The sequence below is a fragment of the Rhipicephalus microplus genome, chromosome 7 (genome assembly GCF_043290135.1).
Source record: "Rhipicephalus microplus isolate Deutch F79 chromosome 7, USDA_Rmic, whole genome shotgun sequence".
Classification (NCBI taxonomy): domain Eukaryota; kingdom Metazoa; phylum Arthropoda; class Arachnida; order Ixodida; family Ixodidae; genus Rhipicephalus; species Rhipicephalus microplus.
Genome location: NC_134706.1, coordinates 96,904,944 through 96,977,032, shown reverse-complemented (window position 1 = coordinate 96,977,032; position 72,089 = coordinate 96,904,944). Strand labels below are relative to the sequence as shown.

The following is a 72,089-nucleotide window of genomic DNA, read 5'->3' as shown; positions in this document are numbered from 1 at the left end:
ATTTCGTTCTTATTTTCGCCATTAGGGCTCCTCGATGTCCACTTGCGGTTTTCTCGTTTTCGGTAGAAAGTACTCAAAATCCGCAAATAATTGTGTTCTGCGAGTTCTACTAGTAGCTCTCCTCTGGCGCTTCTAGTGCCGATGCCATAATCTCCTACTGCCTGGTCTCCAGCCTGCTTCTTCTCTACCTTTACATTTAAGTTGCCCATCACTGTAGTATACTGTGTTTTTACCTTACTCATTGCCGATTCCACGTCTTCATAGAAGCTTTCAACTGAAGCGTCATCATGGCTGGATGTAGGCGCGTAAGCCTGTACTACCTTCATCTTGTATCTTTTATTCAGTTTAATTACAATACCTACCACCCTTTCATTAATGCTATAATATTCCTCTATGTTGCCAGCTATGTTTCTGTGAATTAGGAACCCCACTCCCAGTTCTCTTCTGTCAGCCAAGCCCCGATAGCAAAGGACGTGCCCATTCTGTAGCACAGTATAGGCCTCATCTGTCCTCTTAACCTCACTGAGCCCTATAATATCTCATTTAACACCCTCTAGCTCCTCGAATAGTACAGCTAGACTTCCCTCACTAGGTAAGGTTCTACCGTTAAACGTTGCCAAGTTCAGGTTCCAAAGGCGGCCTGTCCGGATCCAGAGATTTTTAGCACCCTCTGCTGCGTTGCAGATCTGACCGCCGCCATGGTCAGTTGCTTCGCAGCTGCTGGGAACTGAGGGCCATGAGTCATTTGACGTATGCATAAGGGAGATAGTGGCCAGATACTTCACAAGGGTGGCCAATCCTTCTCTGGTGAGGGAGTGCGTTCCCGCCGGTGGTTACCGGTGAGGCCGCACCTCAGGCCTCTTAATGCAGTTCCATCAACACGCGGAATTTTTTTTTCCGGTTGGAAACTGCGTGGCACCGGGATTTGAACCGCGGACCTCTTGCCTGCGAGGCGGATGCTCTAACCACTATGCCATCACCGCACCCGGATTGTTATGTTCTAAATGTAGGTTTCAGCGGTGTATCAGTCAAGTTTGTGGTTGTTTTTATAAAAATGTTTTAATGAAATGAGATTTCTGCTGATTACCCCCTTAATTAAGGGTCTAGAGAGTACGGAGTTGGGCCTCCGATTAGCCTATGGATTGCTGTTTATTGATATATTAAGCGGACAAAATTTAAATTCGTTTGTGAGGTGATGTTACTAAATTAATCTTTTTAGTGATTAGGATTAATTGTGGTCACGAAATAGTTCCAGTACTATTACTCCTGTCCTGATGAAACCTGAGCGACGACAGGTCTACAATTAGGGCTTTGCACTGTATGAGTTAGAAGTTTCTCGGTAGGTTATTAGCAAAGTTAAAAGCGATCGTAAAAAAAAGAAAAAAAGAAACCGTGGTTCAAGACTTTGATCTGACGGGCGTACCTTTCTCCCGAGCAGTGAGCCACCCTCCTCCTCTGAGCGAGGGAAGACGCGGGCGCCACACGTTTATTAGCGGTTTTCGTTATATTCTTTCTAACTCTGTATCTTCCGGTTACCTTAAGTTATCAAAATTATTTTTACACGGGAAAAACCAGACTGTTGTGTTCTAAAAGAAGATATTAGCTAATTTTCGGTGGCGTGTGCAGCTTTTTTCAAAATTTGTTTTAATGAAATGAGCTTTTTGCTGATTACCACCTTAATTAAGGGCCTAGAGTGTACGGAATTGGGCCTCCTGGTAGCCTATGGGGTGTGGTTTATTATTATATTAAGCGGACAAAATTTAAATGCGTTTGCGAGGTGATATTACCAATTTAATCTTTTTAGTGATTATGCTTAATTTTGATTACGGAATAACTTTGGAACTATAAACCTAGCCTGATCAAACTTCAGTAGCGTCAGGTCTATCCTAAGGACTTTCAACTTTATAAGTAGGAAGTTTCCCGGTAGAATATTAATGAAGCTACAAGCGATCGTAAAAAACACGTGGTCTGACTGTTGTTTTTCACAGATTCACACTGTTTTCCGCTCCTAAAATTTAAAATTTTCGTTTGTAATAGCAGTATTTGTAGCCGTTGAACTCCTTGTATCTTCACAAACAAATAGACACCACTCTGACCCTCCTAGAACTAAAATTGCTAAAGTTTTAGGCAGGTATGTGCAGAGCTCACTTACACGTGCTGCTGACGCGACCGCTCCCGTAGCTCTCCAATCCATTTATCATGGTGAGCCTCAAAAATACATCATGACTTTGTCGTGGAAAACTAAACAATGTATGTTACATTTACAGCGTACGCCATGTGGCCGTGGATTTCAATAACCATTTCTAAAAATCAATGCACCCATATTGAATCTGTCACTCTTGCGAAGTGGGCTCTGTTAAGTTTAGTGTATTACTAAAATGCTCTACTTTTTTAGCAGCAGCTGTTTCAAATAGACGCCTTTTGAAAGACTTTTTTCACTACAGACCGGTGCAGTCCAGCTGTTTCAGCTGACCAGCAGTCGCCCGTGCCTGTAAGCGCTACCTTCCTGTGCCTTACTGCACTTGCGCCAGGTGGCTATCACATGTGCCTGTCTGCGACTGCCGGCTGCGCTACGCGACTACCGGGGGTTGACAATGACTCACTCTCGTCGCCTTGTATGACATTAAGCTTCCCAATACTATCACGTGCAGCGCACCGGTCCTCGGACACGTCTGCGCCTGTGCTCACTTCGGTCGAGGCTATACAAGCAAGCCACCAGCACACAAAACCATTGTTATGGGCGATGCTCGTTATGATATGGGTCTGTCCATTCCTTATTTTTATGTAGTAGCACGTCGCCACCATCCCCTGTGGCACATACCCGCTTTTGAGCGGATATGTGTCACAGGGATGGATGGACGCGCAGATATACGAACGGATGGACGCACGGATGGTCGCGCGGATGGACGAAAGCAAGAGTCGACATTGACATATTTTCACTGACGTCGACATATTTTCGTACAGTAAAATTAAAGTCCAGTATATGTATGAGTTCCGCATCCTGCGATCATTTTACATATGCTCTTCTTCGTGTAAACAATTTCTCTAGTTCACGGCTGCACTTCCACGGAACAGTCACGCTATCAATACTCGTAATGTTGGAGGCTGGCTTATACCGTGCTTTCGCACCAACTGTAAAGTTGAGTAGTTGAAATATAACATCGCATGTATTCCGAACAAGCATAAACCTATCTATAAGCCGGCGCTAAAGACATTACGTGAATTATTTTTAATTACTAATGCATTCATACTTTTCAAATATTTAGTCATTCTGTACTACACTTCACTGTATACCTTTATGTACGGTTAGCTACCATGTTTTTTTTCTTATATTGTGTGGATATTATTGTTTCGTGTAGCTTACTGCTAAAATTACAGGTGTAATATTACTGTATTTTTCTTGTACTTTCAGTATGACATTTTTTTTCTGTCAATAAACCTGATTGTTTTGTTATTGTTTGTTTGTTATTGGATATTTGTTCATTTAAATATTTTCCTGTTACGTTTGTACAGGTATTGTTATATGGTTTGTTTTTGTAAATATTGTTCCTACCATGCGTGATCATGAATTGTATATTTTTGGTGAAAAATTTTGAGCTGTCACTTGTTGCCATGTAACTGGTCTTCTGGGCCTTAATCAAGCTGTTTCATTACAGCTTTCAGCCCAGAAGACTATCCAGAATGTATTGTTTTCGTTTTATTCTGGAAAAGAAAGAAAGAAAGAAAGAAAGAAAGGAAAAAAAGAAAGAATGAAGGAAAGAAAGAAGAAACAAACGAACGAACGGAAGGAAGCCCGGATGGGCTGATAGATGCTTCACCCCACTCATCAATATTTACTCCGCGGATCTTGTGTGATTTTTTAGCAGTGGCCGTAAGAGTTTAACGCCTTCTGAAATTTTCTTCTGTCCGATACAGGTTGATTTTTATGCTGATGCTTTTGTTCATGTTGAGCACTAACCTACGGCTTCTGCTTATAAGTGTAACCTTGCCATTTTGCTTAAAGTACACGCCCACTAATGCCGAACTTTCTAAGAAAACTGAGCACCTTGGGTTACTGCCTCACGTTGAACTAAATCAACTTGTAGATAATGTCATATCTAAATAATCCAAAAAGTTAGAAGATCAAGGACATGGTAATCATTCTACTCTTGCTGACAGCGTGCGCTACATGAGTGAATAGTAGGATTGAGTGCGCTAGCCTGTACACGAACTAGTACAGTCAAATAAAACAGTGAGGACGTTAACTTGTTAGCTAAATAAGGGGTTCTAGATGTGGAGAATACAGCGGGCGAAATAACATAGATATCAGAGATGTCCCTTGTATGCAAGGTTGAGATTGCGCAGCTGTTTTGAAAACTGTTGGAGCAGTGATTGAATGTCCTATTAGGTCTACGGAAACTTATGCAATTCACGTTCATGGCCAGAAAAACGGCAAAAAAGATCATAACCGCGCGCTTTTGCTCACAAGAAAAGAAAAATGAATTCCTTCGTAAAGCACGTATTGCGTGCCTGCGTTGCTCTGAGGTAGGACTATCTAAATCTAATGGTAACCAAGTCTTTGTCAATGAACATCTCACCATTTCTAATAAGATGCCATTTAGTAAAGCACCTGCCCTAAAAACGAAAACAAATCGTCTCTGGACAGTAAACTGTGACACCAAGGTCCGTAAGTCTCATGACAGCAGGGCATCTTGAATAAATGAAGAATCTGATATCAACAAGTTTCTTTGATGTTCACGACACTACTTTGGGTTTCCCATTCAATAATTTTCGTCTTGTATCTTCATGGCATTGCTTTCGTTTGAATAAACTAAATCACTGCTTGCCAACTCTACTTTTTCATTGCTGCAAATCATCGCGCGTAGTTTATAAAGAAACTACGAGAACATAATGGCATTTATTGATTCGCTTTTCCATATTTTTTTTATTTTTATGCATTACTTAAACCTGGCTAGGGTTCTGTGATGAAAATCTGTATGGCTATTGAGCATACAACTTTTAATAGCGTCCCCGTAATTCTGGTCGCTATAATGGCACGGCTATTTTCTATCGTGAGATAATAGGCAAGAACGCAGGATGGACATGTATTTATTTGCTCTAAATAGTGAATTCGTGTGCATCAAGGCTCATTTTTCCTCATCCAGTAAGCTGAATAAACTGATCATTGCATGCATTTACCGCTCACCCTATTCATTCATTCTGAATTTTATAGAGAATCTAGCTGCTGCCCTCAACATCATCACTACTGAAAATAAAAGGCTGTACCTGTTATAACAGCAACAATTACCAAATTTATTCATATATATAGAGCACCAGAATATATAATGATTGTTTTCTTCGCTATGGGTTTGAGTCTATATTTCAAATTTCTTCAGAATTTTCACACAGTGAGTTTAATCGTCTCATGACCATGAATTACTAATATCACAAACGACACGCGCACGAGTGATTGATATGCTTCCGTATTTCTAACTTTTACAGCATATCTATACCTCAATGTAACACGTGCAACTTCATTCACTTCAACTGTCGCTCAGAATAACTTCACTTAACCAACCCAGGACATTTATTGGTAACTTGCAAAGTCGCCACGATGCTCTAGAAAATTTCTCTTCATTATGCCTTAAGTCCGCGTATGCAAGCACTAAAACTGTTAAATCTAAGAAAATATACAAGATTCACCGTAACCGCTGGTTAACTCGAGGATTGTTAACTTGCACGAAAAAGGTGATTTCTACAAGAACACCAAAAAAAAAAGAACAGTCCTTTATTTTTAGTCTGGGACTTACGTAAGAAAATAGAGTAACATGTTCATTAGCCTTCCGAAAATATTGAAACGACCTAAAAATAAAAACTAAGTAACGCGAAAAGTGATAATAGGGAAAAGTAGAAGCTTTTCAATAACTTTTTAAACAGTTCCCAAGTTAGTACTGTACTTGATGAAATTTGGAATAAACAGAATATATGTATCATTTCTTGAAACATAGCCCAGTCATCTATTGAATACTTCTTCGCGCAGGGGCGTCTGTGAAAGCCTGTGTTTGGTGTGTAGCGACGCCATGGACCTGAGCTAACGGGGGGTTTCAATCTTTCCCACGCCCCGGCGTGCGCGGCTGAGTCGTATCCTGGGAAAAAAGGATCCAGGGGTGTAGCCAACGCCACATGATTGGACATTTAAAACCCCCTGGGCTGATGTAAACGGAACCCTTGGGCTAACCCACTCAGGGGAAATTGGCAGTCGCTTTTTCTTTTCTCTTCCTTAATCTTCGTCTTTATTTCTCACTTTTATCTGTCCCGTCTTCTATTCTCTTCCGTTAATTCTCTAACTTCCTGGTGGCTGGGGTTAACTCTGTGCAATAGCTACCTTGGTCTAGGCGAATCGGGTTATAGTAGCATTGTACGGCAGGCATGCGCAGGTTTCAGCATCCGCAAACTTGTAGCGTCCCCTCGTTGGGCTCCATGGTAAGTGGTTGCCAACGCTTCTGACGAAAATTAAACAGACATGCATAGAGCTTGTCGACTGTTGAGTGATGGTACCACCTTAAAGACGGTACGCACGAAGGCATTGGTTTTCCCAACAGTTCAAATGAAAACTTCCCCCATTTTCATGTCATACATAATGAGAAAAGGGGCAAGCAAGCTAGAACTTAATCCTCCTTTGTAGTAGCCAGGTGTCTTGCAGAAACTCTTGGGACCGGGTACAAAGTTACCAAAATGGCCAGCGGAGACCTCTTTCTCAAAGTTCGAGAAAAATAACAGTTTGAGGAGCTGCATAATTTTTCACATTTTGGTGACAGTTCGATCACTGTAACACCACAGAAATCAATCAACACAACTCATGGATTGGTATCTGACGCTGATTTGCTTGGCCTGACCGAAGCGGAACTTCTGGCGGAGAGTGGAATAGTGAGAATGTGACTAATGTACGAAATATATTCATCAGAAGTGACAACAAGGAAAAACCAGCAAAACACCTAATACTCACGTTTGCTTCCAGTAATCTGCCAGAAACTATTCCAACCGCGTACACGAAGACTTTGATCAGGCCATGCATACCTAACCCACATCGTTCTTTTAAATGTCAAAGGTATGGCCACGGCTCGATAACCTGTCGTAGTCACCAAACTTCTGCACAATGTGGAGTGTCAGGCCACAATTCCGACAACTGCATAAAACCTTTTCACTGTGTGAACTGTGGTGTGAATTATGCCGCATACTTACGGTCCTGTTCACTTTGGAAAAAACAAAAAGCGATTATCACATTGAAGAGGAAAGGAAACATCACATTTAAGGAAGCAAGAAGAGGCTCGCCATTTTATGGCCACACATATGCTGATGCACCGCGTCTGTAAGCACCGCCATACCAGCCCTCGCCACTCCTTCGGCCAGCACAAAGCGAGCTGTCGGCTGTGGCACCTGTCCCCAAATTGAAGTTGTTCAGTCTACTCTGCCTCCTAGCGCATCGAGGCCAGAGACTCTAGGGTCCTCTGGTCTCAAGGCTTCTCCTCAACAGGCGAGGCCTAAAATCTGAACCACCAATTCGCACGTGTGGGCATCCAGTGCCTCGGAGGAGGCAATGGATACAACAGTACCCTTGGTGACGAGAGTGGCATGGCTCCTTAGAGCGCGCCAAGAGAAATAAAAGGCTGATAACGGGATTTGAAGACCGTCCTGCCACATGAATCAACAAGTTCACTTCAACAAAGGATACTCTCTCTACATACAGCAGCTCTTCTTCTTAATATGCAGACAGAAATATTGCAGTGGAACATCCGACGCCTTCTTCGAAACCCCGATGACCTACATGAGCACATTCCATGAACTCCTCCATGAACGCAATCCAAGAGTGCTGTGTATAGAAGAGACACACCTAAAACGAACACACACGAACTTTCTACGTAACTACGTAACCGTTCGAAAGGATACATTTGATGGATGCCATGCCATCATGTGGTGGTGTAGCTGTTATAGTTAGTCAAGGGATAGCATGCACGCAATTATCCCTTCAAACTTCCCTCAAGGCGGTGGCTGTGCGAGAAGTTCTTGTAAACAAACTCGTCACCCTCTGCTCTATGTGCATACCTCCGCACCACCGTCTTTGAAAACGCAGAATCCTGTCTTTAATAGACAAACTACCTGAATCTTATGTGGTCCTTGGCGACCTGAACGCACACAGTGGTCGGTGGGGTGCTTCTCGCTGTGAAGCACGAGGTTGTCTCATTCAACCATTTCTCTTCTCTTCCAGTGTCTGTCTGTAAAATAGGAAGAAACCAACGTACTATACCTTCGCTAACACAACATACTCGTCTATATGCCTCAGTATTAAATCTCCTTCCCTTCTACGCCTACTGAAACAGAAAGTCATAAAAATTCCATGTAAAGTGACCATTTTTCATTAGTTTTAAGTACACCCACATCATATGAATGTCTTCCACATGTTCCCAAATGGCTGATGAACAAAGACAACTGGGAATTCCTAACACTACTCATTTAGCTTGGACTAACTTATGTGGGTTAGGCACAGATGAAGCTGTGCAGTACTTCACAGCTTTTCTTATTGACGCTGGGACGACGACGAAGTGATTCTCTCACAGAACGCTTGTGCCCGTGTCTCAGTATTTTCAATTTGTTTTCCTAGAAATCCTGGGAGCTGCCGCTCCCTCCTTTGCGGTGATGCTTCAGGACACACCTGAGCATGTTCCAGGCGTGCGACCATCGCGCCGGGCTTCATCGCACAGGAAGCGTAGCAACGCGTCGAGTGACACGGGCAGCGAGGCAACCGATTATTACTCGGATGGCTCTGAGTCATCGAATGATGACTTCACGGTCGTCAAGAATCGATCTACAAAACGAAGACTGCTGCTAACGGCATCGTCGGCAAGTGTTTACACCGTTAAGACTGCTCCACAGCGGTGGCCGCACACCATGCTGTTTATGCTCGAAGACCCTGCATCTAACTTGCGACTCCTCAACAGGCAAGTTCTTTCGGTGCTTTTCGAGGAAACCGCACCGAATGAGTTCAAAGACGTGAGGATCAATGCACGGAAGAATGTCCTTGCTGTAGACGTTATGCACCGTAGCGCACTGCAAAGCCTTCCGCACATAACAGAAATCGGCAACGTGAAAGTTCGGCCAATGGTCGCTACAGGTTGTAATGGCACTGTAGGCGTCATTTATGATGTGGATCTTTCCATCGCAGCTAATGACCTGCAAATATTAATAAAGCCAGTGACAGAAGGCACCCACATCATGCCTATTACCAGACTCGGCAACTCGCGCTGCTTGAGGCTTGTGTTCGAGGGAGACAGCCTTCCCTCGTATGTCAAAGTTGGCCATGTTTGCCACTCAGTGCGTCCATACATACCGAAGCCACTGCAATGCTACAAGTGCTTCGAGATGGGACACGTAAAAGGTGTCTGTGAGAAAAAAGTTGTGTTTCCGCGGTTTGCTGAGTCTCACTCAAAAGACTCCTGCGGTGCCACCGAGTTACGATGTCCAAACTGCCACGGCGCTCATGCGGCCTCATCCAAAGATTGCCCGCGGGTGCGAAACGAGCAAGCGGTACTCAGGCGTATGGTGCGAGATAATTCAACGCACAGGGAAGCTGCCACTACACTACGCCGACGACGGCGTCGTGGGCGAAGACCATCACGGAGAAACTGCTCTACCGGTAAAGAGATGTCATCCTCTATCAAAGAGGCTGACCCACAAACGCCAAGCTCACTGAAGACGGATACTGCCAAACAGAAGAAAAGGACAGCAGTCGCACCTTCCGAACAGTGGCCCTCACTTCCACGAAGTCAACCTACTTCGGAGCTGCATCAAATGCCGCCGCCCTTGACGACCCTTCAAACCAGTGATGCGATGAATGAGGATCCAGTGATAAGCTTGCTGCAATTGCTTAAGAGTACCATGAGTGTCCTACTGAGTAATATGAAGACTTTGGCTGCACAGACCACACTGCATGTGCTGGACACCCTGAGTCCGGTGCTTGCAGCTCTAAGGTGAACCCATGGCCAGTGAGGCACCGTCGTTTCGAGCGGAAGTCAAGAATGCATCTGTTTTTCAGTGGAACGCCAGAGGACTGAAGTCGCGCATGTCTCACTTCAGACAGTTTGTATTTGTGAACCACTTCATCATTATTGTGAATTGTGAACCCAAACTGTGTGCTTCAATCAAGCTGTCAGGATATGGATGCTTCATGTCCTCCACTCAAAGAGACTGCAGCAAAGTTATTGTATTCATTCGCCATGACCTCAATTGCGTTCACCACAGAGTCTCGCCTGATGAAGGGAATCAGTATGTGTGCCTTACTGTGAAGAAGGGTAAGGTTGCTTTCATGATTATCGGAGCTTACTTATCTCCATCAAGCCGCCTTGACTGGGAACGCTTACGCGTTATTCTGACATCGCCTCCAAGGCCATGGGTGATCACTGGCGACTTCAATGCTCACCATTTTTTATGGGGAAGCTCCAGGGTCAACTCTAGAGGAAGAAAATTGGTGTCCTTAGCCTCGGAGTATGAACTCTGCATTTGTAACGATGGAAGCTCTACATATTACGCGGATCAGCCTATAGCAGCTGCCTGGACCTTACATTGGTTTCTCGCTCACTTACCAGGAAAGTGCACTGGTTTTCGGATCTGAAAACGTGGGGCAGCGACCATATACCAACTTACCTGAGTATAGAAGGTTTCACTATCTCCAAGTCCTCAAGAGGCCTCAAATACACCGATTGGCCGAAATTCAAAATAATAATGGAAGACTGCTGTACCGACGGCTCATCATATAACCTAGAGGACTCGATAAAGAATGTCCTGCGGAATACCACGCATACACATTTGACTAGTCACAAGCGCACCGATTTCGACATCGAGCTTGAGAAACTTCGCGCAATACGCCGTCGTGCAGAACGAAGGTACCGACGCACAAAGTGCGCGGATGATTTGAGGCTGGCTAGACGCATTCAAAAGAAAATGCAGCAGCACAGGGATAAACTGGCTAGGCGACGTTGGACATCCTTTTGCGAGTCATTAGATCCACGAAAGCCCCTATCACTGATATGGTGAACTGTCCGGGGTCTTAGCACAACCTTGGGCCAGCGACACCCGTTTACATCTCTGGCACTTCACCTTCGATGCAGAGAGATTGACGTCGCCGAATCTTTCTGTAGAAGAATTGCCGGTGATTCTAATTTCACAGTATCAAGAACGGGAACATTTGGCAACCCACCGCCCTCACGTGATCCCCGTATGGAATGCCAGTTTTCTATGGATGAGCTAGAGGCGGCACTGGCACTGTGCAGGCGTTCTTCAACACCCGGATCTGACGGCATTACCTATCGTGCCCTTTGTAATCTTGGAGATGAAGCTCGGAAGGCACTCTTACGCCTATACAACGACTCCTGGCAGACTGGTATGGTTCCCCAGGCATGGAAGTCAAGTCGCCTCATTCCACTTCTAAAGGCTGGATAATCTCCTTTGGATATTGCCTCACACCGTCCTATCGCACTTGCCATTTGTGTGGGAAAAACGATGGAAAGAATGATTCTAACACGAATGGAGTGGTATTTAGAGCACTACGAAATCTATCCAGTATCCATGACGGGATTCAGGCGCGGCCATTTGTCAATCGACAACGTCGTTGATCTGGTGACATATGTTCAACACCAGAAAGCCTGTAAGAGACTGTGCGCCGCCCTGTTTCTAGACGTTAAGGGGGCTTACGACAATGTCACCCAGGAAGCCATCCTTAGTGCTTTGGAAACAGTTGGTCTTGGTGGCAAGATATATATGTGGGTGTACAGCTACTTACAGCTGAGATCATTTTACGTGATGACAGCGAATGGCCCAACACCTGATTATTACAGCAGCCGAGGAGTTCCTCAGGGAGGAGTGCTAAGCCCTACACTTTTCAACCTAACTCTCCTTGGTCTAGCCGAGCAGTTACGTAGCACTGTAGAACTTTCTGTCTATGCTGATGACATCTGCATTTGGACATCAGGTGTGACAAGGCCTCAGCTTCGCGCCCGCCTTCAGAGGGCTGCTACAACGACGTCATGCTACCTTCGTAAACAAGGCCTCAAGGTGTCCTGCGGAAAATGTGCAGTGGTAGCGTTCACGCGGAAACCAATGTCTGCTTACAGCATATCGATTAAGGAAGAATATATATCGTTCAGCAGAAGCCACGGGTGCTTGGGAGTCATAATAGATAGAAACCTGTCATGGACTCCACACGTGAACTATGTGAAGAAGCGGCTGATCGCAACATGCCACATGTTAAAATTCCTTGCAGGAAAGAATTGGGGAGTGCGTATACCATCAATGCTACAACTGTACAGAGTGCTGTTTATCGAATTCTTACTGTACAGCTTACCTGCAATATCCAACACCGGCAAGACCAACCTGCGCGCAGTTCAGGGCATTCAAGCCCAAGCACTTAAGATATTCCTTGGATTACCCCGCAGTGCTTCAACGGCTGAAACCATTGCCATCGCTCAAGATCACTCGATAAAGACGCATATTATTACCGAGACAATGCGCATGCACCTCAGGCATTATGCCAGGACCCCTTTACACCACCTGGCGAGCCTAGCTGCTGAAAGGCCCCGCACGACATACGGCACTATTGTCTACAAGCATCGTTCATCGTTTGCTGAGACATGCGCACCTGCATCAAAGCCACTGCTTCCTCCTTGGAGCTTGAACCGGCCGCGAGTTCACTTAACGATTCCAGGAATGAGGAGAAAATCGGACTTACTGACACATGCCCTGAAACAACTGAGTATCTTCCTACTGGAACAAAACTACAGTAACCACGTGTACATTTACATGGATGGCTCTACTACGCCGTCTAGTTCAGGTGGAGCAGTGGTTATACCATCACAAGGGGTAACTCGTTGTTTTAAGACTTCACATGTGACAACGTCAACGACGACAGAACTCGAGGCTCTGCGCAATGCACTGGAACTTATCAATTCAGAAGAAAGACCAGGTAAGTGGGCTATGTTTTCCGACTCAAAACCAGCGTTACAGTGCCTGATATAAGTACTTCGACGCGGATGCCACAACTACTTGACCTACCAAACCGTGAAACTTCACCAGCTTTAATACAAATAGGCCATGACATCGTCTTTCAGTGGTTACCTGGGCATTGTGGTATAGGCGGCAATGATTCTGCAGATCATGCTGCTCGCACTTCACACAAAGAAGCGAAAAGCGTTCCGATTCCGCTTTCAAGAGCGGATGCGGCGAGGCAGATTCGTCAACTGGCCCGCAGTCTCACCCTGACTGAGTGGAACACACCAAGCATACGACGTACAAGACTGCACGAGCTCGACCCTTCACTACAACTCCGGCCTCCACCCGGCCTACATCGACGTGCAGCTTCGCTTCTCTATCACCTTTGGCTGGGAGTTGCTTTCACGAAAGCTTATACCACTGTAATCGAAATTACTAACAGTGTGGCGTGCGATGTTTGCGGCACCGACGAAAATATCGAACACCTGCTGTGCCATTGTCCTCGATTTGCCTCAGATAGACAAGTACTTGCCAACGCAATGCGGTGACTGGATGATCGGCCTCTTTCTGTGCAGGTACTATAACAGCAGCGTCCACATGCCTCGACAGCCCACAAGGCAGTGAAAGCCCTGCTGTGTTTCCTCAGAAAGACAGGCTTGTGTGAACGCCTCTGACATGTGGTAGAGTTCTACAGGCTGCAGTGAAATTACTGTCAGTCTCTCCCCCACCCCTTTTTTTTCTTCTTCCTCTCTTCCCTCTTTCTCGTCTTTCTTGTCCCCTTTCCTAATCCCCCAGTGTAGGGTAGCCAACCGGATGTCTTTCTGGTTAACCTCCCTGCCTTCTCCCTTGTGTTGCTTCCCTTCCTTCCTTACTGACGCAGCAGCCAAGTGCCTCCCGCAAACATCTGTACTTCCCGGCAAGCGACGCGTGCCATGGTGAAAAGCTGATTGTCGATATACGCGGAAAGAGCAGAACAGTGTATGGAGGTTACTGCGGAAATCACCGGCAGTGGAAAACCTTGACATCTTTAACAAAATAAAATCTCAAGGCAGGAGATCGCGTTGGCAGGCCAAAGGGAAAAGTTGGCACAAGTTTTAACAGTATCAAATTGTATACACAGAAGGCTAAAGTCTGCAGCATGGTTAGTTGGGTAGCAGGAAGACAAGTACACTTCCTCCCACTCGTAAACACACAAGGTGACAGCTTGAAAGATCAGGCGAACTTCCTCAGCGCACGCTTCGAACGGGTGTTCAGCTCGTCAAGCTAGACTGATGCTTTCCAAAAACACAAAAGAAGAATTTAAAAGCAGAAACTAGAACACAAATGTACAAAACACGATGCATACAACCAAGTTTTATTCTCAGCTGAGCTCCAAGCATCACTAAAATCCTGCAGTATTTCTGCCAGAGGTTCGGATCGAGGGGTGCACGATATGTTGAAAAACTCACCACTGGAAACGCAAAAAACTTTACTTTGCTTGTACAATGCTATCTGGCTTCCTAGCGCTATCCCTACTTCCTGGAAAGAGGCTATTATTATTCCCTCTTTGAAAGAGGGCAAGGACCCTTCTTCCGTATCGAGTTATAGGCCTAATGCACTTACAATCTGCTTGTTGAAACTTCTCGATAAACGATAAACTGCCATTTTGTACATTTCCATCAAACAAACAATTTGCTCGGCCTATTTCAGTGCGGGTTTCGATAAGGTAGATGCACCACTGACTACCTTGTTTGTATGGAAGCACAGATAGACACGCTTTCGTCCACAAACAATACTTTATCTATGTGTTCCTCGATATTGAAAAGGCTTACGTTAGAACATGGCACTTTGGAATAATAAAAGACCTGTCCCACTTTGGCCTGATTGGCAGAGTATTTGTTATAATTGAAAGTTTCTTGTCAAATCGTACATTCCGTTTCTGAGTGGGCTGCCTTCTTTCCCAAACATTTGCCAAAGAAACAGGAGCGCCTCAAGGTGGTGTACTTAGCTGCACACTTTTTATTATCAAAATGAATTCTTTGTGCTTATTGATTACTTGAATTATGTTTTACTGCCCATATGTTGATGACCTCCAGCTTGGTTATGAGTCTTGTAATCTGGCCATGTGTGAGCGGCAGGTTCCGCTTGGTTTGAAGAAAGTCTCTCATTGGGCAGAAAAAAGCGCGTTCCGTCTGAATGCGCAGAAGAGTAAGTGCGTTTTGCCCTCCAGGAAGAGAGGCATTCATTCCGAACCCGATAATCAACTGCATGGGCAACGTCTTTCAGTTAATACTGGACAAAAATTCTCAGACCTATTCATTCATACCACACATAAAGTATCTAAAAAGAAGTGCAAAAAAGCCATGAATGTTCTAAAAGTGTTGTCACGCACGGGGTGGGGAAATCACTAGAAGTGTCTAATCAATTTGTATACAAGCCTCATACGTACTCGCGTAGGCTATCGGACAATAGCATATCAGTCTGCGACACCTATTGCCCTTCATATGCATGACACTGTTCATTGTCTAGGCATCCGCTTCTCTACAGGTATTTTTCGCGCTAGTCCCGTGAAAAGCTTGTACGTGGAATTGAACGAATGGTCGCTACCCCTACAGAGATGTTACATGTGTTTTAAATATTATCTTAAAGGGAACGCAGACAAGAAACATCATTCATATTCCACAATAATGAAGTGTCAAGTCTTGCTGTGTTTGAGCACCAGCCTTCTCTGAGACAATCCTACTCACTCCTTGAGAGGGGCCTAGCGAATGAAACCGTTGTGCCACTTGAACAGCGTTTGATGGCTCCCGCAGTATGCCTGCCACCGTGGCAGTGGCAGGTGATAGATTGCGACGTGTCTCTCTTGGAGGCTACAAAGCACGCACCAATTGCACATATTCAGACATACTTCCTAGAACTACAACAGAAATACGCATGTCCTATGTTTTTTATGGATGCCTCTGAATCCAACACTTCCGTCTCGTACGCGGCCGTCGGCCAATCCTTTTCGGAAGCCGGCATTCTTAATGCTTATACAAGCATTTTCACGGGGGAAGCTTACGCGATGCTTGCGGCTGTGAAACATAACAAACAAATAAAACTACAGAAGGCAAAAATATCTACAGATTCGCTAAGCGTAGTACAAGCTCTGAAAACTCTTAAAAAGCCTTGTTTCGCTTTATTCGCTCTTGTGCACAGTCTACTCAATGAAGCAGCATGTTGTAGTCTGCTGGGTGCCAGGACACCGCGAATTACAAAGCAACGTTCTGGTGGACCAGCTAGCTAGATTCACCAACAAAACCACTACATTGATACAAATTTCTGCACTCGACTTGAAATCATTTCTAAAACGAAAACTGAGGGGTCATTGGCAGAGCACATGGAACACACACACAGGTAATAAATTGCATGTCAGCAAGCCGCAACTTGGCCTTTGGCCGCCAGTATCAAAATCACGCCGCACAGAAGTAATATATACAAGGGTAGTAACAGGACATATATACACTACACATTCATTTCTTTTGTCTGGTGGCGACCCACCATTGTGTGATAGTTGTGGAGAAGCACTACCTGTCCACCATGGTTTTAATTATCACAAACTGTTCTCATTCATTAACACCACACACTTTCCATGATATAGTCAGGAATTTATTACTTATATATTTTACCCCCCTTGGCGAGAGGAGATTTAGGGCCCTTATACAGCCTCTAATCACAATCATTGTCCACGGCTGTTGTCCCATGAACTGGCGCTCTTTGGCCATCACATGGCCCTTGCACCACAAAGCACCAAACATCATCATCATTATTGAATACTTGTGTGAAATATACAATGACAGTCCCAATGTTTCGTCATACCCCCTGCCCTGTTGCATATGTATATTTTTTTCTGTTTTGTATGACTGAAAATGACGTTTATTCTTCAAGCCTAAATCTAATTATCTCCATACTAGGCTAAACAAGATATCAGCTCTTCATCTAAAGATTGCTGCACTAGGTGTTTCAGAAGTATGAAGCAAAATAATTGATGCTTTTTGGAATGTGGCACATGCCTCCTAGCTCACTAAAAAGGCTAATTTAGTTTTGGTGCACAAAAGGTGATAAAACAGATGTCCGTAACTTTCACCCGGTTTCTACTTTGTCATTCATCATCAAAGTTATTGAAAATGATTTATAAAACGCATTCGTAATTGAAACAACAAATTTAGGCAGCTAAATTCTTATCTACTCTGTTTTCATGAAGGTGGCTCTTTGAATTGAGCAGTACTTTCTCTAAATGACTCGTTGAAGGCTTCCATAGATAACGGTCATTTCGGTGGGCTGCATTTTTGATGTCACAAAAACAATCTGCACCATCAGTCATATACATTCCCATTTACAAAATGAGAGTCCTTGTATATCACTGGTCCATTCTCCCCTTCATAAAAACTTACCTATTTGATTACGAACAGCCAGTCGGTATAGAGGCTTATATTTCTAACGTTAATATTATTACTCAAAGGGTAACAAACGATTTTATTTTGCTGCCGCTACTATTTTGTATTTACAATAATGAATTATCAAACTACCGTGTTATCATTTCATCATTCACGTTGATGGTATGACTTTTTCTATGTTGCATAAATCATTACCAACTTTGATGACTTAGCTAAACAAACCGACCAATGTTTTTGAATGGCGCCGCATAAAGAACTTAATTTTACGCACTCTTGAAAGTCATTCATGGTTTCAATGCTTCTAAAAGTGCTCCCATTCAAGTCACAAGTGGAAATTGACTACCATTTCATTCCTTTTTTCTCAGTGTGTGTGTTTTAGGCATAAAATTACTCTCCTAATGAGACCATTTATAAAATCAGAATGGTCCTCCAGAGTCGATGCCCACCCTCACGTGCCTACTTACACTTTGGCATTGTGTCTTTTTCCTCAAGCACAAAAAAATTGCAAGTCAACATGCGTAAACACTAACTTTTACCCACAACTTACCAGCCATCATCAAAGCGATTGCCTAACATTACGTCTTAAAAAAAACTGTTTATCCTCCAATAATATTTTTCTGCCATTCCTCACAAAATAACACTAAGGCTGGTATTCTAAGAAGAAAAGTTAAACTAGAAGTAATAAGGGTGGATACTGGTTAGCGAATATACAGTTGCATACATGTCTGAGAGCAGATCTTTGACGACTGTGCTTACGACTGTCATGGTATACCATTTTATAGTCCATATCAACAAAATATTTAGTCTTTGGCCTTTCTGCTGTCAATGCTTCAATGTCATACCACCTAACAAGCAGTTTAGTATAAGCCAAGAACCAATAAGGATAAATTATGAAGTATTAAACGCTTGTTTTTGTTTGTTAATTAATCTCATGACCTTGTATGATTATGCGTTTTGCTAAAATCTAATCCATGACAAACAAAATGCACCAATGAATACTCTCACTGCCCGACAAAATTTGGTAAGTCCAGCTATTTTCGTAGTCATCCTCGTGGCAGTTGCAATAGATATATTTTATTCAGTTCAGGCCTACGGCTCCGGTCACAGATGCCTTTGTCATTCTCTTCTTAAGACAGGCCTCTCTGGTGAATACAAACCTGTATGTTCCGTATTTAGCACAGCGCTTTTTGAAGGCGGCTCTACACCGATGTCGATTTCTTTTTCCCGCATTTAGCTTTCGCCACAGCAAGCAAGCAGCATTGCCTGCAAAGAATTTTAAGGCAGAACTTGGAATATGTGCTCGTTTACGCAGAGCTGTGATGCACGTTAATATAGGTCCTTTTCACACAAATAGAGAATAAAGACCAGCGTATTTTTGTTGTACTCAAGCATGAAAATAACTAATTTTGTCCTAACGACAGAGATTTTGCATAGATGCACTTTCATAAGACCGAATGATGGCAACCTCTGCGCGTTTTAATGAAACTTCATTATGAATGAAAAGCTTTAGAAATCTGAGGTTCTAAATGAGTGTTATGTACTATAAAAGTTATACTTATGAGATTGCGCTGGCGTAATTTCTCCAAGTACTCATTGTTATCTACTATTCACAACAACGAGATCATGCTTGTGCTCATGAGTTCCATTTATTCACAGAGCAATCTTACTTTGCCATCTACATAAAGGTCTACTTTTGTATGACAATCTCGATCAGTATTTCTGTTTGACGTTAGCATTAAAATAAAATATATTCGTTTCATGTTTCTTTCTCAGCAGTTGTGCAACACATCTCGTCACACGATTTTATATTATTTATACACTTGTCAATAGTTGTAATACAATCCTTAAAACTCTGGTTACGTGCACAGAAATCCCAAATTTGAGCCAAGAGAGAAGCACGAACGACCATAGGCGTATCAGCCGGGGAGAGGGGGGGGGCAAGGGGGGCCCGAGCCCTCCTGATAAGACTAAATGGGGGTGGCTGAGCTCCCCCACTTTTGACAGTGGTCACTGTGAGCTGCAAGCTGGGGAGACCAACAACTCAGGCGAAGTTTTCCTTCACAACAAAAATTACTCAAATATATTGTTACGAGGAAATGAAAATGTTACCAGGGAATGTTTTAATGTAGTAATTTTTTCCCCAAATTTTTTCTGTGACGATTATCCTCGAATGCTCCTTGTGGTGTGGTCCATGGGACTCGTTCACGCCTTGTACTGTAGCATTGGAGAGCGGGCTACATTTCAAGGTGCGGAAACGTCTTGTGCTTGCTTTGCTATGGTATAAAACGAGCTGCCATTTTATGAACCAGTCAGGGCATGTGCTGCGTCAGGAAAATTGTTTTCCTTAATTAAAAATAGATAGCGTGATCGCTGCTTTATCGAAGCTGCTGTGAGCTGATGATTCTGGCGAATATTTTTAAAATCTTTAGTTCTGCCGTACTAGAATCGCCACAAACAGGTTTGCTTTTAGTCTCTGAAAAATCTGATCAGCCTTGCTTGTGGTAACTAGGAGCAATGGCAGCAGTTTGCAAAGTGGCGAAGAATAAAAAAGTGGACTCGAAACAAGCGGGAAGCTCAGCTTCTAAGCCTACTCCGCAGCTTGACCCACCTGACCAGAAAGAAAGTGAAAGACCGTGATCTTTTGCACGATGAAGGCCTAATTAGAAGTCGGGCTAGATAATTTTTATTAAACTTGAATTGTCTTTTACAGCTCAAAATAAAATTGTGACCTAAAAGAAGCACACACACGCAGTGGTGCTTAGTTCTCTTTCTCTCAGGAAGGATGGGCTCACAGAGATGTACACGCGCACATAAAAGTTTTCTGGAGTAACGTCGCAGTTGCCACAAAAAGGGCTCTTTGCTCCTTCAAAAGACGAAATGTGTGCAAAAGCTTGCACAGGGCACCGGAAGAAGGGACACTTTTCTCCTTGTGAAGTAAATCACCTGTTCTTTGGGGTAACTGCAGCAATGTTCGCACCATGTGCAAACGACTCATTTGTACCTACACAAGCCTGGTTTATTTTAGACAGTTGTAGCTTGGTGTGGTGTACGTGCACGCTGACTGAATGGTCGTGAGTTGATTAATTGATATGTGGAATTGAACGGTCCAAAACCATCATATGATTATAAGAGACCCTGTAGTGGAAAGCTCCGGAAATTTCGACCGCCTGGGGTTGCTTAATGTGCACTTAACTTTGAGCACATAGTCCTACAACATTTCCGCCTCCTAAATATATATATATATATATATATATATATATATATATATATATATATATATATATATATATATATATATATATATGAGTGAGGTAGGTTGTTTGCCCCACCCCCCACTCGCGAAAGAGTCGGTACGCCACTTCGAAAGATCAATAGATCCTAGAGGTCTAGTTGAAGCATTGACATAAAAGTAATCCTTTAAACTTAAATACGAATAACCACCGGCCAATACGTGTAACGGCAGCATTTTGATGCAATTTTACAGATTTCATCGAGGCTCCTCCCCCCCCCCTAAAAAAGGATTGTTTTTCCATCAGTAAGACACACAGACGTTCTTCCAGATAAACACGTGTCTGAATAATCTGTACTAAGTAACCTCATTGTTAAAAATGCAATTCAGTTTTAAAAATTGGAATTTTATTTCCATTGATCTCATTAAGCCATTATTTATCTGAAAAATCTTAGCAAAATAACGCCACATATAACTCAGCAAATAAGTACACTTTTTCGAGTCACTTCTTATCTTTTCCCTGTTGTATAAAATTTCAACTCTGAATCAATCTACACTTACAAGTATGTTACGCGTTTCAGTTCCTATTTATATCCATAAAAGTATAGATATATAATATTCTTGCGAAGCAATATCATATAAAATTAACTGTTGTGTTCCAAGCACCCCTGTGTCACGAGCGAGCCTCCGAACCCGCGAAGGACCCGTTGCTGAAACTGCTTCCAGATGTTGACTCCTCCCCTTCCCCCGCTCGGTGCAAACGAGCCACCTTTGTATTCCCCGGCCGTTCGGCCGCCGCCTCCATCCGAATAGGAATAAACTTGTTTTTAACCGTTCGAGGCTGCCTGAGCTTTTTGGACTACCGCGACAAACGCGTACGTCTATGGGCCGACGACAACACCGGACATAACAGTGGCGACGAGGAAGTGGATTTGGACCAACGCTACGCAACGATATTGACAAGCTACAAACTATGGCTACGCACGGGCTCCCAAGTCGACTACCCAAATTCAACGGCTCATCATGGTCATTGTGGTTTGGACGCCTGCAATTTTACTTCGAGGCTCACAACATCACTGATGCAGCAATGAAGAAGGCCAACCTGCTAACGCTGTGTGGGGAGCAGACATACGACACAGTCTGTTCTCTGATTCAGCCACGCACTCCAGCAGCCATTGACTACGACGACATCGTAGCAGCGCCACAAGAGCACTATGACCCAAGGCCATCGGAGGTCTACTGTCGAGCCCGCTTCCAACGGTGAGACCAAGTGGAAGGCGAAAAAGTGGCCGAATACGTAGCGGCTATCAAAAAGCTCGCTGCTGATAGCAATTTCGGGACGTTGACCGCGACAACTGCAGCTACTGCGCAGGAGGGAGGATCGACTGCCACACCTGCTAACACCACTATGCTCTCCTTGGACGTTTTGTTGCGTGACCGTTTTGTGTGCGGACTGCGTGACGCAGGCCTACAACAACGCCTGTTCGCGGAGACGGGTCTCACCTTCTCTAAAGCCTACGACATCGCCCAACGAGCGGAGAGCGCCGGTCACCAGGAGAGGGATATTCGACGAAACGTCGAGCCGGTGCATCACACCAGTCAGCAGTCAGGTCATTCCATGTTATTGTCGGTGGCACCTCCAATGAAGAGCACACAGAACGCTTGGAGCTCATTTTGGAAAGGCTGGCAAATGTTAATTTGCGCATCAGTAAAGAAAAATGTGTTTTTGCGGTGCCTGAAGTGAAGTTTCTTGGACATCAAATTGACGCGCAGGGTATCCATCCCACTGAAGACAAAGTGCGTGCAATCACCGAAGCACGAGCACCTACTAGCAAGCAAGAACTGCCGTCGTTTTTTGGGGCCATTGACGTTCTACGACCGGTTCTTAGAACATCGAGCTACAGTGGCCAACGATCTATATCAGCTCCTGCAGAAAGAAGTCCCATGGACTTGGTCGCCACGCCACTAAGAGTCAATTGTTGTCCTTAAGCAACTACTTCGCAGATCTACTGTTTTGCGACACTACCACGAAAGGAGACCCCTACTGCTAGCCTGTGACGCATCACCATACGGAGTGGGAGCAGTCCTCTCCCAAGTTGACGACCAAAGACGGGAAGCCCCGATCGCTTTTGCTTCGCGCACCCTATTGCAGGCAGAGAGGAATTATTCCCAGCTAGATAAAGAGGGACTTGCCATCGTCTACGCAGCAGATCACTTTCGGCAGTACATTACCGGCAGGAAAGTGACTTTCGTAACAGATCACCGACCCTTATTGGGTATTATGGGTCCCCAGAAGCCAATGCCACAGACAATGTCGCCGCGAATGACACGATGGTGCATCAAGATGTCGGCGTACGATTACGAACTCGTACATCGCACTGGGAAGAAACACCAGAACGCCGACGCACTAAGCCGCCTGCTGATAGACACCACAAAAAATGAACCACCCCCGCCGGGTGATATACTCATGTTCGAGGCGCTGCCGAACCCTCCGCTAACAGTTGACACGGTAGCAGCATCAACGCAGGAGTGCACTGTCTTGAAGGAAGTCTACGCAGCTATACAAGAAGGCAACGTGCAGAAGCTAAAGGGTGAACACTTCAACGCTTACCGCAAGCAAGCTGCGGAGTTGAGCACTCATCGCGGTTGCGTCACCTTGGGATCAAGAGTTGTAATTCCAGCGGCACTTCGCGAAACAGGCCATGTCGCTTGTCCACGCAGGTCATCGAGGCATTGTTGCCATGAAAAAGAGCGCCAGAAGTTATATGTGGTGGCCTGGTATCGACCACGATATAGAATTAACAGTTCAAGATTGCCAGCCTTGCCAATGCAACCACAAAAGCCCGCCAAGAGCCCCTATTCCTGAATGGTAAAGACCAGACACGCCTTGGCACACCCTGCACATTGATTTTGCTGGACCTATCGAAGGGTGTTCGTTCCTGGTGGTTGTAGACGCATACACCAAGTGGTTGGAGGTAAAACAAATGGCTACAATGACATCGGCAGCAGCTATCGAGACTCTGCGGTCGTTGTTTGCAACGTTTGGCCTACCGCGCAAGGCGGTCTCAGACAACGGCACTCCGTTTGTATCCACGGAGATTCTCAAGTTTTACAGCAACAACGGCGTCTCGTCTGTTATATCAGCTCCTTACCACCCGGCTACGAACGGACAAGCCAAGCGCTACCTGGCTGAGCTAAAGCGTGCCCTTACTAAAGACCAGACTGGGACAATGCAACGCCGCATCGCGCGCTTTCTCTTCAGACAGCACGACACTGTTCAAAGCACTACTGATCAAACGCCAGCGAAATTGATGTTCGGACGAGAAATGAGAACCCAGCTGACAGCAATTGTCCCGAATCCCTCAGCGAAAGCACCGTCGGAGGAAGAAAAGCTCCCGCATAGCAGGAGAATTGAAAGTGGACAGCGCATATACGCCCATCAGTTCCACAGAAAGCCCGGCTGGGTTGAAGCGACGGCACTCAAACGCATAGGTTTGCGGTCATGGCTCGTTGACACTGGTGGAAAGGCCACACGCCGCCACCTTAATCAGCTACGCCATTTAGGCAATTTGCCAAGGGAACCTCCCATTCAAGCAGCCACCTCGACGGAAGCTTCGTTCCACTTAGCCTGGCATCTCGCACCAGATGAATCGGCGCCACCGCCAGCCGGCCCTGAACACAAGAGAAACGACACCCAGCGAGCGGAGGCTTCTCTTCCTAGTGCGTCCAGAGCGTCCACGCGTCCACGGCGGCCCCCAGATCGCTTCCAAGTGACAATCTGAGGAGAGAGGAGATGTGTTCCAAGCACCCCTGTGTCACGAGCGAGCTTCCGAACCCGCGAAGGACCGGTTGCTGAAACTGCTTCCCGATGTTGACTCCTCCCCTTCCCCCGCTCGGCGCAAACGAGCCACCGTCGTTTCCCCCGGCAGTTCGGCCGCCGCCTCCATCCGAATAGGAATAAACTTGTTTTTAACCGCTCGAGGCTGTCTGAGCTTTTTGGACTACCGCGACCAACGCGTACGTCTATAGGCTGACGACAACACCGGACATAACATGCTCGTACGTGTCTATACCATTGATTACGTATTTTTGGCAAAAGCCTTATGTGATGTTTAATTCTTTGTTCTTATATCCAACGCTAGGATGCAGTATTTAAAAAGAAGTGGTAAACAATTTAGTTCTCTGTTAAATTCAGTTCGATTCTTTTTGAATTGTATGTGTAAGTGCGACAGAGTTACCTTTGGGAGAGCTGGGAATCTGGTGTACAGCAGTGAACTTGTCACCTGCAAGGTAAATGATGGATATAATGAGTTAGTGATTGCTGCTTTTGTTTAAACACCCATATTGTGATAATGGCCAGAAACCAAGCATTGAGGAAGTGTATGAACTAGTTACTAAACGCTCTTTGACGGGAATAGTTCCTAAAGACAATGAAACATGCAGGTAGCAATGGACGCGACCACAGTAGTCAATCGCTTGTTTGAACAATCCTAGGTTGTTTGAAGGCAATCTATTCAACTAACTATGCAACTGAGTTATAGGACCACTTTGATACTTGTGGCCTTCGCAGTTATGTGAAGTACACTTCGCAACTCTTAGAATGCTTTCGCTTCTCCTTGAAGTGTCTGACCTGATACAGTATTTAACCCCGTTCACGCCGCTTTCACATTCGCGTGCAGTCCATTGTTTCTCGAAAAACACCACACCAGTGCCTTGAAAGCGGTACAATGGCCGTTTCGAACTTGCCTAGAACGCCAGCTGCTGGCTGGCGTTCTAGGCAATACGCGCATCTACAAAAGTTGAACTTTGTGTTGACGCAGTAGATGTGTATGATGATATTAATGGCTGAACGCTTTGCAATATCTTAGATTTGACATTTCATGCGCCGAAGACTAACACTATTGACACGGCGAGACAATTGATGCCAATGTGCGCGTCTTCCGTGCGATATAACACGAGAAACATGAGTCGTCGGGATAGTTAACGTCTCTCCACTCTTTATTTTTTGCATAAGTTTGAAATGCTAGCTCATGCTGTTGAACACCTGCATTCCACGTAGAATTTTTGTATTCGACTGTGGCTCTGTATTTTTCATTTGAACATGGTGGCCTCGACACATCCGACTTCATATAATATTCTTTCGGTTCTAGCTGGGCCACACTTTCGTGTGCAGAAAAACAGACACAAAAGACGTTTAATATGGTTAAGATCTCTTAGCAAACGTCAGGCACGTTAAGTATGCCTGTCAATCAATCAATCAATCAATCAATCAACCATTCCATCAATCAATCTATATATCTATGTATCTATCTATCTATCTACCTACCCGCTAGATTGGTGTAACAAGCTGCACATTTCTTTTTATCGTGAGGCTGTGGCCTTGTCAACGCTGATGGAGTATCTCACTTTTCCGCAGAATTACAAATAACGGCATTGTAGGTGGTTCGCAACTTAACGAAAAATATATTTATGCCCTAGTGTATATTACATAAGTTTCTAGAAACGCCCCTTTTCCAGCTTTCACCGTAAATGTGCCACGCTTGCTGCGCAGGCCTGGCCTTTTTTCACACCGAGAAATGTTACCGGGCGACAAAGGCAGTGGGGGAGTCGTTCGCTGCCTCTGTAAGTGTCGCCTGTAACCGCACAATCTCGCACAGAAAAGAAAATTTTTAGGAACGAATGAGCATTGAGTCTGGTCCTGCTGCGTGGCATTCCAGTACGCTACGGCAGGGAAGCGCCATTGCTTAAATTTCCTTCATAATAGTAACCTATGCAGAAGTCATGTCACGAAATCAACCCAGTTAACATATGCAACATGGTATCATGATAGAGAGAAACTACAGACAGGAATAAAAAAACGAATTTCACAGAGAATGACTCATTGATTCATTGCTGAAAATCAATATAAGAGGGGAAGCCCCAATTCTTTAAAGTAATCAGCCAAACCATCCACACAGTGCCCATAATACCTGCTTGCAAGTGTGTTGTGGCTAGCGCACTTACTTCTCCGTGAAAGCAAGAATAATAGCTTAGTGTGGACTTCTCTATTACGATAATTTTGTGAGAATTTTCGGTATAGAGAGGACCTTGTATGTGTACTTGTATTTGCTGCCCCCAAAAAGTCTACAATGAGCTCCGAAAAATTCATTTTTGGAGCTTCGCTGTGACTGTGCTCCTTGTTAGGAGCAGGCCTGGTGACATTTCTTCTAACAGACATCCAGGATTTGCAACAGCTGTACTATACTTCGATATTAGGAATGCATAAGCCCCTCAAGGTGGTGTGAGGTCTCAGCCATTCCGCAGTGCCCATCTCCTGTGCCTCCTAACAGAAGGCAGAGCCCACAGCCACTTCGCCTGCCATTCCTCTTCGCCTCGTAAGACAGCACCCAGTGCGAGACGCTAGCCAGAGACTGCCTGGGACTGCACGCACTGCTAGCGTGATGTGACACTTTGTCGTGCTTGTGCGAGCGTCACCCTAATTGACTGCAGTGTGTTTTCAGCTTATGCTTCAATAAATATGTAATTACAGTGCGCGCGTGTCTTCAGCTTTTCCCCCCGAACCTCGTATTTGGTGCAATTGACGACGATCCTCTGCTACTGACCATCTGCGTCTTGGTGTCTCGTCAAGCCAGCCTTTGACCGAAAATGACCTGCTAGTCAAAGCCTCCAACAACATCAGCAAGTAATCGAAGCCTTTGTCAAGCCAATTGATAGCTTCGTCGAGAGCCTGAGAAGCCTTTGCACCATTTGCCGCGTTCGTAAAATTGAAGCCTAGCTAGAGCGCTGTGGGAACCTTTCCAACGCAGATAAGCCCACTCAGCCTTCGACACCGTTCAAATTCCGGCGTTTCTCTCTATTCAGCTATCGCCTTAGTAAAACTCCACAATTCCTGGAATTAACTGGCATGAATTGAATTAGGCCACAATGTCCCACCTGAGTGTCGAGCTTCTTCGAGAAGAACATGAGAGACGCAACTTAGAAACAACTGGCAAGAAAGACAATCTTCTTCAGCGTCTTTAGAACGACATCGAAATAAACCATGAGCCAACTCCAACGCCGGACCAAACGCATCGGTCGCTAAATTATCATTGGGTGCCACTACTACACCAGCGCTCGCGGCGTTGATGCAGCAATCGCTCCAACCTGCACCGGTTGTTACGGCGTTGCCTGACCTTTCAGCGTTGATTCCGCACTCCGAGACAAAACGTACACACAGGGCTTGATGAAGTGCGTCGCGTCCAACAACTTGCCTTTTGCAATGACGCCACTAATCGACTCATCACGTCGAGCAAATCGAAGGGGACAACTCGTAACTGGCACTTGGTATTTGACCAGCAGTATGAGACATGACAGGAGTGCAGCAACGCACTCAAGAGCACATTCTCATCGGGGCTTTCCCTGTTCACTGGGCTACCACTGGAAGGCCATGAAACGATCCTTGAGGACAACAGTGTCAACGATAAAACAGAGTAGCCGCAGCGCTGTTTAGTCAACTCGTCAATAGACGAGAAAAGTTTTATTCATCGTAAAGCACCTCCCCCCCCCCAATAAAGCACTCACCAAAAAAAAGACTGAGGCAACTAAGCCGCAGGTCAATTCAATGCCGAAAGGCAAAACCAACGCGAAAATAAATGCCAAAACGCCCGCCTCATGTCAGAAGCTTAAGCCCAGAGCATCAATTTAGCTCAGCAAAGAATTTGGTCTGGATTTTAATTCCTTTGAAGACGAAGCACCGGAAAGAAAGACACCACGAGCTGCTACATCGCAAGATAGAGCTGTTCAATTAGGAGCCCTTTTCAAGCGAGCGAAGCCTGCTACTGACTTAGCCTACAGATTACACGCCGAAGCCACGGAACCTCCGAGTAAAAAGCCTGTGCTGAGAGTGGCTGCCAAAACGCCTCAGCAATTGAAAAAGCAGCAGGACAGCTCTTCTGACTCTTCTGAGTATGACGCACCGAAACCGCTTCCGGTCAAGAAGCCAGCAATCGCAAAGGCGACACCAAAGACCAACAATACCGCATTAGGCGAGAAAGTGGCTTCCAAGCAGTACGAGTCAAGCTCTGGCTATTCACATGAATCTGAGCCGAAGACTACGGTGCTGACGCCAAAAACCGCTGCCACTCTGCCTATCGCCACAGAAAAAGCGGCTCCGGCTAAACCCTAGAAGGACGACAGCGACTCACCTCCGGAAAGCAAAGACGACCAGCCTCCAAAGAAAGTTTCCAAGCCTCAGGCTGCTGACGCCACGAAGACATTTAGAGGTTGTGAGCTAAAACACTCTCTTGACCTTAGTGGTTCGTCACGCTACCACCACTACGCCAACGTCGCCAGCCTTGTGCTACTTTCAAGACTTTCCCGTGCTAAAGACTATGGCCACGAGACTTGGTCGTCAAAAATAGGGTGGTATGTGGGGGGTTGGCCATCCCGCAGTGCCCATCGCCCGTGCCTCCTGACAGATGGCAGCGCCCGCAGGCACTTCGCCTGCCGTTCATGTTCGTTTCGTGAGACAGCGCCCAGCGCGAGACGCTAGGCAGAGACTGCCTAGGACTGCACGCATTGCTAGCGTGATGCAGCACTTTTTCGTGCTGCATAAGCTCCAGCTCGCCAAGACTCATTGAACTCGTCCAGTAAAGCACTACGTGCGTGATCACTGACGTTGCACAATTGGCTGTGTGATATACCATCTGGCCCGGGCGACGACGGTCGATTAAAAGAAGCAAAAGGCGCGCCGAGCTCTTTCACTGAAAAAGGCAAATCTAAGAATGTATCAAGGGAGTGTGGTGCGTTAGCAGTAGTAAGGACTCTTGTGCAATTTCATGGGCCTGTAATCTTCCTACAAGAATCTTCCGCTACATCGATGCCCTTTCTACGCTGGAAAAGTGCCCATCACGAGCCCTACTCAGACACCTTCGATGACGCACAGAATCACGAGCTTTCGTGGGTCTCAACACCCTCAGCCATATTGGCATCAATTTCCCCAAATAAAGAAAACTTCTACAAGACCCACCTTAGTAACATAAGGATGTTGACTGTCAGGTGACAATTCCACGTATGCACAGCAAGCGTTCCACACCCACAGCAGAAGTACGTTTTTTCGCACTTGAATATTTTGAAAAAATATACGCCGACAATTTCAAAGTTTTCACCGATCAATCAGCCGACATAGTGCGCAGAGCAAGCGCTGCAACGTTTGTTATCCCGTCTCTAAAGGCGTCTTGGGCAGCGCGACAGGAGTGCCTTGTTTCATCGGCAGCATGTGAAAGCGTGGCGATTTAGGCAGCCCTGAAGAAAGTGAAGTTTTGTAGGGGGAAACAAATCGTGCTGTTTTTGGACAGTAAGCCCGCTTTGCATTGCTTAAAACATGAATTGGTTTTGGATCGATGCACTCAAAGATCACTGTGAATCCTTAAAAACCTGCGTGGCATTGGCCTAAATATTACGTTTCAATGGATTCCATGACATGGGGGTATAGCGGGTAATGAAGCGGCTGACAGTCTTCGCCGGAGTGCTCTGGAGCTTACGCCAACGAAGAAGGCTCTCAAAGACAATCAGCGTATATTACGAGAAGCTGCCAATAAGCATTTTCGCTAGTTATGGCTGACGCCTCACCAGGCATGTGTGACATAAGTGTTATCAGGTGAAGAGGCCTGCTTGCTTCATCGCATCCGAACGAGATCAGCGCATACACCAGCATGGCCCACAAGATCAGACTCTCCGTGATCCCATTGGGCCCTAAGTGCAAGGAAAATAGTGATATAGAACACTAATTGCTTGTGTATCGTGAGCTTAAGAATGAACGGCAAGGTATATTTGAGGATCTGCAACGTTTAGGTTCGCCACGTGACAGCGTGACTGATATTGTGTTTCCGCGTGGTCAATCGATCTCGCAGGAAACAGGTGCCGTGACTTCTTATGAAATTTTTGAATGCTACAGACCTCGCATGTTACTAGTGATAATTGAATTATGTTTGGGGTATGGTGCAGCGAGATAAAGTACCGGCACAATAATGGATGAGGAATTTGTACAGAGGCTGCCGGCTTATGCATACTTACGTCACGCTATGCACAATTTTTATTTTGAGAGCCTGCTCTTGCTTAGTCAAATAACAAAGTACATTAGCTACAGTTAGCAAAAGAGGAAACCGGGCGGGCCTGTTGCCTGTGAATTATGCAAGGCTAGATCCACCGGCTACCTACAACATCCGAACTCAACTTAACAGTCGCCATGTTTAAGAGACAGGTTTCCGAGGGTTAAGAGAATTGCAAGACTTCACCCACCATTGGAACTCCTGTTTGTTCATAGGACGTTGGATCATCTTTTGCATGCGCCTTGCTATGCATTGATCTTCAATGGACTTTGTTTGCCGAAATCTGCGCTCTGCACGCCGACGAATCGCGTGAAGTTGCTTCAACTCCACGTTCGTTTTCGTATGGGCATGGAGAATACAAACAGCACAATAAACTTTAAACCGAGGGATCGACAAACGTTAGCAGATCTCAGGAGCAGTGATCTTTCCAGAAAAAGCCGAAACCATTCGATTTCAAACGTCACACAAAACAACATCAAAGACCGCAGAGCTCGCCACACTCCGCTGTGCAATCCACAGGGTTGCTCGAGGAGCACCTCTAAAATGGTGCATTCTCACCGGTTTGAAACCAGCTCTGTATTGTAATTTACCTGTGCTACGTCATGAACCTTATGCCCAATTGGTGCTTGAAACAAGACACCAGTATCAAGAAGTACTAGAGAAAGGACATGATGTAACTTTTCGATGGTTATTAGGCCCCTGCGGAAGCACAGGTAACGAGCATGCCAACGATGAAGCAAAGAACGCTCACGAAAATGGCATGATGGATCGCAATTCCCTGTCACGAAGCGACGCTGCCGCAAGGGTTAACACGCTCACGCACATTGTCGCCAGGTCCGTGTGGAACACGCCCGGGTTTCTCCACACCCATCTTCACCGTCTGGGTCGAAACCTACGACTTACCATTACATCTGGTTTATCTAGATGTGAGACAACCATTCTCTGTTGCATATGGCTTGGGGTATCTTTTTCGAACGCCTTTGCTTGCCGCATCGGATGGGCAGACAGCCCTGCGTGTGACCGATGTGGCGCTGAAGAAAACTTCAGGCATATTTTGTGTCAGTACCCTCAGTACAACTGTCAGCTGTATTTATACGCCTCAACGACCAGCTGCTTTCCAAAAAATTAATTTTGGAATGCCGGAAACATCGAGATTCATGCCGAAATGTATTGAAGGCGCTCCTGAAGTTTCTGAGATCGACTCTCTTCGTCAAACGTTTCTGAGATTCTAGCGTGTGTGTGTGCGTTTTCGCGTCCCTCCCGCTCTTTTTCTCTCACTCTCTCTTTGTTACTTCCATGTCTTCCTTTTGCTTTTCCCCAGTGCAGGGTAGCAAACCAGATACTTGCTTTCCAGTTAACCTCCCTGCCTTTCTTCATACCATATATATATATATATATATCTATCTATATATATATATATATATATATATATATATATATATATATATATATATATATATATATATATATATATATATATATATATATATATATATATATATATATATATATACATCATAAAGTCCCGTGTACTCAGACTTGGGTGCCCGTTAAAAACCCCAGGCGTTAGAAATTTCCGGAGCCCTCCACTACGGCGTCTCTCATAATCATATGGTGGTTTGGGGGCGTACGTTGAACCCCACAAATCAATCAATCATATAGTCAAGTACATCCTCCGTGAGTGGTCACAACGTGGTTTGTTTCGACGTTTCGGCCTGGAGTCTGGCCTTCATCAGAATCCTGATGATATATATATATATATATATATATATATATATATATATATATATATATATATTTATATATCAGTGTGTGTTATTGTCTGCTAGGTCTCAATAATACTGTGTCAAAACACGGAAAGATGAATCCTTAGGTGTACACTTCTTTCTCATATATATATATATATATATATATATATATATATATATATATATATATATATATATATATAAATATATATATATATATATATATATATATATATATATATATATATATATATATATATATATATATATATATATATATATATATATATATATATATCGGAGCTAACACGGGAAAGATCCAGCCCTGACAGCGTTCAGTTTTCGAACTGATTTTTTTTATTATCGCGCTGCACCTGCCGCGCGGCTCAAATGCCAACTTCTTCCTTGACGAGCGGCGCATTGAGGCGCTTCAGGGCTCCCCCCCGTAGAGTGAGAGCCGTAGGAATCACTAGAGGAGTCGCCCAGTGGACATGCTTGGATGTTAGTATCCATACTTTAGACTGAAACCCCGCGGCCGCGAGAGCGGCGATATAGGCAGGTTTCAGTCGATCAGCAGCCCCGACGTCTTCACGGCTATTGATGTCCAGCGTGAACGTCTTAGGTGTACAATGGAGTACGCGGAATGGGCCATCATAGGCTGGTGTTAGTGGTCGCCGTATTCTGTCACGCCGAACGAAGACGTGGCTGCAGTCATGCAGATCCTGACTGACGAAGACAGACTGGGGGTGTCGGTCGGAAGGAATCACAGGAGCAAGGTCCCGAAACGTGGTGCGCAGCTCTCGAATGTACGTGGAGGCATCGCGAGTGGAAGGTGGCGATGATGGCTCGAAGAATTCTCCTTGAAGACGCAGGGAAACGCCATAGACTAGTTCGGCTGACGAGCAGCCGAGATCCACTTTCAATGCTGAACGGATGCCCAGAAGTACAAAGGGGAGGTGGTCGAGCCAACGTTCCCTTAGCTGGTGAGCAGTGAGGGCAGCTTTCAGTTGTCGATGAAGCCGTTCAACCATGCCACTGGCGGAAGGATGGTAGGCAGTTTTGTGGATGTGTCGAATGCCCAGGATATTGGCAAGTGCGATGGAAAGGGCCGATTGAAACTGACGGCCGCGATCAGTGGTGACGACAGAAGGGCATCCAAAGCGCGACACCCAGCCGTTTGTGAAAGCCTTGGCAACTGTTGGTGCTGTAATGTCGGAAATGGGAAACGCTTCTGGCCATCTGGTGAAGCGATCCACACATGTCAGCAGGTAACAGGCTCCTTGCGATGACGGAAAAGGACCGACGATGTCGAGATGGACGTGAGAAAACCTTGCGTCTGGAGGTCGAAACGGGGATGTTGCCATGACAGTGGGACGGTGAACTTTAACGCGCTGGCACTCAAGGCAGGTTCGCGCCCAGCGTCGGACATCAGCATTGATGCTTGGCCAAAGGAAACGATATGTGACTAGCGTCTGGGTCGCACGAATACCAGGATGGCTCATGCTGTGCAATTGATCAAAAATTGCACGACGAAAAGCTGAAGGCACGAAGGGCCGAGGGACACCAGTAGACGTTTCGCACGTTATTAATGAGGTAGAAAATGGAAGCGGGCACTCCGTGAACAATAGAGACGTGGATGAAGAGCGAAGACGATGCAGCTCAGGATCGTTGCTTTGGGCAGCTGCTAGCTCATCCATGTCTAGTGGTGGCGGGGTCAACAAGGCATCTATGTGGAATAGTGCAACAGCAGCAGCATTTTCCGGCCCATGTACGTGTCTGAGATCCACAGTGAACTCGGAAATAAAGCATAGTTGACGGATCTCCCGTATAGTATAATTGCTGTGATTGCGATGGAAGGCAAACGTCAGGGGCTTGTGGTCTGTAACGACGTAAAAGTCCCGGCCCTCCAATAAATGACGAAAATGTTTGATGGCGATGTATACCGCGAGGAGGTCTTTGGCAAATGTACAGTAATTTGCCTCTGGTGGCTTCAGTTTTTGCGAGAAAAACCCAAGGGGCTGCCAACCGGATACGTGCTGCTCGAGAACGGCGCCAACTGCCCCGCTTGATGCATCGGTAATGAGACAAATTGGGGCATCAGGGACGGGATGTATGAGCATGGTAGCGTCTGCCAAAGCCCTCTTGGCAGTGCCGAAGGCAGATGCAGCGTCCTTGGGCCACTTCAGTGGCGCAGCCGGGTCTTTCTTTTTAGCCAATAGGTCGGTCAAGAGCTTTAGGAATGTGGCGCACTTTGGAAGAAAGCGGCGATGGAAGTTAAGCAGGCCCGGAAATTCTCGGAGTCTCTTCAGTGAAGTCGGGGGTGGAAAGTGTTGAATAGCCTTCACTTTGCTGGCGAGTGGTTGGATACCCTTTGGAGTGACAAGCTGGCCTAGGGACTCTATTGTAGCGACGCCGAAGAGGCACTAATTGGGATTAATTATGAAGCGGTAATCATCCAGGCGGTGGAACAGGGTGCGCAGGTGAGCTTCATGCTCAGGGCCGGATAAGCTTGCTACGAGGAGGTCATCAAGGTAGGCAAATACGATATCAAGACCTTGCATGACCTCGTTGATAGTGCGCTGAAAGGTCGGTGCTGAGTTGCGCAATCCAAAAGGCATTCTCACATATTCAAACAGACCGAATGGGGTGGTGATGGCCGTCTTCGGAATGTCGGCGGGTTCTATAGGAATCTGATGGTAAGCCTTCACTAAGTCAATCTTAGAGAAGATTGTGCACCCAGCCAAATTTGATGTGAAACCCTGTATGTGAGGAAATGGATAGCGGTCTCGTAGGGTGTGGGCATTGAGAGCGCGGTAATCCCCACATGGTCTCCAGTCGCCAGGATCTTTCTACGGCACCATGTGGAGTGGCGACGCCCAGTTGCTGGAGGAAGGCCGTACAATGCCGAGTTCAAGCATGTGCTCAAACTCACGGCGGGCGATGGCGAGGCGTTCTCCAGATAGTCGACGGGGTCTTGTAAAAACGGGAGGTCCAGTGGTCACAATGTGGTGAGTGATGGAATGCTTCACCAGTGACTCTCTGGTGTGTGGCTTCGTGATGCTGGGAAAGTCGTCGAGTATTTTTGCATACAGCGAAGCAGGCGGGAGAGCTCGCAGTCCCGTTGACGAGGAAGTACAGAGTACACCGTTGATGGAGAGGCGGGTGTCGAGATCAATGAGGCGATGAGCATGCATGTCCACAGCAAGGTTGAAAAAACTGAGGAAGTCAGCTCCAAGAACAGCTTGCGAGACGTCAGCGAGGATGAAAATCCAGCGAAACATACGGCGTAGCCTAAGGTCAAGTGTAGGAGAGCGTTGGCCGTATGTGCCAATGGCGGAATTGTTGATCGCTTGGAGTGGGCAGGTCTGTTCGTTGCGATGGCGATCTGCACAGGAGGCCGGAATGACGCTAACCTGGGCTCCTGTGTTGACTAGGAAGCAAGCGCCAGTAATCTTATCAGAAACATAAAAAAAGTGTCATGACTTTCGACCAGTACCACTTGCCGCCGTCAGTGGCCGGTCGTCGCATTTCCCTACCAGGAGCACGGGCGAGTGCACTTGCGAGCCGAGGCACCGAATCGGCGGTGGTACCAGCACACGGTTGAGAATAAAACGTCCCGCGGCACGTCGGGTGGCCGAAGTTCCGGAGAACGTGGGGGCGTCGAGGAGCGACTGTGTATCAGGAACCTGGATGACGGTCGACGATGCGCAGGTACAAAGTCATCGAGGCGCCTGACAAGGGCGTCCAAATGGTTCTCGATGCTTGCGAGCACCGGGTCTGCAGCGGTGGCCGGTGACGGTGTGGTAACGGCATTGAGGCTATGTGCCCGCGAGTAGTCCGCCACTCGGTCAGCCATTTCAGTGAGTGTGTCTATTGGGACATCTCCTGCAGCTACGAAGACAGGGACCATGCTCTGCGGTATGCGCTGGAGGAACAACTCACGTAACAGCTTCTCCTCTTGAGGGGTGGAGGGGGCGCCAAGGAGCTGGTGCATGCGTCGCAGGAGCTGTGATTGGCGACGGTCACCGAGCTCTGTAGCCGTGATGAGCTGTTGGAGTCTGCTGTGTTTGGGCTCAGACCTGCGGGAAATGATAGCTGCCTTCAACGTGTCGTAGGGATGGCTCGAGTGCGGCGACGCTAAAATATCAGCTAAGTCATCGGCTACGTCCGGAGGTAAGCAGGACACCAGATGCCAGTGCCTGGTCTGTTGGCTGGTGATTTGCCGTAGACGGAAGTGCGCCTCGACCTGCAGAAACCATGTGCTGGGGCTGTTGGGCCAAAATGGTGGCAGGTTGACATGTTGAATCGCAGCGACTGCAGCACCGCTAGGTCTGGCGTCGTCTTGGGCGTCAGGACCGGTAGGATTGGTGGCAGAGCCGGCGGGATCCATGCGGGATGATCGGGGCTGTGTGTTCTTTATCGGGTCATTATTAACTGTCGGAGCTAACACGGGAAAGATTCAGCCCTGACAGTGTTCAGTTTTCAAACTGATTTTTTTTAATAATCGCGCTGCACCCGCCGTGCGGCCCAAATGCCAACTTCTTCTTCCTTGACGAGCGGCGCATTGAGGCGCTACACACACACACACACACACATACACACACACACACACACACACACACATGCACACACACACACACGTATATATATATATATATATATATATATATATATATATATATATATATATATATACGTGTGTGTGTGTGTGTGCATGTGTGTGTGTAATAACGTATCACTCAAATAAACATTAGGTTACATTAGACTGCAAGTAGCCGTGCAAAAAGATTGACAGGATCATTAAACGAGTTTTCAAACAGGCGATCGCACTTCTTATAAGAGCCCCTAACGAGAAAATACATGAATTGGTGCTTCATAACTCATCAGAAGAGCTTATAAAAGCTCAAAGAATTGCGCAATATGAATGGCTAACGCATAGTAAAACAAGCCGAGCCGCTTTGAGAAATTCGGTATAAACTACGCAAGCCAATTCAGAGCCAAAAAGAATATTCCGTATGAGATCAGGAAATGTTTAGTAATCTTACGATACGAAAAACATGCACCCCGACCATCATAAGGCAAAGAGAGCTGAAAGTGCTAAAAATGTACATACCAACGTAGAAGATTTACCGGAAAATACATACGTAGCCGCGGCCAAATACAAAGAAAATGACAGCATGACTATAGCAGTAGTGAACAACAAGGGAAATCATAAGGTCAGCGGTTCGGTGAGAACAACCTTTGCAGAAGAGGCCATAGCATCCACTGCAACTTCAATAATCGTTAGTGACTCGCAGACGACTATGAGAAACTTTGCAAGAGGGCGAAAACACTAAATAGCTTTAAAAATATTGGCTGGACACAAATACCAACGAACAGTAGATATATCTGGGCACCCGCTCGCTCCTCCTTGCCCGGCAATGAGGCTGCACACGAGACAGCTCGAGGACTTAAAGACCGAGCCTCTGGATTGCCCTGGTTGGGCTTGGAGGACGATGACAGATTTGAGTGGATGACCACTTACAGAGATATTACAGAGTATTGCAGGCTAAGCAGGAAAATTCATCCTCTCGCACACTCGTCTTTGAACAAAGGACAGCTGGTGGCGTGGTGCCTACTTTAGACCAATACGTTCCCTAGCCCGCAAACAATGAACCACTGCGTGCCGAAACTTCATTAAGATAAGTGTAAATTTTTCAACAATAGGGCGGACTTGAACCTCATTTTAAGGGCATGCCCGCAAGCCCCCAAGAGAGGTGAATTCCTAGACGACAGTGGATGGAATACCGCGCTCCTCAGCTCTGACTTTCAATTACAAGCCCGCTTAATACGGCAGGCCTAAGACGCCTCCAAGGCCCACGCGATCATGGCCGTCATCGAGGTTTGATCCTTCCCCTCCCTCGGCTAAAAGAGGAGGAGGATCCTTCTGCTAAATAAATACAGTTTCTTCATCATCATGATCATGAAAGTCACCATCCCGCCTCATACTTCAAATTGCATCGATTGGCACGGTACGGGTGATCTGCATATTTTTTCATCAAGTATCCTATTGCGAAATCACTTTCAAATTCTAGTAAGCTCACTGCGCAACAGGTTCATTAGGACATTCTTCAGGAGAGGCTTAAGCCTCTCTCTATGGAAAATGCACCGTTATTAAAAGCACGTAGCGGTATTAAGGTCGTTTCAATATTTATTATTATTACCTTATGTTACTGAGGGCCAGTTTTCTTTCGTTTATTTTCAGGTTCAACCCACTATTCAATGCAACAATGCGCTTCACATATTTAAGTTATGTTTTATTACTGTTCTGTTTCTGCTAAATACTTCAAATAAAGATACGTCCTACGCTGGCAATATAACTGTTGCACTTACTTGGGAGCATTGTTCCAGCGATGAAGCATTCTTTGTTTGCGTAGAACACATCGTACGTTCCTGACATTTTCATGTCTTCACGTTGAGTGCCTGCCACATTATGATAAAAGGGTAAGTCATGCATTTTGATGACAAGCATTAGTCATTAAGTACAAAACAATTTGATTGTGAGCACTTATTTGTTGCCCTGGCTGCCTTTTTAGAATATATTCTCAGGCTTCAATTTTTTAATAAATATATTTCCTTCATTTCACATATATCTTAAGCAAGATAGAGAGGAAAAATAAGAAGAAAGGCGGGAAGGTTAACCAGGGCTGAGCCACGGTAAGCTACCCTGCCCTGGCGAAGGAGAGAGGGGGAAGCAATGTAATAGAGTAGGAGAAAAAAGTAACTGACTGGGCCAATGCGGAACAGTTTCACATCACAAACGAAGAAACAGGACGGTGTCTTTAAAAAAACGCAATAGAGCTTTCAATCCTTTCGAAATTAGAATAAGCAGTGCCATGGTCCCAATACTTCTCGATCGTGCAATACCTTCTCTCTAGTTGATTGAGAACACAGCGCAAGTGGAACCTCTCGTTTGTGTATGCCTGACAAAAACATAAGGGGTGTTCAATAGTCTAATTGACGGCGCAGTCGTCGCACACCGCGATTTCTGCCATCCCAATGTTAAATGAGTAAGAATTGCTGAAGGCTAGCCCAGACGCAGACGGCACAACACTGTCTCTTCCTCCCTGGTAAGACCAGAGGGTAGCCGCAGTCGTAGAGATGGGTCGAAAGAATGAAGTTGATGATGTGCAAACTGCGATGGCTGCCACTTATGAAGAGTCTTGTTTTGAGCCAGCTTACTTAGTATCTAGCCGCGTGAATCCTAGATAAAAGTACGGAAAGAGGATTTGTTGTTACATGTGCAGTTTTGACTGCTTTATCGGCGAGGTCGTTGCCGGAGATACCGCAATGACTTGATATTCACTGGAACACAATGTTGTGTGCTTGTTCGGTCGCATAGTGTCGCATTTCTTTGATGTCTCACACCAGTTCGTTTGACCCACGATGAAGTACCGACGAAAGACAATGTAGAGTCACCTTGGAGACGCAGAATACTGCCCAACGATTGGCCGGTTGTTGCTTGATGTAATCGATGTCACCTCGCTGGGCGAAAATTTCCGAACCAGGTAATGTACTCTTGTACCAAAGTAAGTAACGCTGATGTGTAGCTATGGGATGACGGTGGAGCTAGTCTGGATGGTAGAGCCATCCATGTATACGTGAATTCTTCCAACGTACAAGGTGTGTAAACAATCCAGAGCTGATTGCTTCAAGGCCAATGTAGAAAGGATTTTTTCTATTTCTTATTCCTGGGACGAAAATGCACACGTTGGGTTGTCGTAGGCTCCACAAGGCGGATGGTGAAAGCGCCAAGGGCATAAAACTTGATAGTAGCAAAGCGCGGTGGGAGCTGACAACCTTAGAAAACGACGCCCGCAGTTGTTTTTCTAGCAGAAATGACAAATGGCTCGATACCTCCGTCAAATGTGCCGAATATGTGCTATCAGAACGTCGCTTATAACGTACCTCGTAAGCGGAAGATTCCGAGCCAATATAGCTTTCCAGCAGTTGAGGTAGGCCGAGACAAACATTCAGTGCCTTTGCTTGCACACACTGAAGTGCTGTAACGTTTGATTTGCAAGTTTAAGTAAGCAGAGGAGAACTGTAGCGCAGAACACCTGTACAATGTGTTTGGTACAGCTGTCGCATAGAATTCAATGACGGACCCCATCTTTTTCCAGCGATGACTATTAGGACGTGGGAAATGGATACCAGTTTCACTTTCAAACTCGACACGCGAGGGCTCCAGGAGAAGTCGCGGTCAACAATGACACATAGAAAATGGTGGATTGCTTCTAAGAGATGAGTTTTTTATCTTATCGGGTAACTTGTCTTATCGGGTATCGGGTTATCTTATCGGGTAACTTGTTTCTTATAGGGTAACTTGTCATCGCCATGCACAGGAAGGCCACCAGTGCACGTTTTTCTGTTGAGACTGTTAAACCTTGCGTGCGAAGATAATCAGATGCTTGCGACGTTACCCTCTGTATCCTTGCTCGAACTTGTAGGCGTGACAATGCTGATGCCCAGACACAGATTTTAGCAGCGTATATTGAAAGACTGACTATTTCCGGAAGAGCGTCCGTCAGGCCAAGCAAGGCGAGGTTAAAAAGAACTGGGCCTAAAACACCACCTTGCGGGGCGCCACGGCACGTGTTGTGGTCTGAGGTCGGGCCATCTTCAGTATATACAAAATAGGATCTTCGTGTCAGGTAGCTTCGGATCGATCGAAACATTCGCCCTCCTAGTTCCAATAACAGTAGTGTGTCTGGTATAGCTTGATAGAAAATGTTGCCTTATGTACCTTCCACATCAGGAAAAAGCGCAAACTCTAGTTTCCCGACTTTCTACTGCTTTAATGACGACACCAAATCAGTGACATTGTCAATCGACAAACTGTCTCGTCGAAATCCCGCCATGGAGTCGAGGTAAATGATGTGCCATTCAAGGAACCATTCCAGACGTGTGAGAATTGTGCGCTGCATAAATTTCTCAACGCAGCTGGCGAAAGCTGCAGGCCCGTGGGATGTCAGCTCCAGAGGAGACTTCTCTTCATTTAGAAGTGACACAAGATGGCTGCATTTACAATCTTGAGGGACGACGCCATCTTTCTATGATTGAGTAAATAAATTTGGCAGTTGCCGTCTAGATGCTTGGCCTAAGTGACGGAGAGCAATATACGTTATCAATCGGGCCCTGGTGAAGGAGAGCGCCTACACAGTGTCAGTGCAGCTTCTAGCTCTTCCATAGAAAATAGAGCATCTATGCTTATACCTCGTTCACCGTGTATATCGCATAAACGCATATCGGAGAATAGGACTGCCCCGTCGGTGATTGATGTTCGCGCAAACATCCTCTGCAACGTCAATTTCTCGGCGGTTTAGATGAGGCGTGAGAGCCTTGAAGAGACGACGTTGCATGGTACTTAAGCGAAGACCTTGTAAAGCTCTTCTCAGCACATGAGACCATGGCTTCCGTGGGTGTACTGGTTCGCAAAAGCTTTTCCATCGTTGATCCTGCAGCTTGTCTATTCAACGCTGTGTTTTTTTTTCTGCATAAGCGTTAAAACTCTGAGGTCAAGAATTTGCTTGGTACGCCTGTATCTTCTCCCAGCACGTCTACGTAATGCCCGAAGCCCTTCTATATTGATGTAAAGCTCCGTGCATTTGTGTTTGTGTAAGGCGGTGCACACAATTTTTATTGCATCGGCAATTACTTTTAACGCCACGAGGAATCACTTCTGCACCTGTCCTCTACATGATCTTCATGGAGTGTCCGGTCTATATACCGATTGACCGGTGAGGAAGAAGTCTCCTCGCCATCAATGATCACACACGTCGGAATGTGATCGCTACCATGGGTTTCAATATCTGTAAACGAGCACACTTTTGAACTCAGGCAACACGACACCAGTGTCAGGTCGAAGCAGCTGCTGTACGATGCTCCTTGCAGGTGTGTCGGGCTTTCATCACTCAGGAGCCCATAATACGCACAAAATGTATTGTCTCATAGCCAAAGGCTAGTGCAGCTGTGCTTTAAAGTTACATAACTGAAACTGTAATAGTTGTAGTTGATGTACACAGAAGTAAAAACTTCAAAATTGTGAACGTCATTCAAGAATGAATATCGGTCTGCGAACAACAAACACTTGAATTCAGAAAAGCAAAGAGAAAAAAGTAAATATCCTATAGTTTACACAAACATTTGGTCATTAGGGGCGTACAGTGTGGCAGAATCTTGTTGTTCCAAGTAACAATTATAGTTGTCCCATATATTCTAATGAAATGAATAAGTAGATTGCAGTAGCAAAAAAAACACACAAAGGACAATAAATAAACACAGTAAAAATTAGAACCCGAAGTCAGTGAGCTCAAGCCAAGAAGATTTTTAGGTGTGCGCTGCTATGCAAGACATTAACTGTCAGTGGCCACAACGATTCGTCTAAATTTGTAAATATCACAAAACAGCAGAAAATCAAAGATGTGAAAGGGATATAATTTTGTTCACGAATTGTAAATATTCATGGCGGCTGTGCTTCAGAGAACTGAAGGCAGTCATTGACACCGCATGGAGAAAAAGTTTGCGATGAACGTACTGATCAGCATTGGCTTCTTTGGACTCGCAACGCATTTTTCTGTCCAGTCGACTGTAAAACATTTACTAATCAGTGATTCGACATGTTATCAAGTGTACTTCACTATGCCACCAAGATATGCACGATTCCATTATTTCACTGACAGGCAGCTTGTTAACCAAGCCATTCAGCCCCATCAAGCAGCATTTTTAACCTTCATGATCACTAGTCGCTTTTAACACCAAATGAAGATCGGCACCACAAGCACCGCCACCAGCCACCGTTTTTTCCAATCTTGAAATCATCAGCGATTTTGACCCCACAGCTTCAAGCTTACTGACTACTAATAGAGCGATAACAATTACATAGACAGTCTCGGCACGCTTTTACCATTAACAAAAATTCTGTCATGCACCGTGTATGTATACGCATTTATATACAGGAAAACTCAAGATTAAAAGCCGCCCATGGTCGGCTGCCAACTCGCCAATGAGTACTTATCTCCCACGCGTACATTTTCCTTGCGAGCCCCTATTTTTCCACCTTGCCATCTATTGTTTAAAATATATCCACCAACCATTTTATTTATTTATTTATTTATTTATTTATTTATTTGTTTATTTATTTATTGAAAGTACCATACAGGCCCACTGAAGGTCATTGAGTAAGGGGGGCATCAGTATACAAACGAAATAACAATAAAAGAGAAAAGCAGACGAAAAAATATTTAAATATATAAAAGATTACAAAAATCAAGGTGCAACAGCGTTATACAATACTGTAGTGCAACGAAATCAGGTTGTCGCGAAAAATTTCACGGTTACAAATGGATACAACATGATCCAGAAGACCGTTCCAATATGCAATGGCTCGAGGCTGTGATGATAAGTTAAATGCCTGCGTGTGACCATGAATGCGCATAAAACTACGTGCATTATGAATGCGCTGGGAAGAGCGCGCAGGAGAATAAAGTGGCAAACAGTGAATTTCGTTACTATAAATGTACCTATGAAACAGACATAAAGCCCCGCCGCGGTGGTCTAGTGGCTAAGGTACTCGGCTGCTGACCCGCAGGGCGCGGGTTCGCATCCCGGCTGCGGCGGCTGCATTTCCGATGGAGGCGGAAATGTTGTAGGCCCGTGTGCTCAGATTTGGGTGCACGTTAAAGAACCCCAGGTGGTCTAAATTTCCGGAGCCCTCCACTACGGCGTTTCTCATAATGATATAGTGGTTTTGGGACGTTAAACCCCACATATCAATCAAATCAAACAGACATAAAAGGGCAATGTTGCGGCGTATTTCTAGTGACTCAAATGCAAGGTCTTCTTTTATTATGGTAATACTTGAATGATAGTCGTAGTTTCCGGAGATGAATCTCGCTGCCCTATTCTGGACGGCTTCCAACATACGTACCAAGTAATCTTTATATGGTGACCATGTGGATGATGCATACTCTAGCTGTGGGCGAACATAAGTAATATATGATAATGCGCGTACGTTAGAAGGAGCGTTGCGCAAGTTTCTGCGGAAATATCCGAGAGATTGAGATGCTTTCGATGAGACAGCTGCTATATGCGTAGTCCAGGATAGATCTGATGTAAGGTGAACGCCTAAATATTTGTAAGATGGTGTAGCTCACACAACGGCGTTATTAATTCTTATAGTGAAATGCTGAATTGTTATGCTTTCGAGTGAACGTGATTAACTTGCATTTAAAGGCGTTAAGGGACATCTGCCAAGTTTCGCACCACCGGAAGGTTAGGTCAAGGTCATTTTGGAGAGCGGAATGATCATTAAAACATTTATAGTTGCGGTATATGGCGCAATCGTCTGCGAACAACCTACCTGTGGATGAAAAGTTATTCGGCAAATCATTAATGTATATTAGAAAAAATAACGGACCTTTTACAGTGCCTTGGGGAACACCCGATGTGACGTCGCAAAGGTTAGATGAAATGTCGTTGATCACCGTAAGTTCCTCACGCGAAGAGAGGAAGCTTCGTAGCCAAGACAGGATTATTGAATCAATACGGAGTGCGGCCAATTTAGAGATTAAACGACAATGAGGGACAGTATCGAATGCCTTGGCGAAATCAAGGAAGAGGCAATTGTTTTGTTCGTTAGCGTTCGTATTAAAGTGAAGGTCAGTCGTGAATTCGAATAACTGGGTGTCACATGAGTAGCCTTTCCTGAAGCCATGCTGATGGGAGAAAAAGTTGTGTGATTCAAGGTGATCGTAGATATGAGAAGCCACGATATGTTCAAGTGGTTTGCAAGAGATGCATGTAAGTGAAATGGGTCGATAATTACGGGGCGAGTGCCTGTCACCGGACTTAAATACGGGAATCACCTTACCAGTCTTCCAATCCTTAGGCAGTTCGCCTGATGATAGCAACTGGTTACATGGGAGACAGAGGAAGCGGCTGGAAATATCTGTGGTGTTCTTCAGTATTTTAGAGTTAATGTTATCAATACCTGATGACGTAGAAACCTTAAGATTCGTGATGAGTTGGGCTATACCTTTCGGCAGTGACAATGATTGGGGCCATTAAAGCGAAAGGGTGATCTGGAACAGATGGCGCAATAGAACGATTTTCCTGCGCAAAAACAGAAGCGAAGTACTCATTGAAAGCAATAGCGAAATCTTCATCAGAAAGCGGCGTTAGTTCACTAGCGTGTATTTTAATGTGATTAGGAGACTAGTTGTAGGGTGAAATTATTTGCCAGAACTTTTTGAGGTTATTTTTGGGAAGTGACGGCAAGTCCTGCAAATAATATTCATTCTTAGCTGTGTCTAAGGCTTTACAAAAGTCTTATAAGCAGACCTTGTATTTATCCCAGTAGGACACAGAGCCAATGCGTTTTGCGGTATCATAGAAACGTTTCTTTTTATTTCGTAGCGTTTGAAGATGTTTAGTAAACCAAGGGTTAGTTTTATTGTTACACCCATCAGCCTAGCATTTTGTAAGGAGGTGCCATTGTAAAGTATTTTTTTTCAGCACACTACGAAATATATGCTGGGAGACTTTGTGTAACGAGGTAGTCGTAAGGAACATCGTTCACCTCGGCAGAAACTCTACGATCGTAGTCTTAATTGATTCCATGCAAATAGGCACAAAACAGCCATGCAGAATTGCCCAATTTTTAGCATATTTTCATAAAACGTCATGCATGAAAAACATGCGTGATTATTGTGACAGACCGAAAGAAACAACTTACCCGTATAAGCATGGATATTCAGGCTTACTAAGGATTGCTCACGTTTCACTGTATAAATAGCATCTCTAGAAATAGAGAAAGCGCACTTTATTGCTTTTTCAGGTCGCATATGTCCTACGAAAGTTACAAAGCGAGTGTTTAGTTTTTAGCTTGTAACTTATCAAAAGTGACCCACGACACAAACCCTGATTCGGACGAGCTGCGTCACGCACATTTCATAACCATTGTAAGTATTTGCAGGAATTTTCGTTCGATTTTAACAAAACGGGGCATTATCTGTCTGAGTCATGTTTCTCGACAACTAAAGTGTGTTCGCACCTTTCTACTGTTCACGTGTGTCATATCAAGAGCAAAGCTGATATGACTGTAAAGTGCTTACATATTGAACTGTTGCTCAATCATCTAAATTTGTGGGACAACAAATTTCTTGTGTCTACAAATTACTATATCCCGGCGTCTGCCTTATTTTTCTTGCATTGCTTTACGTCGTCGTGTATCAGTTCCACTACCCTCATGACCGAAGTGCCGTAACTACAGTGTGCTTAGTACACTCCAGGCAGAACAATAGCATGGCTGCGCCCCATCAGCAATGCCTACTTTGTTTTGTTCCCGTATATTGTTTTCTCGTTATGACGCGAATATAGGGCCGTCATCGAAGCAATATCTTCCTACTGCAACACATGGACTAGAGAGAAACAAATTCACTGCAACATTGCAATAATACTTTTGTGCCATACCATTAGTATATTCTCGATGAAACAGTCCGAAAAAGGCACAATCACGCAAACATAAAATTCATGCAAACAAAAGCGCTGAGGTTAAAAGATCTGTGTTTTAAAATTAGGGAATGTAAAAGCCACAAAACATGATTGAAGCTCGCCCATACGATATTTATGGCACCTCATTGGTCAATCTGAAGTTTAATTCACATGAAATATACAGTGAATTGAATAACCGCGGTCTCGTTGAGTAGCGATACTGTAAGAATATTGAGAACATAGATATCTACCGATGGCCTGATATGTTACGAAAAGTCATGCTCATGATTTAAAAGTTCTTTTTTCTACAGCTTTTAACTCAGTAAGACTGAATTTAAGTTGGTTGCAACACTTACCGGTACACACGCTTTTGATGGACTGTTGGCACCTAACACAAAAAAATGAAAATTTTTTTCAGAAACATTATATCGACTGAAGCATTGTCATTATCTGGCCTTTACCATTGCGTACTGTATCCACCACAACACATCATAAGCTCGATATCAAATGTGAAGTTGACGCTTTGTTGCTCATTGTCGCTGATTCGCGACATACCGAAAAGCTTTGAGCCAGTGACTTACGGATTGCGAGCTGCCTTTTTTACCGGCTATCAGATAATCATGAGGACCGTAGCTTTCGGCATGAAAAATCTAGTGCTATATAGTGGATTGCATTTATAGCTAGAACCAATTGTTGTGTAGCTGATGGCGTAGAGCACTGATTTCTTTATTCTTTCTCGCATGAGTGACGCAACTTCATATTTGAATAGTTTTGTTTATTTGGTGGGTACGTACTCAATACGTGAACCACGACATGTTGCGTAGCTCTGAAGTACGCTTTTTACTGCAACTTTTTCTCTTTTGTGGCATGTGGAGAATTAGGAACATACGTATAAGTATGCATTACACAAGCACTTAGGTAAATTAAATGAGAAATCGAAAAAGGATGCAATTTAAAGCTGGGAAATGAAAACAATGCTTCTTTTCTTCGGCAGTTTTTCTGCAGTTTCATAATTTCTGCCTTAAAATGTAATGCGAGTATGCAGAATAAAGAACACAATATTATCTTCCTAGCTTAATTATTACCAATACTCATTCGCGTCGACAATAAACTAATGTTCTTGGTTTTGTGAACTCATTTATTTCTTTGAAATGCTTTTCTCAATAGCTTGCAAAATAAATCTGCAAACCAATTAGACATGGTGTCACCTGTAGAGACACTTTCGCAGTAAGTTTAGGTGCAGAAACAAAAAAATGACGTGAACGTAGGAGATGGGTTAATTAAGTACATCAACCATACCCGAAAACAAACACAAAAAACATATTTCTTGAGAACACAGTTCAGAAAAGTGATTCGCTTCCACGTGGAGACATTTGGCTAGCAACTATACGAGTTATATCTCTCCTGTTCTACTATATAGCAAGAAAAAAGAAACCCAAAGGGTGCCTTCTGCTTTTGAATAAGATAGTATGGACCAAGAAAAAAGTTTTGGTTGGGTTTTATTGAGACTTCTCATAAAATAGACATGAACACGTGCACATTTCCTAAGAGTTTCACGACTTTTTGCAGAAGCTATGACACTGTACTTTAGAAAGTACGCTGGTCCCTCAAGATAGCATTAAAAAAGCTGCTGAGATGCAAGAATCGAGAGTACACTACACCATTGCCAAACCAATACTGAAACTATCTGATCTCATACTGCTTACTGGAGCACCGGCACTTTATGGAAAGCGTAACGTTGCGCTTTTTGTGGCATTATTTCAATATATTGTGGTTTACTTGCATTGATTGCCGAGCATGGTGAAAATGACAGTATGCATAGAGTGTAATAGCAAGCTTAACGGACACTACAGATCTTTAGACACTTCCTTTGGTTACAACTCCAAGTGACTGCCTTGCTGTTATGCGACTGATAGACAATAGTCAATGCGTAGGAAGTCTGCTAAAACCACGAGCGCAGCTGCAGATCCCGTATTCGTCCCTGTGGCCATTTCTATTATATGCATACATGTGTACCTGTATTCTTTGTCTCAGAGATGAAATATAGGTATTCATTCGCAGCATTGTCGTTGAGCTTGGCCCCTTCTACGCCATTGTTACAGCTGCTGAGGAGAGTTCATAATGACATTACGTTTTTTTTTTGCTTTCGTTTATTTAGTGACTGGCCACCTGGTTACAGAACTTAGAAACTACTGTGTTGTCACTTGGCAACATAGCGAATAGCTTTTTTTATGACCTTTTCGAAAAAAAATTGTTTTCAGTATCAAAAAAGAAACTGCACTCCCCACGCTCCTTTCGTACCATTGTTTTAAGAGAGCACCCTTCGTATCATCGCGATTTCTTCGTGCTGCTAAATGTTTTAGGGTCAGAAGCGACAATCAAAACTTCAACAGGCTCTCGAATATTTTCAGTGGTATATGTCTCAGCCTCGTGTGTCTCACATCACCTAAATATTGGCATTTTCGTGCAAAAAAATTTGCTGGTTTGATGACTGAGGCACTGCAAAGCGTTTGGTAACTACGTGTGTGCTCCCACGGAAACGCTCTGCACTATAAAAAGTGCCATAGTTGATTACCTGTCCGAGCACAACTGCCCGCTCTATACACTTCTCGCGCTGTGCAAAGATTGTTTGGTTTTTGCTGAAGCGATTGCTTTTACTTTTTCAATGAATAAATTCTGGAACCTGAAATGCACTTAGGAAAAGGAGTACAGACCACGTGCGTTTGACGGGCTGTCGTTTTTTTTTAAGTTTAACAAATCATAGATTACAAATAGATAGGACGGAGCCAATATGCTAAGTTAGAATTATCTAGCTGTAACCCTTAGGATGCAAAAATATAACGAGCAAAGTCAGCATAATGTGGTACGTATTTTTTCCTGAGTAATGAAGTGTTTTAAATGTGAAGCATTTGTTAGCGAACTTCGGCGACTTTGAGCGTATCTATCTATCTATCTATCTATCTATCTATCTATCTATCTATCTATCTATCTATCTTTCTATCTTTCTATCTATCTATCTATCTATCTATCTATCTAGCCGCCTACGACTTTTAGCTCTCTTGGCCGTTTGGATAATGGTATCTATAGCAAACATGGTATGGCAAAACTTGACTGTATGACGAGCATATCTGACTAGTCATAACATGAAAATTATGACATGTATGTCAATATTGTCATGATTTACATTTCATGGTCTTGCTGCTCTTGCAGTGGTCTTGTTTTCATGACGTGTTGCAAAACTGGTATGGTATGGCATTATTGTATGCCGAACAGAAGAGACATACCTTAACTGTAAACTTATGACATGCGTGTCATGTAACAACATGAGTACAAGCCACGCTCATGATGCGCTCGCGGCTATTTCACAAGTGCTACATATACAAATTTTGATATTACGGTAAGTGAATGGATGACGAAGGTACGTAACTCGTGCAACATGATAATCATGAGATGCGTGCCTTGTAATAACATGACTACTTGCTATGCTCACGATGTGCTGCCAGCCATTTCGCTAGCTTCACATGTATTGAACTCGGTATTATGAGAGGCCAACGGACGACATAGGTCAATGACACATCAAAAGGTGAGAATCATTACATGCGTGTCATGTAACAACAAGACTACATGTCACACTCATGATGCGCTCGCGACCGTTTCGCTAGCTTCACATATGCCGAATTCGGTATTCGTGACGTCGATGGATGGCAAAGGTATGTGGCTGGTGCAAACGTGATAATAATTATATGCGTGTCATGTGGCAAGACTACATGCCATAGTCAAGGCACCAATACACTTCGACGTGACATGGCGAGCGTACGCGCCAGCGTTTGTTTTGTCGCGGCACGCCGGCGTTGCCACGCCAGGCGCCGGTCCTGCCGTATTCTGACAGGCGCGCGTCACGCTACGTTGCTTTGACGCATCCGCGTTTCAGCGCGTCCAGCATCCCTCCGTTACGAAAAGAGCCAGACGCAGTGTAGTGTGGGCAACGCATCGCCGTGAAATGTAGCATGTCGCATTTAGCGCCGGTTGCCATCAGGCCGCACGGATGGACGAGCAAAGTAACAAGACGCACTAAAATCTTCTGGTGTCTGTGAGGTGCACAGAAAATATCTGCGTAAGCTAGAGCAGTAGCCTGCCACACAGATAGGTGAAGTGAAACTGTTTCATTTCTCATATGACTCATGAAGAAGCATCTTTATTCATGGTTTATTTAGCTCGGGCCGCATACTGCGTTATCGTAACCAGCCTTCGTTGATCCGCGGGCTTGGAATTGGTCAAAACCCATTTACAATGCACGATGATGGCTTCGAAGAGTAAGTTGGAGAAGGAAGTTAATTATCATTGCTGCAGCATTACTACGATATCCTGCTCGTACCAAGTGGGTGCGCTGAAACGACTTCGCAAGTACAACGACGTACGGGCTTTCTGGGGGCTTTGTTTGCGTGGGAGCTTGTGTTCGCCTGTAGAACTCGGAATAGCATGTTTCAAACTTACACAGGACGCCCAGTAAAAATCAGGCTGTGATGTGTGAGTGCGAGAAAATTCATCACCTTATCGAAAAGCAAAGAAGTACCCACTATGTGTCAGTGTCATGTAGTGCGCGGTACTTTCGTGTTGTGCGTGGTGGTTGTAAGTTGGTGCTGTGTAGTGCGTCGGTGAAGACGGGCGACAAGACAGGTTGGAGACGAGATTGTGATCGGAAGCCAAGCTGGACAGGCCGACAAAAAAGTGAAGAAAAAAGACGTTGTTAAAGAACGTGACGGGGAGGCAGTCGTAGGCCGAGGCGCTTGTCGGGTCTTGGTCCCGAAGCAGACCGCTGCCAGCACTCCATCCGTGGGTCGTTCACTTCGACTGGTGTTCTGGTAGCCGGCGCGAGTACCTCGTGCTGGGACTTGGGTGCATTCAAGACTATCCCTCATGCTGGGACCCGGGTGCATTCAATTCCTGGGCCTACCGTTGGCCCTGAGACCAGCTCTCTCCACGACATCGACTCTGCTGGATTTCAACAACACCTGGCCTCTCCCTGCTGCTGGCGTGAGACTCCACGCAGTGACTCGTCGACCAAGTAGCCTTCACCCGCACATGGTGAAGCCTTGCCAGCCTTGTTTAGTGTTCTGGGGAACTGCTTTAACCGACCTGAGAACAGTTTTTGTCATTTTAGTCTTTTTGCATCACTTGATTATCGCTTACTCCTATGTCATCTCTTGCGTCATATAGCGTCTTTTCACCCTCGTGGAAATGTCTGCGTCAATATCGGCAACGAGTATTTAGGTTGCCGTAATTAACCGAACGTGTTCTCACTGGCAGTAAACCAGTGTCTGTCCACACGCAGAGAGAGAAAGTGATTGAGAAAGTTATTGTGAGGGAAAACATTTTTGAGACCCAAGCGTAACCCCTCCACGTGGCAAGCATCGCTAGGACGCGACAGCCCATGACAAGATCCTGTCTCAGCTTGCCTCACCAGAGTCTCCTGAGACTCCAGCACGCGAGTGCACAATTTTTCGGTCTGTCAGCTACTGGTCACAGAACGTGAAGGAGTCGTATTTAATCAGTTTGTAGGTTTCTGCCAGCCACTAGGTATGTATACTCGTGCTATGACGCCTTGAATAAAGCTAGGGTCCTTACACTCATTGAATACTCACTCACGCTACTTTCACCTGACGTGACGGTTCTATGAGGTCTTAAGCAATGCAGATGCAAGTATCCTCCGGTTAATGGGTATGCGTACTTCCTGACAATCTTGCATATTAAAAAGGTACATATCATATCATCCCAGTTAATGTTTTCCAAATAATTTACAGCGAGATAACTGCTCTTATGACCATCAGTTCGAAAGGAATTGGTTACGTCCGCTCAGTATGTGTAGGTTTTGTGCCGGATGAAAGCGTGGTTATCTGCTCATTCTGTCGAATAAATCTGATAGGCAATGACGGAGGCAGCAGACAGCTTGGCCCTGGAAATCGACTATTTATGTGTGTCCACCGAAGCCTACGCTATGGGAATAATACGAGAATATTTAATTAGCAGTTGATTTACCCGAATAGTGAACAACCTTAGAAGAGGTTATCCCACATCTCCACCTATCATATCTACTACAGTTCCGTGCCTGATAGGTTACAATGTCCAGAAAATGAAACCAGTAATTGCATGACACCTAGGCTCTGGTCACCTAGCTGCAACTTCAAGAATTACCTTCAAACCTGAGCTGTAAGAGTCCCTTGCATATTTTAAACGCACCGCTACAACCCCTTGACAAAAACCAAGGGGGGGGGGGGGCGCAGAAAATATGCAATGCTGAGTGCACAGTCTGCTCTACCGTGGGGAATAGCTGCCAGTAAAAGTTTTAATTACGTTGAATTTCCTGGTGTTCGTCATGCGGGCAGTCAACGAGAAAAGGAAGCTGAAAGCAGGTACTGATTGGGTGAATGGTTGCAATTTTTTATATGTTCTAAAAAATAGAATGCAATGCGACATCGTATTCGTGTTTATTAGAGAGCGCTGCTTGGTAATCTGAGCTTCTTCGTGTATCTCGGACAACAATGTTCAAAAGGTTCCGCTGTGCTTCATAATGTAAGGGTACTTACCTTTCCATTCGTGTCCACGTATGTTAAGTTGTGCTTGTATTTTACTGGTCCCGACGACATTAGGCGGGAGCATACACACTGCGGATAGTCTGGCTGACTATATACTCCACGGCTTACGATGAGCAGCTTGTAGCCTAGTATCTAAGGAGAAGAAAAAATGAGGTGCATCATCCTGCGTCGTAGGATTGGGTATGCACGTAAGTTAATCGTGTCTTCACAAAGAAACTTATGTGTTTATTCAGAATGGATGTATGAGAAATTGTACTGTACAAAGTATTTAGGAGCCCTTGTCTTTCACAGCCATAGCACTGTTTGACGTGGTGCACCCACGATGCATAATGTGGAACACCTTATTCGGCGCTTACGATCATGATTTAAGTGGTTATGTTGCTGAAGTTGTTGACATGTGCCTCGTAGTTCAAGTTGTCGACATCGCACCATCATTCCTGATAAAGTTCGTCAGCACGCGCTCATTGCACCTGTGTTGGAGACGCCCTTTAAGGTGGGTCACCATACTCAAACACGCAATTTTCGAAACAAATTAAATGTTTCGTTTTTGATATTTTCAAACCATGTGTACATTGTAGAATATCTAGCTTAAAGATTTAATTGGTCATTTTCCTCATTTCTATGTTGAGAGCATTTCTTTCATCCCCTGCTTGAGGCATATATCACCAATCCTTCAGGTTTCTGTTGCGCACCTACCGTCTCATCATCAAAGTTTTTGTGTACATAATGTTAAAAACAAGGACCCGTGATCGTAGAGCTGGACACGTCTTTACAGAATCAAGGATTAACTCCGAATTCCACCTCGTCGTTCTCTTCCTCCCGTCCCACTATCTACCACCATGACTACTCTTCACTAGTCTATTTTCATCATCTTCAGAGGTGGAGAAAACGAAACCTCCGTCAGCCATTTGGTGCATTTATTTACACAGATATTTTGCACCGGCCGGTTCACCATGTGGCCTGTAGCCAAACATAAGGAGCATGCTCTGCTACCCCGTCTTTTCCGGGATGCAGCGACGTCACTCGCTCGAGTTTCCAGAACGTTGGAGGAAAGTTATCTTCGTTCACTATGACAACGTCGCCTATGCGAATCCATGAGGAACCTTGTTCCGGGCGGGAGTGTGCTGATCACAGCTGTAGTAAGTGGGCACTTATCCATCTTCGCCAAAGCTTCATGCTGATCTGCTTCCGATACTGCACTCGTCGCGTTAGCTTAGCCTGAGTTTATGTCTCTGCTGTGACACCTGGCTCCGGCGCGGCGATGACTCGCTTTCCGAGCAGAAAGTGCGCCGGATTTAAAAGCTGCCATTCATTGGGGTCATCTTCCAGGTAGTTTAGCGTGCCTGCTAGTATTGACTGCTTCAACTCCGCATAGTGTTCCCGTGAGGCGTTCTACATTCAGGCTGCTACGCCCTAAGGTCCGCTTCAAACTGTGTTTTGTAGTTTGGATGAGACGCTTCCACCATCCTCCCCACCAAGGAGCTCATTCTACAATAAATTTCCACTGTATACGTGAAGTGGTGGCGTACTCTTGGAACGCAGGGGTGACTGCTTTGAAGCTCCGTGCTCAAGAAGGAGACGTTAGGGCATTGTCCGAGAATACCACGGCTGTAACACCTCGCCGCGCAACAAACGTACGAAAAACGAGAACCATGGTCGCTGTTGTCGTGTCGGAAGCACGTTTGAGGTGAATAGCTCATAACACGGCCCATGAAAATATCATTATGTATGACTTATTCGAGTTTTGAGTCGTGCGAACATAAGGTAATACACGTTACTCAATGCCAACTACCGAAAATGCTTGAGCCTCGGTTATTCTATCTGATGTCAGTGGCGCTGCTGGAGCAGACGCTGCCTTCAGTCGTCGTTTCTGGCACAGTAAACACTGAGAAAGCACATTTTTTACTGTTTTATTTCCATTCAACACCCAGAATCTTGCCCGGATTTTGATCAGAGTGAGCTTGATGCGACAATCAAGAGTGTGGGTATGAGCAGCTTGCGCAATTAGTGTGGTCAACCTGGGTTCTGTGGACAACAGAATGGCATGCCGGATGTCAGGACTGACGTTAAGCAGGTCGAGCCTGCCCCCGATGCTGAGGAGTTCATTTGTATCCAGGAACGGTGACAGGCGAAGAAGCGATGACATTGATGGCAGCCTTTTGCCTTTCTCGAGAAATCGTATTTCGGCTCCGAAATACTGGTCTTTCACTAGTCGAAGCCAATAACGCTCGGCCTCTTTAACTTCCAAAGTCGTGAGCGTTCAACTGCGGGGAGGGCTCCTTCTCGAAGCGTTATGAATGAATCGCTGCACGAAAGCAGTAACGCGAAAAAGCTTATTCAGCGAGCTGAAATCTTCTGCATGCACAATTGAAGTCCTGGATGAAAAAAATAATGGACAGATCATCGTGGCTGTCTCAAAGAGAGGCTCAATGTCTCGGTCATTCGGAAGGTCATCGAGCTTAAAACTAGGAATCAGTCCTGGCTTCGAGAGCCAAGGTAAACAGCGTCACCATTTATCCAAATACAAAAACATCTTTGCATACACGCCGCGGGTAAGTAGATCGGCAGGATTCTCGCCGCTGCTGAAATGCACCCAGTTGTCGGGCTTGGGGAGCTTGCATATCTCGGCCACACAATACCTGAAGAAAACATACTGATTTCTTGTTTTACTCAGATTCAGTGTAAAGCAACAAGAGATTCGGTCAAAAAAATGAGCACATGCCTGCTAGAGAGGTGGCAAGGATCATACGTACTCAGCTGGAGTGCTCCGCTAACGCAGGCCACCAACTCGACTCGAGGCAGGGATATTGTCCTGAGGGGAGTGCCGTGACTTCGGCTTATGAGCAATCGTGTGACGCATGCTCCGTCGGCAGAAAGTGCCCGAACGTAGATGCATGCACCATAAGCCTTAGGACTGGCATCAGTAAATATATGCAGTTCCAATGCCAGCTCTACGCTGCGGCCATGCAGAAACACGCAGCGATGTATCTTTGACTGTACATCTGCCAACACGGCGCCCCACGCGTTCTATTCAGCTTGCACTTCATCTGGCAGCGTGTAATTTCAGGAGTGCTTCCGCTTCCACAAGTCTTGGAAAATCAGCTTTCCTCTCACGGCAAATGGGTAAAGATAACCAACCGGATCATACTCTGGCCACTGTTTGAAGGATCATGCGCTCGGTGGCTGGTCTGTTTGTGGCAAAGGAGGCTGCGTTGCGCACTGTCAGCGCACTGCTGTCACCTTTACGTTCCCACGGCCTGCCTGAAAGCTTCATGAGATGGTCATTTCAGGCTTCAGTATCAATAGCCACATTATCTTGTAGAAACAACTAGTGCTTTATCAGGTCGGAGTTTGATGTCTATTTTCGTAACTCTATGCATGCTTCAGTGAAAATGGCGCGTGTTTCCTTGTACACAGTCATCGCTTGTTCAGCTGCAGACACACTAAGGACGAGCTCATCCACGTAAAATGCCCTGTTCAGGAGGGCCATCGTCATGGGAAATTTTCCCCGACACGACACAAAATGATGGCGAGGCGTGGCGGCAAGCAGAAAGGGACTTCATGCTGCCCCGAAAGAAACCCTGATCATCCGCCATGTGACAATGCGTGGGCTGGGACCTTCCTTGGTTTGCTGTTGCTGAACCCATAGGAAACGTAGTAAATCGTGGTCTTCTAATAGAATGATCATTTGCAAATACGCTGTTTTGATATCTGCCGCAGGAATCACTGGGTAGCAATGAAAAGACAGAAACAGTTGCAGAATTTCAACATCAAGCTTCACTCCTTTCGACAAAACTTAATTCATCCATGGCTTTCCGACGACATGAGACGACGCATCAAAGACAACCCGGAGCTTGGTAATCCGGGCGTCTCAGCGGATCACAGCCAGATACGGCATTTAATAAATAATAGGGCCTAGAATCTGCTCTTCATCAACGATTTCTGCATTGCCATCTTTGAAGTAAGGAGTAATGGCTTCATCGAACTGTTTTAGTGGTCGGCTTGTTCCCTGGATCGATTCATTTGCAGGTTCAATCGACGTGCTGCAAGCTGTCTGTTGTCATTACTGACATGTATACTAGGCTTATGCATCATCAGAGGCACTTGGTAACGACCAGCTTGCTTGCTCAGACACTGCTCAAATCTTTCGAGGTCTGGGCGGTGTTTTACAGTACTTTACCACCGGTTCTCAGTACCAATAGTGTCGAGGTGCCACATAGCCAATTCACCGCACGCTTCAGGAGAACCATAAGTCAATATGAAAAGGGCACTAGCTGCTGTAGCTTGGTAGCGTGAGCTAATGTCCAGCACACTCTAACCGAATTACGTTTCCATGGCAGTGGGTTGCTTGTTGAGGCGATCATTTTTGCCAGTGGTTACCTTCCAATGAGCGTCTGAGCCAATTAATATGCTGACGTCCTCTGGGTGCCAAGTTTTCGGGTCAAACATGTCCGCAGCATCATACCCCCGGGTGCTCAACAACTCGAGCACTGTTCAGCGGTGGACTTGTCAAGGTGCATACTTCGGGGACTCTCAGTGCTTCCAATGTAACGGTGCTGCCGTTAAATCGACCACGCAGCGTAACAAAGACGCGTCGACAACGTAAAAGATTCAGTGGATTGGCATTTCTAAACGTTACCATTGACAGCTCTTCCGTGCCAATGACTTCATACTGCAACCTCTTGGCAACGTTGGTGTGGATGAATGAATGCTGGCTGCCGCTGTCATGCATCACGCGCACCACGAGCTGTCGCAGTCCGCTCTCCACCCAAACATGGCCCGCCTGAATCAGCAACGACTTGGCTTTTGCAGCGCCGGTTGACGCCGTAGTAACCATCGGTGATGTACAGCCGGACGAGCCAATTGGTGATATTGGTGTAGGAGCAGTATTCGTGGTGAAGGCTCGTGACAGCTCACAAATACCGTTAGGTGTCGGCGTCGGCACTTGTTGCACGTAAATTTCATGGAGACTCTGCAAAACTGTGCGACATGATTGCGCACTCCGCACTTGTAACAGCACCTAGTGTTAAGCAACCTGGCTCGTTTCTCGTCGGTGGATAAGTCGGCCGTGTACTTTGCCACGCTGTGACTTCGACTGCCCCACAGTACACAAGGTATGCGCTGGTGGATGGATTCCGTCACCGCCAGCGCGGATTCCGATGGAATGCCCTGTGAACATCCTCTCAGTGACCTCATGTCGTCGGGTACCGTGATCGATTTGCGCGTATACGATGGCGCTGCTTCTTGCTTTTGTTCTTCAAGCACTTCAACCTGGATTTTCACGAACGCTAAAATGTAGGTGGCCTTGTGCGTTCTCGTTTCACGGCATGTGGACTCTACAAATGTATATATACCACACGAGTTCTCCTCCTGTTTTTGTCAGTAAATTATCGCCAATCTTCCGGCAAGCACCTCAATGACACCTGATGCAGCACCACACTGCTCAGGTGCTACACCAAGACCTTCGAGTGCACTTACGCGGAAACGCGTGGAGCCATGCAGCACCCGAACCTTCACTTCTTGAAACTACTCAGGGCCGACAATGCGAGACACTGGTCGATGTACTCGTTGACATGTGATTCTTGTCGATCGAAGCGCTATTTCATTGTGGTAACGCTAATTTCATAGTTATTGTCAGCCGGCCTGATGCCTTCGATCGCTCACCTGGCCGTTCCCGTCAGGTACGTCTCCAAATACTTATATTTCTCATTGGGTGGCAACTGGTTGTTTTCGTGAATTGTGGCGCTGTACTGGTATCAGAATTCTTTCCACTGACGTAAATCTCCGGCATACGCTGGGACTTGAAGCGTCGGAAACGGGACTGATCGGTAGTGGGGCGTACTGGTGGGTTCAATATTGCTCTACATTGCAGGAATTCGGTCGCGATTGCGTTCACTCACTGATGAGTCGCTGACACCGGTCACCTGATGGCGCTGTGACAAGAAGAACTGCGCATCAGCGATCGCATACCGAATCTTCTAATGGCATTCGCTTGTGCCCTCAACTTCTCCTTCAATAGCGCCGTCTTTAGTGAGATCGAGAATGCCCTTGTCTAGCTGGCGGAGCTCTTCTTCTTCGTTGTTAAAACAGTGACTTGCCTGTAGACCTCGCGCGCATCGGTGTCGGGGTCCTGCAGCAGTCCTGTCAGGAGTGAAATATTTCGGGAGACGCTGGGCGTGACAGTTCCACGCACCATTTGAAGCCGCTCCGTCGAAAACATCGTTGTGCAGCACTGACCACTTCCCTGGTTTCACGGCACCAATTGTTAAAAACAAGAACCCCTGATCGTACAGCCGGACTCATAATTACTGAAGCTAACCTTTACTGAAGCAAGGGTTAGCTCAAAATACCACTTCGTCCTTCTGTTCCTTTCGTCCCAGTACTTACCACCAAGACTATTCACCACTAGTCTATTTTCAACCCACTATACATAATATGTTGCCCAAGTACGTTGTAAAGGTTGCGAAACGTGACAATTTAATTTCTTTTATTGAGAACTTCCACTACTGCGCTGCGCCACATAATTACAGCGAAAGCTGTTATGAGATCACGACTCGGGTCCTCGCGTAGCGCCGTAGTTGTTCTCCGTCGCCGCCGCTGCCACCGCTGCCACCGCCACCACCGGTGCCCGTAACCAAATCCCGCGCAAAAAAGTACCAATGACACAGTGGGGCTCGAACTAGGGTTCAATGGTTGCCATCCAATATTTACCACCAAGCCACGCCGGTACTTAGGACTTGCCGGCAAACAATACTTAGGCAGGCTTGACGTCGGGAAAGCAATTGCGTTAATGCGACCTATAAAGCGTTTTAAAACAGCGAAAGAACAAGCAGTCGTTGCACACTGCAAATAGCGTGACCACCGGGTCGTCAAATGCACAGCTTGCGTTTGTTCAGCTATGAACTGTGGCCTATACCCACTTCAGGCATAATTTCTAATCGTTGTCAGCCACTTCATGAACAATTGGCACCAAATTCCTCGCAATAGGTAAACGGATACCACGCTTCTCAGAGGAAAAACGAAAAATAGCATAGCGAATACCGGCCTACTACCCTAAAACTTTTGTTAATAATACCGCAGTGGGCATCAAGCAAGTGTGCTTGCAGCAGTTACCCAATGAGTGTTTAGAACTAAAGGCTCTCAGAAGGCCACTCTTCTAGCTTTCGCTGTGACTGCGCTGCGCCTTCCGCGCAGGGCTGTCGTTTTTTTTTTTTTTTGCACACGTTCTCATTAGGGTTTCTGTGTTTTTTCTACAGAATTTTGAACTATTAAAGTTACTTCTAGCTTTTGAAGGAGAAGGTTATGGCATAGAGTTTCCTAATATGTACTAGAAAGAACTCTGGCGTTAGTGTCTACGGAAGCCGCAACGCACGGCGCTTCAGCGAGCATGGGAATGATGGGTAGTACACACATGGGTCTAATCTTCGTACTTCTAACCTGCCTTTGGCTCCGCGTGTGTTCATGTCGCTTAGAGCTTTTTTCTTACAAAACAAAAATCAGCAAATGTTCAGCGATTGCGCTTCACCACCCTATTTTTGCCGACTTACCTTTTCAAATTGGGTCAGGAAGTTCAAAAGGGTTGAATCTTTCTTTCAAAACAAAACCAAAACAAAGCAGTAAACGAAGCCGCAAGTACGATTCGCCGCCCGCAAGTACGAAGACTATAGGCAAATGTTTCACTACCCATGATTCCCATGGTCGCTGAACGATCGCAGCGCCAGAGTCCCCTCTAGTTAATTTGAGAAAACTCTATGGGTTATGGTACTTCGTGCGATATGGCGAAGTATTGAACGAAAAAGAGGAGGCAACGAGATTTATGTTATCAATCTACCAAGCACAGGCCAAATGTGGAGTATAGAGCTGACAGTCACGGAGAGACACAAAATGAGCTAAGAAAGATACAAGCTTGTTATTCTACAAAGGATGGCTGTGCTGCTTCAAAAGTAGGTCCCAAGCTATGAGCCTTGTAGAGCTCAAGCATATGGGAGATTTCTTGGTGACATAAACATCAAGTTCAAATGCTTAAAATGTATTTTTCTGAGCAAGAATTTTGCATCCCACAGTTGCGCAAACAATATCTTTTCTTCTAGCTTCTTGCATTGTGCGCAACGCAGGGCAAAAAAAACATGCCAAATAATAATAAAATTTTGGTCTTTATATAGCAACGCACCTAAAGTAAAAGCACGACGATCGGGGTGTTTAGATGCATTGGGGGTTGTGCTAACTACGTACTTTTGAAGACGTGTTTGAGTCACACCCAGAATTTTGTTTTTGTTATCGCTGTTAGCGTAAAAAGCATACCTTAACCCATTTACTACATAAACTAAAACTGTCATGTTGCCTAAACATATACCCACCACATGAGTCCACTTATTAGTGTAGTTACTTTCAAAGTTGTCCGTACTCTCCTCCTTCGAACAAGACTAGCAGAAAGACGCGTGCATCCAAACGTCTCTTCTACATCTCAATTGGAGCTGCAGTTCTTACACGGCAGGCCATATATTACCAATATTTAGCAGGCAAAATACATACAGCCGATAAATATATCTCTCACAGCCCCTCACCCTCTCTTGATTTCTCACGAACCTAAGGTTCTCACACGAAAGGATAACATAGAATGTATATATAGTAACGCGTCGCTTCACCAAAAATGTGATAAATAAACTTGAGTGGTTGTCGCTCTGTTGAGAAGTAAATAAACTTTAGTGGTTGTCGCTCTGTTAAGCAGAAATGCTGATTGCCCTCATTAGTTATAAAAGATGTTGTAATATATGAAGATGTTAGAGGAAGCGATGCCGGAGAGTTTCGTTGATCATGAGACCTATATTTCTCAATTTTTTCTAAATTCAAGCACAATATTACGTTTACGACTTTTAACAAAACTTAATGTGAAGTAACTAATCGCCTGACATATAAAGGGTAACTTTGTGGTGTAAATGTAACATGCTGTAGTTATCATGGGAACCGATAAAATGATTGTAGGCTGCATCTAGAACACAGGAAAGAGACATCTTGCTTAAACATGGAAAAGGCTTACCAATTTAAGTGCTGCCTCCTTGTCAATTTTATGTGGCCTCTTGAGCGCTTCATAATCTGACAAAAAAAATAGTGAGAAAACATTAAAAAAAGTTATTTCTTATTTTTTTTTCACAATTATCTTTTGCTTCAACAAAAAGAAACGTTCAGGCAAAATGTTACAGATAGATATTGATTGTACTCGATCATACAAAAACACCGGCAAAAACTGCAGCAAGGTGAAGGGGCACAATGTAGTGGTGCTGTATGCTTTATCTGAAAATAACTAATTATGCCGCAAATAACCAAGCCCTCGAGTATTTGAAAATATAGGTATTTCCCATTTTCATTACTTCTCACGAACATTTATACGAAAATCAGCAATATTCACTTCTGACTCTCTATAGCTTCCATCAAGATAGCATACTTTGCACCTATAAATAATCTACCTTTATAAGTCACCATAAAACCACTGTATTTTGTAATGAAGCGATGCCTATTCAGTTGAAGGGTGCAGGTTTTTTATTATATTGAACTCACGTCCGTTTTGTTGCAGTATTTGTTAACCAACCGGTTTAGCCCTGCGGCAAAGGATACGCCCATAACGTTCTCGCATAAGGTAGGAACAATTCTACGATACTAATTCTCAAAACAAGCTTGATTTAAAACACGGCAATTTGTGGACATGTATTGCGCACTACACAAAAAGACATCAAGGTTTCAAGCACTGGAAGATAGACAGGCATGCCAACGCGGATGCAATATTTTCAAACGGGGATACTGCTGTCAAACACCAATTGATAGTGTGCAAACCTTCTTGTCTCAATGCACAAAAATAGTCACCTAACTCTGCAAAGACAGATTGGTATTTCGTGGTAAACCAATAACAATAACTGAGGCAACAGCAATTTCTATTTGATAACCTGAAGTTAAGAACACGCGATCTTAGTGCTCTACAATTTATGACATTTGAAGTTGAGGCATGCACACTTAGTAATTGTTACTCTGCGTGATAAAAGCAATTGAGACCAGTCAATGCTATAGAACTGCGCAGAAAATAAAGAGACCTTAACGTTGGGACTATTGCCTAGAAACCGCCCATGCAATAGGCGTGCAAGTCTATTGATATAAATTATCTACAAATACTGCCTTGCTTATACGACCGCCACAAAGACGAAAGCCAAATTGTGTTGTCATCATTCTCTAAACGATTATTACTAACTCAGGCATTTTAAAAGTCGAGCTGTTGAGATGAGCTGCTTTGCCGTTTCAAGTTATCAAAAACTCTCATCGTAATGAATGGCCTGGGCCATTTAGCGCGCGCTACATTAACTCGGCAGACGCACACTGTCTCCGCCCTCCTCTATCTTTGAGGGCAATGTTTGGGCGAAAAATTCTCACCATCACAAGATAGCCGGAAAATTCAGGCGCGAATTTCATGTAGATGAAAGTAGTCGAAAGTAGAGCCCATCGTGTGTTCTCATTTTGTGATTGTGTAGCTTTCTTGCGCTTAAAAAGTACCGTCAATAGGCATTTTAACTCCACATTCTAAATGTTCTTGAACCATTTGCGCTACAATTTTCTCTTTACTCTCCGATCACGTGCGCGCGGCGCACGTTCTCGCACAGCACCGATTTCTCCAGCGACGCCTGGAGAGGAACTCAGAGGGGAGATAAAAACAGAAATAAATAGAAATAAAGAGCGAAGGAGAAACAGAGACATTTAAAGATAACCAAAAAGGAAGATGGCGGAAACAGAAAGAAATAAACTGAGACAGAAATTGATAGCAAGAAACTAACTCAAGAAACCTGATAAAAATGAGAAGACAGATTAAGCAACAAAGAGAGAAATAAAAATTATGTGAGAAAGAGATCGACAATCGACAAAAAGATAAAGCGAGCCATAGAGAGAAGTGGATGAACTTGATAACAAGAGAAAGAGAGTAAGCAATATAGACAGTAATATATCGGAAAACACACAGAAAGAGGGGAAGAATAAATGCAAAAGGAAATAAAGAATTCCATCCTAATTCACTATCCCTTCACGCTTCTCAGAGCTAATGCGAATCTGCTTTAGCAGCTTATACTATGGCACTGGAACCTCGCGAAATTATATTAAGCCTCTAGTCAACAATGATTCACTGTGGCTCAATCGCTAAGAAACTTTAAAGATGTGAAGAGTAGCATACATTATCTAATAAGTAAAGATGACTTTTTAAGGAAGGTAAATTTTTGTACAAATAATCTTTAATTCACTGCCCCAACAAAACCAGAAAAGTAACCGTATGAGTCTGAACTACAATTGCGATTTGTAATTTTCTTAACAGTTATAAGAAACTTTATTTACTGAAGAAGTGTCTGCAAAGTTTGCTTGAAAAGTTGACCGTTTTTTACTCATTATTTGACACCTTGAAAAGCAAACGAAGCTCTCCTAGAACCGTGCGCATACGCTGAAGGTACTGAAATCGAGAATTAGCAGTTAAGGTAGTCTAAAAAGTATAACGAAAGTTAATCAAACGCACTGGGTCGTCGTCATTGAAAATAAATAAATAGACCATACGAATGGCTACTTTTTTGCAACTAAAAACTAAATATTATAAAAATATTCAATGCAGCAGATCCTCTTACGGCGTAATAAATGCACGTTAAACGAGAGAGAGGGAGAGAGAGAGTAAGAGTATGAACATAAGAAAAGTAGGGTGATTCACTAGACAACGTCCAGCTTGCCCGCCTACACGTGGGCAGAAGGCAATGAGCAAGTAAAAGAGAGACATAGGAGGAGCTGCTCATAGCACACCACACGCAGTGCCGGGTTTCACAGGTGGTCTCTCAGATATGTTGCCTTTAGGAACTGCAGGAGAGTGCATTTTGCTTTGTGGGCTGGGATGTATTCGGAGGCCATACACCGAAGATATTTCTTGAGTTAAGGAAAGTCCATCCAGCCTTCCCAAGGCACATAGCAGTTTGGCAATCTTGTTGAAAATTGGAACAATAGCACAAGACGCCGTTGCAGTTGTGACACTGTGATGATTCAGCCGTACCACATTCAACAAATTTATTTGTGAACTGGCCTCCAAACTTATCAGTTTACTATCTTGGAGCAGAACAAAAGATTAACTTACTTAACCCATCGCAAAACAACGTCCAGCTGCACATAGCATAGAGAAAGTTGTGATAAACTTGCATTGCTTTTCTTTTTGAAGGCTTCTACTTCGTCCTGCAGAGAAATTAATGTTTATTGCACAAGAATGCAAAAAGAACTTAGTATTTGAAGTGATTATACACTGTAGCGCCATCAAGTGGTATTAAGAAGCATTTTCTCGAAGACGGCCAGTTGGCTCAGCCTCCTGTGTTCGGCTGTGCTAGCCTGAGTGTTCACTCTTTAGCAAGAAATGAACACTGCATCTTTGCATGTTTCCTGCATTAGTTAAAAAGCCCAGCCCTTTTTGACACGATCAGTCGCATTCTTACTTGAGAGAACCAAAGATTGCATGAAAATGCGTGGCAATTAGCACTTCGAGTGATAGCCTACAGCATACTCATATCACTATCGCCAGGTTTTCTGTAGCAACGTAGATTCGTTATGTGTCATTATCTGACCTTTTCAGTTGAAACTCGCAGTGTTTTACTTGCACACAGAATTCGTCAGTGCTTTTTAAGTGCGTGAACCCCATAACACTGTACGCGAAAAGTCGCGCGTGGTCACACTTTGCCTTTGTATAACTAGGCAGATGTCGAGTTGTCCACAGCTAAGATGCTTTTTTTTGTATGTTTGTTAATACACTGCAAGCAAGAATCACCCTAGATTAGTGTTCTTGCAGCTCATGATTTTTGAAGTACGTGGATTTACAGGACACTGTTTCAGATTTACAGGACACTCCTTCGCAGCGCTTTAAAAATACGTGGTGATGACCAACTTGTCGAATATTTTGGAATAGTCTGGCAGGAATCAGCTCAATGTTAACTGTACCGAAACAAAATACGTTGCGTTTCACTCACACAAAAAAACACAGTGATACTGATGTTTTTAACTTGACAAAGAACGACGCTGCTATTCAACAAATTTGTCTTTTTAAATATTTGGGTGTCATTTTCAATTTCGATTTACACTGGCACGAGCAAGTACAGGGTGTGGGCGCAAAGGTAGCTTATGGCTGCTATACTCTAATAGTACAGCAGCCATGGCGCTAGCTTCTTATGTACTAAATTTGGTGTCACGGAAAGTGAATAGACGATGAAGGTAAATGACACGTCCGAACCTGATAATCATAATATGCGTTTCATGTAAAACATGACTACATGCTACACTCATAGCATTCTCGCGGCCGTTTCACTAGTTCCACATATACTAAATTTGGTTTTACGTGCCGTGAATGGAGAATGAATGTATATTACACGTCCAAACATGATAATCATTATGTGAAAGTTGCTTTACTTTCGCCTCTTTATGTGAAAGTAAGCATGCTTTACGGCATGCTTTACTTTCGCCTCTTAACGTTGTGCTGATTTTAGAGTGACCTATCACCCTTCCTAATTTTTGCTTCGCTATCATCAATTGCCACTGTACGTGGGATCTGTCAAATTTTTTCGTTCAAAGCTCAGCTGTATATTCTATATACACATTGTATTGGACCGGTCACCATACTCCGTTTCATGCATCAGTTTCAACGCTGTGGTGGCTTTGTGAGGAGTTAGGCCAGCAAAGTTTTTGACTGTGCAAGTCTCGTGCTTCGTTTTCAACGTTGTAAACGCTCCTACGAGAAAAGCACAAACGCACTCCATCAAGACAGCGAAAGGCGACAAATAAAACATCAAAAGGTGCGAACCAAGAGACGCCAAGTGGTCTAGAACAACATATAAACGGCCGTATGATAGGGTGTCTTTACTTCAAAAGCATGTTGGCTACCAAAGCATGATTATTAGGGGTGAAGCTTCTTAAAGCGGCACCTGTTCGGCCCTCGTAGTCGTAGTAGTAGTCGTAGTGTGTAACCAGTCATACGTTTTGACCTGCAAAGTGGTGCCGGTGGGAGATTTCTGCTTCGCGTTGTTGAACAATAAAAAAAATTCGCAGCGTGCGCGTTACCTAAAAGCCAAATTCTCTTGTCTCTCCTTCCCCATTAGCAGCCATTGGCATGTACATTGAGCACTATTTGACAAGAAAGGGTTGCTACATCATACTCGCTGCGCGTGACCTCATTCGTTTTAGAAAGGTGAAAGGAAAGCCGCAGTGCCATGAATACAGTGAACTAGCATATACCATGAACTCGAGGTGGTTAAAAGTGGGAAGTAGATACGAAGCGCAAGCCGTAAGAGAGTAAAAGCAGAATTCTCATGTTTCTCATTCCCCATTATCAGCCATAGGCATGTCCATTGAGCAATATCTGACAAGAAGGGGTTGCTACGTCATACTCGCTGGGCGTGACCTCCTTGGTTTTAGAAAGTTTAGCGAGCTTTGAGCCGCAGTACCATGAATACAGTGCACTAGTATATACCGTGACCTCGAGGTGGTTAAAGGTGGGAAGTAGATACGAAGCGCAAGCCGTAAGAAAGTAAAAGCCGAATTCTCCTGTCTCTCATTCCCCATTAGCAGCCATTGGCATGTACATTGAGCACTATCTGACAAGAAAGAGTTGGTACGTTTTAATCGCTGGGTATGACCTCTTTGGTTTTAGAAATGTTTAACGAGCATTGGGCCGCAGTGCTATATATACAGTGAACTAGTAAATACCATGAACTCGAGGTGGTTAAAGGTGGGAAGAAGACACGAAGCGCAAGCCGTAAGAAAGCGTGCGTGTGCCACTTCACGTTTAGCTCTTGGAATGTCCGCGGGATGGCGGTGCTTCTATACCGGGAATATACAATAAAAAGATGCGAGATGGTGACACTTGGAGTGTGGAATAAATGAACGAACGGACACACAGACAGATGTATGAACGGACGCACGGATGGCTGCACAGACGGAAGGACACATGGACGGAGGCAGGGGCGGATGCATGGATGAACGCAGGGATGGACGCATGAACAGACGCACGCACGGACGGGCGGATAGACGCATGAATGGTCACACAGACGGACGCACGGGCGGACGAATGCTTTGCCCCACTCTTCATCATTTATTTCATGGATATGCTGCCAATTTTTAATATTAAGGCCAAAGATAAAATAAAAACATGCCCAAGATGGAAAAATTACCGCACTATTTTTAGTGCCAACTAATTCAATGCAAGAAGTCTCGCTAGTCTCAACAGTGTTGCATCTGATGTAGGAAATTGAGTATACCCACATAAAAGGGTCCCTAATGCTTGAAAACATCGGTGCTGACTGTATGACGTTTACTTGCACTTACCAGAACAATTGCTAGCGGAAATGACACTGGAACGTTGTCGCCGTATCATTAGATAAATGTAGCGTTAAATGTAATCGCAGCATTACATAAAAATGGAGATTACTATTGTATTTTTTCTTCTGCATAATGTTTTTACTCAAACCAGAACAGAATAAAGCTCTCGAAATTTTCCAGCATGAAAACTGGAAAGCTGGTAAAACAATGCACCGAACACTACGGTGCTAGAGAAATGGCGCAGGTGATGCTCCGGCCAGTCGTTTAAAAAAAAACTAGAAAAGTCTAATTAGGGCACGTTCAAACTCAGCATTCGGGCCGCGTTAAGTGCACCTAATCTGATTCGGTGGTGGTAAGATCCGCTGAAGGGGCCCTTTCCGTGCCGATCACTCTAGGACCGAATTTCGCGGCGTCTGCTACCAAATCGGTAGCCGCGGACCAATAGGAGCGCTAGTCAAGAAATTTTGAAAAATGGCGGCGAAGCCCTACTCACTTGTATTGTCGTAGGGCACGTACCTAAATGCTGTAACCAACAGGAGTTTAATTCACTTTGTGCCTAGCTCACATCCCTATTTTGTTGCAGAGGTGATCGAGCTTGTCGCGGTCTTGTACAGCAACATAAACCCACCTATGCCGCTGAAGTCGGTGGTTGTTTCTGCTCCTCATGCATTACAAGAGAGTGACTTACCAGCAAAAAAAAAGCAGTACTGGTTCTTCTTGCTTCCTGCGTACGAGAACGATCCAAGTCTGAAACACCGGATAGCGTAGTGGCATTTGCAAGCCGCGACAACAACCGGGTGACAGCGCATCCATCTGGCGTTCGCCCCATGATAGATGGCATATTCAGCGGTGCGGGGAGCGTCCAGTGCGAACGACGCTGCGTTTTGCCGGCAGGAGAATTCCGGCTGCTGTAAAAAGCTATTGCTTCAGTGTGAACTAAGGTAAAAGCGTTGGTATTTAGATGCGATCGCAAAAACAAAGACCAGTAAAGCTACAAAACAATATAAAAACGCTCGCGAGCTGGCTCGTTTCGCACGTGTCATTCCCTCATGAAGCACCACATAGTTTGCTACGATCACAAAGGCGTCCTCAATACGTTTGGCGTAACGACCGAGTAAGTGTCAAGTGAGCTTTTTGTATGGTAGAGCTTTCAGTTCCTTTCGTTGGGCCGCCTTCCGACGTCACTGGGTGAGGGAAACACGATCAGGAAAGCCCGAAAAATTTGAGCTGAGGGTAAGCACTCGTTTCATTGTATTTAGATATCTTCACGCTCAATGACTTTGCACTGTGTGTCTATCGCTGCCGTTCTTGCAGCACTTATCTCTTAAGCTTTCAGTGTACGCCACAGCTAGAAAATCATGTAAAACTATGAAGTCGTGAAAAGTGTTATAAGGACCCTTTAAGGCTATAGGTCCTAATAATATTTGTATTTTTATTTTTAAGCAATTCACTTCCGTTGCTTGCTTAAGTGATTGATTGATTAATTGAAAATTTTCTCGCGATTAAAGTTAGTACCTCTTGCTGTAGTCGTACCTGACATAGTTTTACCACCACTTCTGAGGTACGTAGTCAAAACACCTAAATTCAGTTATACTTCCGGAGATGTTTTCTATCACGTCCTTTTTAACCACCATTTTTTGAACCATCATTCGATAGTTTATTGCCATGTGACTGCAAGCTTCAGCTGATTTAGCAGTTTCTGATCGAATTTCATTATTACCCCTCAATTTTTTATAGAATTTCCGCATTACACATTAACCAGCAGGACACTCATTATCCCGCAATTAGTCCTCAAAATGGTGCGCCTGCTTATCGCCCTGGTGAGGTCATATGTTAAAACTGTCGCCAAATGGCCCCCATTTCGGAACCAGTGCCCCGCTGCCCAACCAGCAAACACGTTTCCCTGCTTCGGCGTGCCTTCAACCTTCAGAACCACTCAAAGTATCCTTGTGCAGAGTTCTCTGATTCAAAGAGATAATACACTTAATGGTGCTGTGGACGTCTTTCCGGGCAGGAGCTCAAAACACACCTTACTTTGCTGAATTGCATTCTATCCGTCAACCTGCTACCATGGACTAAGCCTCCTATATATGTTGTAGGTGTCGGCGCCGTCATGCCACTGTGTATGTTGTGCATTCCTATTTCTGTATCAACAATTTCTGCAGTGTTTGAAGTTGTAGTTCCATCTAGACACCCATTGCATTTGATTTTAGGAGAGAACTGGTGTGAAGACGCTCACGGTAAGCTCCTTTTTCGGCCGCCTCATTCAACAGAAATTCGCCATCCCAGTATGGGTACTATCATGCGATGCTTGAAATATCATGCGATGCCAGCCATGGCTTTCAATTGCTGTTGTACCATGCAATGACGCTACGTCTTTTATTACCCAAGCAACGTCTTCTACAGCCTGTGGGCCATTTTCCCATTGCCGCACAACAACCAGCCCTCATGTTTAACCATGCCACGCGACCCTAACTCAGTGCAACGATATTCTAGCGATATCACTTGACAAATGCCCTCGGCTAGCATGTATTCCGCTTTACAAGAACAGGTGAGTTTTCTGGATGAGCTCCAACAGCACTTTACCTGCAATATTGAGGCTCTGAGAGGTAATTAACCAGCAGGAGATGAGCACAAAGCCAATGAACAAGCTGTGAAGCCAGCTGCTAAGCCACGCAAGAACAAACGACGCAAGCCAATGCAACCTGGAAAAATAATTCAGGCCTGCTCGCTACTTTGGGCATTGCCTCTGACGCCCTCAGTTTTGACAGTCGTCTCCTGCCGAGCAGGCGCGCGCATGCAAGCTCCCGAGAAGGATTGCTATTCCTGACGATGCCTGCCGTGGAGGAATACTGCTTCTGTTTGCGACTGCATTAAGATAAACGTGTTTTTTTTTACATGTGAAGTACTACGGAATGATGAGAAATGCTTTCTTCACGGAATTTTCGTGTAGGGTACACCTGCAAGTTCTCGCAAAAGGGCAGTGCGGCAGACACATCTGTCAGCGATATTGAAAATGTGCCGAAAGTCGCAGTGTTTTCATTCCTAAAAGACGACCAAAAAGCGAAATGATAGCGTGCCTTTCATCGGAATGACACTCATATGCATTCTCA

The 72,089-nt window shown here is 44.9% G+C and overlaps 1 protein-coding gene across 1 annotated transcript; it reads right to left on the bottom strand.

The window, feature by feature from the left end:
- Positions 1-18,490: 18,490 nt before the first annotated feature.
- LOC119180048 (uncharacterized) lies at positions 18,491-69,717 on the bottom strand. The gene is made up of 8 exons (XM_075869503.1): positions 69,665-69,717; positions 62,660-62,715; positions 53,614-53,754; positions 47,386-47,417; positions 46,272-46,336; positions 38,870-38,959; positions 24,900-24,944; positions 18,491-18,695 (listed from the first exon to the last, which is right to left on the bottom strand). The coding sequence occupies exons 3-8, from the start codon at positions 53,671-53,673 to the stop codon at positions 18,511-18,513; spliced, it is 477 nt and encodes a 158-aa protein (XP_075725618.1). The 5' UTR covers positions 53,674-53,754; positions 62,660-62,715; positions 69,665-69,717; the 3' UTR covers positions 18,491-18,510.
- Positions 69,718-72,089: the final 2,372 nt, after the last annotated feature.

What these genes read in the sequence shown, in the direction of transcription:
- LOC119180048 (XM_075869503.1), bottom strand. Translation starts at nt 53,673, where the DNA reads ATGTCGTCGGGACCAGTAAAATACAAGCACAACTTAACATACGTGGAC. An exon ending in CGCTGGAACAATGCTCCCAA is followed by an intron (nt 24,945 to 38,869) that starts GTAAGTGCAACA and finishes TTTACCTTGCAG; the next exon opens with GTGACAAGTTCACTGCTGTA. An exon ending in GATTCCCAGCTCTCCCAAAG is followed by an intron (nt 18,696 to 24,899) that starts GTAACTCTGTCG and finishes AATTCTTTGCAG; the next exon opens with GCAATGCTGCTTGCTTGCTG.